We start from the raw sequence: 55,232 nt of genomic DNA on the forward strand, positions 1-55,232 counted from the left end.
GGGGGGGGGGGGGAGAAGATCCATCCGAATACAGTTCTTGACACATAAAGGGCGCTGACTGCTGTTATCACTGACTCCTGCACGGCTCCCTGGGAGGAGGGTCAAGCTGGATGCTTGAAAGACAAATCACAAAAGCAGTAAGGCTTGGGAGGATGTGACCCCACCACAAACATTGAGAAGTATGAGCCAGGCAAAGGGGAAAATAGAGTCCAAGCAGAGAGAGAAACAGGTTGGTACAGGTGGAAGAAAGCTGCGAGTTCAGGGCGTTCCCTACAGGCAGGAGGAGACGCAGGAGGCAAGCGGGGGGAGGGGAGGGGGAAGGAGGCTTCTGTGAAATCATCACCACCCTTTAGATCAATCAAGGGAGGGTCCTTGGAGGTAGGGGCTGGATGTGAAGCCGGGTTTTGACTTGAATGATTTTCTCCATAGGTGCCCTGATGATCAGATCTGAGGATGGGGGCTTTGTGGTGATAACAGGGGTGGTGAGCCAGAGATATCTCTGCATGGACTTCAGAGGCAACATTTTTGGATCTGTGAGTTTCTTTTTGTGCTGGACAATTCTTTGCAAATAATTATCTCATTGCTCTGGCAAAATGTAGAATTTTACAGCTTAAAGATTCCACTTGCAGATTACCTGGGTGATGTTTTCACTGAGTACTTTTTTCCATCTAAGTATCAAATGCTCAGGTTTATACAGTTGAGGTCTGAACCCAGGCCATCTGGCTTTGGAGCATCTGGGCTTTCAGTCTCTAGTCCTACCTGCCCTTTGGTCCCCATTTTTTAACTAGCACAGCACCTTGTCTGCAGCCCAGGTCCTCAAGTCACATACGTTCATGTTGGAAAGTCCATTAGAAAGAAAGGGTGAGAAGCCACTGGGGTCTCATGATCTTGTTACTAGACATCCTTGACCTTGGGCAAGTCCCCTATTTCTCTCAACTTCAGTTTCCTCACCTGGAAAAAGTCAAGTGGGATGGACCATGTGCCCTGTGGGGCTCCCCCAAATCAAGATCTGTAACGAACTCCCTCGGCCCCAGCTGTGATGGCTGGTCTTTTGGATTGGTGAGCAAGGGCTTTCCCAAACTACAGGGCGCAGCATATCCCAAAGCACGGGGGCACTGGACAGAAGCAGGGCTGTGCATCTCAGAAGCTCCTCCCACCAGAAATTCCAAGAGAGCAATTACTTTCTGTTTTACTTTAACTGCTGTGTCCCAGCACCCACCATAGTATCTGGCCCAGAGTAGATAAATATCTGTTGAACAAATTTAGATAAATAAGTACATAAATACCTGTTGACCGCATATAGGCATATACAGAGTCCTCATCTGTAAAATACTTACTTCGTGGACTTCTGAGGGTTAAAGGACATCCTACGTAAAGGCCCTAGCAGGCACTTAGCAAAACGCAGCACCAGTTAGTGGCAGAGTGAGGGCTCACGTAGGTCACCTGGTGACGAAGTTCATGTCCCTAATTCCCAAACTCTGTTCTGCCTCCGAGGGGGAGTCTCCTTACTTATGTGTGGCCCTACAAACCCCAGCCCACCTTTGCCCAGGTGAGGAGACAGACGGAAGCCACCTCTGAGCCAAAAAGAAAAGGCAGAGAGAGGGCAGGCCTCCGTCCAGAAAGCAGACACAGAGGCGCCGGCTCCGTCCAGCCCGGCCCCAGGCAGCCAAGTGCTGGCGGCGGGTCCCCAGGCGGGGCCGCGAGGTTCCCAAGCCTGTCCCCACCTGCCAGTCGTAACCGCAGTTTGGAAATGAGTGGAAATCACTTTTGCTCAGCAGGGCACGACGGGGTTAAAGGCAAGGCCCGAGGAGAGTGGGTGGGAGGATTGGGGTCCCGGGATGGAGCTGGTCGCATCCAGCCCGCCGAGGGCTTCGGCCTCACCCGGTCGCCCCGCCCCGCTTTCAGCATCACTTCAGCCCCGAGAGCTGCAGGTTCCGGCAGCGGACGCTGGAGAACGGCTACGACGTGTACCACTCGCCGCAGCACCGCTTCCTCGTCAGCCTGGGTCGGGCCAAGCGGGCCTTCCTGCCGGGCACCAACCCGCCCCCGTACGCGCAGTTCCTGTCGCGCAGGAACGAGATCCCGCTGCTGCACTTCGCCACCGCGCGGCCCCGGCGCCACACGCGCAGCGCGCACGACGGCGGGGACCCGCTGAGCGTGCTCAAGCCGCGCGCCCGCGCCACGCCCGCGCCCGCCTCCTGCTCGCAGGAGCGGCCCAGCGCCGAGGACAGCGGCCCTGCGGCCAGCGACCCGCTGGGGGTGCTCCGCGGCCACCGGCTGGACGCGCGCGCCGGGCCGGGGGGCGCCGAGCGCTGCCGGCCCTTCCCCAGCTTCGCTTAGGGCGGCCCAACTCGGAAAGCCAAACCGTCTGGGGCGCGGGCTGGAGGTGGGGCGAGGCGGCTCCCCTCCCTCCCTTAGCGGGAGGTCCCCGGGGATTTGCCCTTGGAGGCCCGAGGGGCGGAGCCCCTCGCCTTCCTCCTCCCGCCTGGACGCGCTCCCTTGGGAGAGAAGGGGTTCCCTCACCCCCAGCCCTTCCTCTTCCCTCTCCTCTCCATCAGTCTAGCATTAAGAACAGGGGCTTAGCGAGTTGACCAGCCGGGAGGTGCAGCGGGGAGCCCAAGCCAGCGGCTTCTCCACCGCCCCCTGCTTTGTGCCATCTGCCTGGACCCTGTTGGCAGGGTTTGAGTTTGCAACCTTGACCTGGGGGATTAACAGCTGGACTGAGCAAAACCCATGCAAATCCTAACCTCAAGCCTTCGTTCTTTCTTAAGCATCTCTGGAGAAGGGCCGTCAACAAGACGGGGGGTAGGCTGGTCAAAACTTAGCCAGAATGAGCGCCCGGAGGACGGAGGCAGGGATCAAGCTAGAGACACGAGCTCCTTTACAGGATGGCCCCTTGCCCTGCTCTGTCCTTCTGTGCTGCCAAAGCCCGGCCCAGAGTGACCCTGCTCTTCCCACGTGGCCCCTGCCTCTTGGCCCTACCTTTGGCTTGAGTGAATTGGGCCTGAGGAGGAGTTTTGGTCTTGGCTCCCGAAAATCTACCCTGCTAGGATTTGCTTTTCAAAATGGAAATAAATTCAAACTCTCCCAAGAGGCCCTTAATTAAGCCTCTGCTTTCAGGTTGAGTGGTGATCCATTCTGGATGAATTAGACAAATGTTGCAAGGAGGGGCCTTGTGACAACGGGACTGCTCTGGGTTGGGTTTTTGTGCCAATTGTGTCTTTTTTTTTTTTTTTAAATGCGGTACGCGGGCCTCTCACTGTCGCGGCCTCCCCCGTTGCGGAGCACAGGCTCCGGTCGCGCAGGCTCAGCGGCCATGGCTCACGGGCCCAGCCGCTCCGTGGCATGTGGGACCTTCCCGGACCCGGGCACGAACCCGTGTCCCCTGCATCGGCAGGCGGACTCTCAACCACTGTGCCACCAGGGAAGCCCCAATTGTGTCCTTTTGTGAAGTGGCATCGGGGATTCCGGGGAAAGAAGCCCAACCAACCAGGGATCACAGTGTAGGAGTCAGGAAAAGCCAGCACTGTCAACTCTTCACCATGACAGCAACCTGCCCTGTAACCGTGGCTAGAGGCTTGGCTAAAACACTCCTAGGCGGGCGTGTCTGGGTCTTACTACACTTGGACTTTCTGGGGGCACCAAATGAAGACAGCTTTCAGTCCCAGGAGCCCCAGCACTACCCTGAGCAAAACCAACCATCACTTACAGAACAGCTGAGCACCGGGCAGGGGGAGACTGATAACTTAAGTCATCCTCAGGGGCCCCATTTCCTACCTCTATTTAAATGGCCACCTGAAGAGCAGAACATGCCCGAGCAGAGTAGATGTGAACAGCAGCTCCCTCCCAGTCACCTTCTCCCCCTACTGCCATCACGCACCTAACCTTAAAAACGGATCCATTCTTTTACTTATGAAACATTGGTCAACTGCTCTCACCTATGGTTTTAGGCTGATCTTGAAGGATGAGTTCCTACTTCAAAACACTCAGACTGTGTATAATAATTATATAGCAGTGCATGGCAACTATTTTCTTTATAGTTTTCATTTTCCGTTCAAGATATTATAGTGTATAAAAGCTACTGGAAACCTAAATGGAAAGGACTTCGGCAGAAAACTGGTTCATTGGGGTTTTCTCTTTGGCAGAGCTAAGAGAGCCTCACAATGTCTTAGGTCACTTAGCACGTGGCAATATTTATTTATTTATTTGGAAGATTTTTGCCTATCGCTCTATATTTATGGATATTTATAAAAATGTAACCCCGCCTCTTTCCTTTCTTCTTTAAAAAAAAATAAAATTTATCTCAGCTTCTCTTAGCTTTTCCTTTTTGTATTATCACACAAAAGTACATCGAACTATGAGAATAAAAGGAATTACGGGAGGAATTATGGGAGGGGAGCACTGGGAAAATCTAGAGGGAGCAAGGTTGAAAAATTTCAGAATTTTAAAATAGTCAAGGTTTTTTCCATACACAAATGAAGTCAGCAATTTTGCCTAATTCAGACAGAATTATTGAAAACAAGGAAAAAAATTTAATGCTGGATTTCTAATCACTCTAGCTTGTGTTTCCTTTAAAGAGAGAAATTTTATTTTATTTGAAAAATACCCACAGACACAGCCGCATCAAGATCCCAGTAAACTTCTAAAGAAAGATGACACATCCCAGGCTCTGGAAGAAGTAAGGGGAAATGGCCCACAGTCAAGAGAAAATTCAATCACTAGAAACCAACCGTAAGATGACCCAGATCTTGGAATTAGCAGCAGGAACTTTAAAGCAGCTATTATAAATATATTTAAGGGTTTTAAAGGAAGGAATGGTAATAAAGAACAAATAGATCAGGAATCTCAAAAGAGAAAAGAAATAATAAAAAAGAACCAAGTAGAAATCAAAAATTGAAAGATACGATATCAGAAATAATAAATTTATTAAATGAGCTTTGATAGCAGATTGAAGATGAAAGAACAGTCATTGAAGATAATAAAGTTAACCTGTAACCTAATCTGAAGAAAGAAAAAATATGTTAAAACAATAATGACCAGAGTCTCAGTGATCTGTGTGACAATATCAAACCGTCCAAAATATGTGTACGTGGAGTCCCAAGAAAGGAGCAGAAAGAGTTGAGGAATAATATTTGAAGATACAATGGCTGAAATTTCCCCCCAATTGATGAAAAACTAACGTACTGATAAAAGAAGCTCAGCAAACCACAAGAAAAATAAAAACAAAGAAAATCACAGTCAAACTGTGATTTGAGTACATCACAAACTTCTGAAAGCAAGGATACAATCTTGAAAGCTGCTGAAGAAAAATGAAACTTTAGGTGTACACGTGAACAGCTGTGCACAGCTGATTTCTCACCATAAACAAGGGAGGCCATAAGGCGTTGAAAAGCTTGAAAGAAAATAAAGCTACATACCCAGAATTACATATCCTGCAAGAACATCCTTCAAAAGTGGGGAGGGGGAAGTGAAGGTGAAGTAAAAACTGAGAGAACTTGTTGCCAGGCTGAAGAGAAATAACACCATATAGAAAACAAAGAAGGGCAGCAGAAATAGTAAAAATGTGGGTAAATTCAAACAACTACAAATATGTGATACACTTTCTTCTCTTGGTTTCTTTAAAATACCACTTAAAGCAAGAATTACAACACTGTACTGTGTGGCAGAATTTCCACACAGGATGGGAAGGGTAAATGAGGGAGACGGTTGCAAGACTGTAACACTGTATGTGAAAGTCATACAGCATGAATTCTAAGTAGACTGTGATAAGAATATATGCATATTATAATTCCTAAAGTACCTCCAATAATAAAAACAATCAAAGGGGTGTTGACAAAAGCCATTAAAAGTATTAAAAGAGAATACTAAAAAAATACTCAATTATCCCAAAAGGAGGCAGAAAAGGAAGACAGTAGAAGAAAAATCAGAGGGGACCAATAGAAAAATGACAAGACTAAATCCAGCCATATCAATAATTAGATCATATATAAATAAAACACCACAACTAAAGGCAGCAATGGTCAGACTGCATGAAATAAAAACACCCATTTACATGTTGTCTATAAAAGATGGACTTAAAAGAAAAGAAGGGAAGGATATTATATTAGTTCGCTGCCATAACAAAATGCCACAGACTGGGTGGCTTAAACAACAGAAATTTATCTTCACAGAGCTCTGGAGGCCAGAAGTCCAAGGTCAAGGTGCCAGCAGGTTTCATTCCTTCCGAGGCCTCTCACCTTGGCTTAGAGGCACCACCTTCTCGCTGCGTCCTCACCGGGTGTTTCCTCCGTACTCAGGCATCCCTGGTGTCTCTCAGTGTGAACAAATTTACTCTTCTTTTTAGAACCCAAGCCAGACTGCATTAGTACTTTCCTTATTGGCCCCATTTTAACTTAATTGCCTTTTTAAAGGCCCTCTCCCCAAACACATTCACATTCTGAGTTACTTGGGGCTAGGACTTCAACACATGAATTTGAGGGGACATAATCCAGTCCATAACAAATATATACAGTGAGCATAAGAAGTATGGGCTTACTATATAAATAGCAAACAAAATAGGCTTCAAGTTAAGGAATACTGCCATAGGTAAAGAGGAACGTTTTTTAATGGCAAAAGGGCCAATTCATAAGGAAGACATAAAAAGTCACAAATGTTTATGTCTCTAAAAACAGAGTAACAAAACACATGAAGCAAAACTGACAAAACTGAAGGGAGGAATAGACCAGTACTAATCTGAGCTGGCAATGTGAACACTCCTCTCTCAGTAACTGAGTAAAAAGCAAACAGGCAACAGCTCAGAAAGGATTAGGGTGTCTAAGCGGCACTACTGACGAACTCTATGTAACTTACATTTATGGGCGCCAAACCCGACAGCTACGAGACAGTCTTCCTGAACAGATGGAATGTCCATCAACACAGATCACATACAGGCCAACAAACAAGCCTCAATGAACTCAGAAGTTCAGAATCTTACAGAGCAAAATAAATGACTCAATAAATAAATAAATAGCGAGAAGAGTACAATCTCTCAGGCAGATTCCGAGTGATGCACGTGGATACTGTGTCCTTAAGAAGGGAGCATGAACCCCACCGTGCACAGAGACCTCCTTCCAAAAGGTACAGTCAGAAAAGGGGGAAGGAAGAGCCTCTTTGCCGTGGAGAAACCTCACGAGCACTGCCTCAGCCAGGTGATCAAGGTCAATATCAAAATCAACACCAACAATCAAACGAAATAAGTCACGGTGACAGTGTGTACTCCTGAGATGATGTGATAAAAAATGGTACTTTGCTTCTGTGGTCTACTCCCAGAAAACCATAACCCCACTCTAATCATGAGAAGAACACCAAATTCCAACAGATACACATCCTATAAAACATGATACTAATCCTCCTCAAAACTGTCAAGGTCACCAAAACACAAGCAAAGTCTGAGAACCTGTCGCAGCCAAGAGGAGCCTAAGGAGACGGAACCCTATGTAACACCATGTGGGATGGGGCTGGGAATCCTGGAACAGAAGGAGGACATCAGGTAAAAACCAAGGAAATTTGAATGAACTGTGGACCTTAGTTAATAATACTGATCCATTAGTTAACAAGGGTACCATACTGACGTTAAGATATCAGTAACAGAGGAAACTGAGCGCAGGGTATATGGAACTCCTGGTACCATAGTCTCAACGCTTCTGTAAACCTAAAACTATTCTAAAAAATAAAGTCTATTTTCAAATGTACATGGAGATAAAAAGGTCCTGTAACAGCAAAAGAAAATCAAGATAAGGAATTCAGAAATAGACCCACACTTATGTGATCAACTGATTTTTGACAAAGGAACCAAAGCAAGTCAAGGGAAAAGGAAAGTCTCTTCAACAAATGCTGCTGGAACAACCGGACATCCACGTGAAGAACCATGCACCTCAACCCCTCATCTCACACCATACACAAAAATTAATTCCAGAGGGATAAATTGGGAGATCGGGATTGACATATACACACCACTATATATAAAATAGATAACTAATAAGGACCTACGGTATAGCACAGGGAACTCTACTCAATACTCTATAATGGCCTATATGGGAAAAAGAATCCAAAAAGAGAGTGGATACATGTATATGTATAACTGAATCACTCTGCTGTACACCTGAAACTAACACAACATTGTAAATCAGCTACACTCCAATAAAAATTTTTTAAAAATAAAAATAATAAAAATTTGTATCATGAAAAAAATAAAGTTGACAGTAAAAACAAAAACAAAACAAAACTAATTCCAGATAGATTAAGACCTAAACAAAAAAGGTAAAATTATAAAACTTCTAGAAGAAAACAGAGTATCTCTATAGTTAGGGGTGGGCAAAGATTTCTTAGAACACAGAAAGCAATAACCACAAAACAAACACAATGGTAAGTCAGTCTCATGAAAATGAACAACTTCTCATAAAAAACACTATTAAGAGAATGAAGTTATATTTTATAACAAATATAAAGGCTGGAATATTATAAATATATAAAAGCCTATGTGTGTATACATACACACAGACCTGGAGTAAAGGTCTGACAACTTTCTTGTATATTAAGCATACACCCACACCTACGCTACAACCAGCCCAAGAGAAATGAAAACACATATCCAGAAAAAGACTTGTAAAAAAGAAGAATTTGTAGCAGCTTTTTCAAAATACTCCCAAACTGGAAATGGTCCACATGTCACCAATAGAACAGATAAACTGTGCTATATTCATTCACACAATGGAATTCAATGCAATCATAACAAGGAAGACCTAGATTAGCAGTGAGCACATCCGACATCCAGACCTTGGTTTCTAAATACCATTTCTGCTGAAAGCAAATGGCTCCAGGGCTCTTTGGAGAAAAAGCTGATTCCCAGGACTGAGGCTGGGAAAGAATAAGATGATTCTGGAGCATCTTGTTCGTCAGAAAAGAAAGAAGTGCTTAAAGAATGATGGGAATATCCCAAGAGAACACAAGAAGCAGCTGTGAAGTGTTCCCACAGGACACATTTGGGACAATCTGAGCATCAAATAATGATAGTACTGGAATTTAAGTCATTGAATAAGAATCCCTGAGTTCATAGTGATATAAATAAATAAGTAGGGGAGAAGGGAAAGTTCTTCCTTACTGTATAATACCAACTAATACATACAGAAACAAAAATAGAGACAGAAAATAATCAATGGAGGCTACAAGTGTGGGTGACAGTTTAATGAGGAACCAGATAAACAGTCATTTTATGGCAGATGGACTTGGTGATACCACTCACGCACCTCCTGACAAGACTCACCAAGGACACATCCTTCCTCGGGTGCTTCTGACAAGCATAACCTGAATCTAAGAATGAGAAGCATCAGAAAAACCTAATAACTAGCCTGTAGCCTAGTTATTTTTCTTTTAACAACTGGGTCAAGAAAGACAAAGAAAGGCTAAGGAACAGTTCCAGATCAGAGAAGAATGAAGAGACGTGACAACGAAATGCAGCACGTGGTCCTGGACTGGATGCTGGGCTGGGGGGTGAGGAAGAATCAGCCAGAAGGCATACCGATGGGATAACTGACAAAATTTAAATATGGTCTGTTGCCCAGATAATAAATTCTATCAATATCAACCTTCCTGATTTTGATGTTTATTCTGTGGCTGTATATAAGAACACCTTTGATCTTAAGATTAACACACACTGAAATTTTGCAGGGGAAAAAGGGCATGATGTCTCCAACTTACTCTCAAACGTTTCTGGGGGAAAAGACGCACACGAGTGTGAACGACAAAGCAAACGGGGCAAAATGTAAGCAAGTGGTGAATCCGGGTAAAGAGATTAATCCAAGGAGTTTCTTGGATCACTGTCGCCATTTTTCTGTAGGTCTGACATATCAAAACCAAAAGGTTACCAAAACACACATACATAATTATAATTATTCTCCATTTAACATGAGGAAACAGCAGCTCGGGGATATTAAGAGACTCGCTTGGCCACAATACTAGAAGAGCCTGAATGCAGGTTTTCTGACCACAAACCTTCCCTGTGTCACTGCCCAGTCCCACCAGACATTAATCCAGCAACAGACGACCCCGTGGCACAGGCCACAGAGCCATGCCTCCCTCCCCCATCCCCTCTGCCCCCATTTCCTGTTGCCTGCCCAGCGCCCCCCAAGCTCGGGTCCCACACGCAGAGCTTGACCCCTCCTCGGGCCCCTGCGCCCCCCATTCCATCTGGGTTGCTTTCCTCCCACAGATGAGCAGAGTCGCCTTGCGTCCTCCAAGCCCACCCAAGGAAGCCCTTCTGCACGTCCCCCCAAGAAAGCAGCACGCCTCCCTCTGCGCCCGATTCACTTCCTTCCATTGCATTGACCACAATGACAGGTCATGTATTTATCCTCCCTGATGGAGTATAGGCTCCACAAGGATGGGGACTTGGTCTATTTTTTGTTCACTGCTATATATTCGCAGTTCTTGTAACAGTCCAATAGTTCTTATAATAGCCTGGCATGTGTGTGCCATGCTCGAAATATATTTACCAAATGACTAAATAAATGAATAGAGGCATGTGATTCCAATTAAATGTGCAACAGAATTTTTCTGGAAATTGACCAGTTGGTTCTAACATGTGTATAGAATAGAGGTGCTCACCCTACAAGGTACACAGCCGCAAAGCGACAGTAACTGAGGATGCCAGTGTGACGGGAACCCAGAGCTTGCACTAAAACAGAACAGAGTCCACACACTCCGGCAAATGTGGGTGAGTGGGGGTCAGACCGAGAATCACCAGCCACCTGGGAAAAGAAAGACTCCTAATAATGATGCTGGGGTAACTGTTTCCCCATACGGAAAAATAAAAAATTGAATTCTGACCTTATACCATACAAGAATAAATTCCAGATAATTTAAAGATTTAACATTTAAAAAAATCCTATAACACTGTAAGGAAAAGGAGATTAGGATATGACCTCATCGTAGAGAAGGCTTCTTAAAGACACCCTCAACTCCCCCCAAACCATAAAGGACAAGGTATATCGCGGTTTGACTTCAAAATAAAAAACACGTGAAAAAAATGGATGGTAACATATGCAAGAGATCAGTGAACTGGAGGACATTTGCAAGGTCTCCTGTAACTCACTAAGAAAACGCCCCACAGCCCAACAGAAAACCAGACCAAGAATGTACGGTGGTGACTCGCCAGGGAGGGAAGCCTCATTGTCAACATGCACATGAAAAAACTGCCCAGACTCCAGCAGTCACAGAAAAGCTCGTTATAAGTGACACATTTTTCACTCATCAGATCAACAAAAGTTCATCAGACAAAATTTCCAAAGATGTGGAAAGCAGGAACTTTCAAATACTTCCACTGAGACTGAAAAATAGTACAGCCCGCTTTAGAGAACCACTGGCTCTTGTCAAACTGGAGATGCACATTTTTTACGACACAGCACAAGGCTAGTCCACGTAAGCATTGTTTCTATAAGAAAAGAGTGAATATACTGAAACACTCACTGATATGAGAATAAAGAAATAAAAGGTACTACATTTATTTTGTACAATACAGTGGTTACAAGTAACCAGATCTATCTATACATAACAATATAGAGTCCCAAGATATATGTAATAAGTGAATATACAGAATACAGACAGCTTGATATTTTGTATCAAGACCAGAAACACCAGAACAATACCATTGTTCCCTTATGACAGTAGGTGGCCACGTGAAGGATGGATGGGTATATAGACTCGCGGTGCTGGCTGTCTCTGTAGAGAACAGGAGGGAACAGGGCAGCGACAGCTGCTTAAAGGAACTTGGCTTACGTCGCAATGTGTTATTTCTTTTTAAAAAAAATGGGGGGGTGCGGAATATTACTTCTGGGTGGCAGGGATGTGGACGTTTATTATCTGTCCTTTTGGGTCACTTTCCAACTTTTCGTCTGCAGTGAACCTCCTCTGCGCTCAACCACATGCTCTGCTCCGGCTCTGGCACCAACATTGGCAGCGCTGGACACGCTAAGGACAGCACGATCCTGAACCTGAAATATGACTACACGTGATTTTAGCCTTAACTGACAGCCTCAGCCCTACCCCCTGTGAGCTGAGACTCACGGCATTCATCAACATGATAATTTAAAAGCAAACTGCATGGAAAACACGTTCTCCATTTACATGAGGGCCTCAGAGCGACCCGTCTTTTGTACAGAAGTAAGGTAACCACACTCCCTTTTCTCCAGTGCCATCTGGTGGAAAAGAGAGGAAACCTCATCTGTACCTTCCACAAAAAAACCACGGTTCTTTTCAGTGAAGCCCCTCTTTTATTCTGGGGCTACTGTGAAGCAACCGTTTACTTTCTTTAGTGCCATCTTCAAACTAAATTCTTCAGCCTACAGGTTCGATAAGAAAGATCTGCTCTTTCCTCTTCCTCCGCTCAGATTCCTTCTCTAAAAATTTTGTAATCAGATGATGCTCCTTCCTCAGGAGACTATTCTGCATCCACAGTCCACATTCAGCTGCATCTCAAACCCTCCAGAGTAAACAATTCCAACAGTTGATTTCTGTATTAAACATTTAGTATCGTTTGCTTTTACATAAACTATGACGGCAAGCATTTCTCCTTTAAAGGACTTTTTGAATATAACATGTTTTCACATAAATATGGTGTGGAAATTACAAATAGTTCCCTCTTCCAAGAACTGGATGAGACAGTAAAAAAGAAAACATCCAGTATCTTACCAAGAGCCAATAAAATAGGCCAGATTTTTCAGACATTAAAGAAAAATACCAAAAAAACCCAGGACATTAAAAAAAGCAAAAAAACCATAGTAACAGGATTATTACTCCCCCAGTTTGCAATACTGAATTCCTTCATCCATTTACAATCCAGAGATGTCACTGAGCAGGGCGGTAAAATTACCCTGGAAAATTCGAACTGTACTCACAAAACAGAAGTCAATTCTCGATGGTTCTCCATTAGTGTTTCATGTGGCTCTGATTCCACTCGAGCTTTATAACCTGCTCTAATGGACAGCTCTGTAACTGTTTCCAAGTCTGCATTAGCAGAGAGTGGAAATAAAGTCAAAGGCACTCCCTCAGAGGCTCACATCTGTTAGATTTCGATGCAGATTTAAATTTAGTGAATTTTGGTCACCCCAGCCAGGTGGCCCTGTAGGTTCACACACACACACTGGGTGGTTGGTTTCACTTCTCCTTTCTCAAAGTTTATGATAAAGACACTCATCCCTGTATTGGGGCTGACTGATGTGAGTTCGGACCTGCTCAGGGTCACCGGGAAGGAACACTTAAGGTCGGTCAGGAAATAATCCAACAGGCTTCTCATGTAGGCGCCGTGACTCACAACTAAGACACTGGCCACTAACCCTGGAGCGCCGCTGTCCGAATTAAACTTGGAGGCACAGTTTTTCCCTAAAGGAAATATCTCTGCCAAAGAACTTTCCAGACAGTCGCTCGGGACTTCTTGGGAAAACTGTTCACTCTGACCTGCTTCTTTCAGGATCAGCTGACAAAGAAATTCAAAGAAGTCTTTTCCACGCATTTTCACCTGCAAGGAAAGAAAAAAAAGGTGAAATAAAGTGACACTAATGACTGTTTTAAGACGTAAACAGAACTGAGTTTTTCTACACGTCAGCGTCAGTGACTACAGAAGCAGATGAAACACTGTGTTTCTATTCATTCAGTCAGTACTTCCACAGACACCGGTTAAGTAAGCGCCCACCTTATTTCTGGGCCCATGAAAGCATTTTGGGGACAAAGGTGAGTAAGATACGGTGACTAATTCCTGACTTCAAAGCACTTGGAGTCTAGCTGGGGAAATCTACAAGCAAACAGAAGCCCATAAAATGGCGGGAAACTAGGAATACCTAGGACACTGCATCGGGCACTTCCGTTCAATTAGAACAAGGATAAAAAGCCTTCCCTCACTAAACTAATACAAAGTCTTTACAAGAAAATTATGAAAATTAAAAAGGGGGGGATCACCAATAACACAACTCGAAAGCAGAACACTCCAGAGCGACGCAGGCAGGGCTACAACGTCACTTAGAGCTGCAGGCGCAGGACAGGCCTGATGGTCTTGCCACCCAAGTTGTTGGGCTTTGCCCACCATCCCGCTGACCAGCACCATGCCTGCTTCACCGACTCCACTGCCACTGTGAAGGCTACTGCTCCCTTTTCAAGGAGTTTTCTTAACGGACCCATCTAATAACCCATTTCCTCAAATCCATTATCGGTAATGACTTAATAAACGAGAAAGACAGGACTGCTTAAAAGGGGAAAAAAATGGTATGATGCAGACTTGTTTTGTGAACCAAACAACTTCCAAACTGCTTAGCTACAATTCAGAAACATCTTGCTCACGCGGCGAGTCAAGATTGCAGCTACTTTGACACTGGCATGCTCATGGATGCGGCGACTTTCCCCAGGGCTACGTACCTGGTCCAAGGTCTCTCCTCCGGGCGGTGTGAACACAGGGCACTCCTGCCCAGCTGCTTTGGCCATGGCCCTTAGCTCACTCAGCGGCCAGCCTTCCGCAACCCCGTATTTCTGCAATGATCCAACAGACAAAAAGGCCTCAAAGGAATTTGCAATACAACAACTAAGTACATGTTTATGGAAAATTCAGAACAATCATTCTGGGGATGAGCTTAGATTTCTTTGGCTTACTTTATCCTGTCTCCTCGGAGAAAATGCAAACCCAGATCCGTGTGACTTCAAAGCTCATTAGCTTTTCAGATTCATAAAAACTGAGTCTTAGCAAAGGACACGCAAGTCACAAAGAAAGTGCAAATGGCCAATAAACATGGGAAATCTACCTCACTAGGAATCCAGGGTGTGAAAACTAAAATGACACCTTTCATAAGTTATTAAATCAGAAGACCACAGAGATCACTAATAGCCAGTGTTGATGTGGGAAGAACTCTCTCCTAGATCATTCATGGGAGTATAAATTGGCACAGATTTTCTGGAAGGAAATGTAGCAATACATACAAAAGTCTTTTTAAAAAGTACACACTCAGCAATTCCATTTCTAGGAAATGTATGAGATATGTGTGTGAAGGATCAACTACAAAGATGTTTATATTTTAACATTATTTACATCAGTGGAAAATCTAGTCACAACCTAGATGTCCTAAACTAGGTCAGTAGTAGCTTGGTTAAACACACAACGCAATAGCAATATCTTAAGAATACAGAGTCATTAATTATGTGATCATACTGATGTGCATTTATGGGCACTGAAAAACACAGCATGTGAGACAAGCCAGTTAAAAAACAATGCACAGAGTAGGATTTCATTTCGAAAAACATATACACAAACAGATAGACAGACAGATAAAAACAGACAAGAAGGAAAAAGTCAGGAGCACACATACAAAAATATTCAGTGTTTGTGTGTGGTAGAAATTTTAATTGTATTTTTTTCCAAAGTGTTCTTAGTTTTAATTCCCTACAATGACAATGGATTACTTGCACAAGACAATACTGAAAGAGACAAATCGTCACTAATGGTTTGCACTGATGATGCCTAAAGATTCTAACACCACCATCAGATAAGAAATCCAATAGTGAAATATTACTTTTTTATAAGAATACATGCACACTTTACCAGCTGCTCTTCCAATCTTCAAGCCCAATTTCTTACACTCTTAATTATATCTGGAGCAACCTATTACAGAGGGCCATTAAAAGCCATCAGTTGCTTTGTTTTCACAGGAATGGAAGCATCCATTTGTTGAACACTCCAAACGCTTTGCTGGGGCAGTTAGGAGGAGAGGTCAGGCGGCTGCACAGCTCCCACCCTTGCTGAGACCGCGGGGTGGTGGGGCTACCAAGCAACTGCAGGTGGAAAAGTGCCGAGATGGAGAGAGACTGACAGATACGGCAGGGATGTCTAATCTGGACTCGGGAAACCACCGAGGGCCAAAGCCTCAGGCGAGTGGAAGCTGGCCAGGCCTGGGGGCAAGCATTCCAGGCAGAGTGGAGGACAGACGCGGAGGTTCAGTGAGCACGGGGTGTTCGGGAGACTCCGAGAAGAGGCTGAGAAGCGTGTGACCAGCGGTCCAGAGCACGGACTCCAGGCCCAGAGGCCTCAGTGTGAATCTGAACTCTGCCACGAATGAGCTCTGGGACCCTGGGCCTGGACTTGACCTCCACGTGCCTCGGTTTCTGCTTCTGTAAAACGGGGGTTAAGAAATGAGGTTTTTACATCTTCCCAGCACCGGGGTTCTTGTGAAGATGAACAAACCTGCGGCTCTTGAACAGCGGTGGGATGCGGTGAGCGGAGCGCCAATGCCCACTCATGTGACCGCTAAACCCAGGCACTGAGCACCCGGCAAGGGGCAGGAGGCAACAGATCAGACCCCGCAGCTCCCAAGAGCCAGGTCAGAGTTATGACAACTCCTGAGGGTAGAAGAGGAGCAGTGAACCCGTTTATACAGGGGTGTGGCAACCAAATTTTGCAAAGATTACGCTGGCTGCAGCGTGCAGATCAGACTGGAAAAGCGGGGAGCAAGACAGAAAGCAGGAGAATCACTGTCCCAGTGACCCAGGCAACAGAGGATGCTGAGTGGCAGCAGGAGGGCAGCGGGGGGCTCGCAGAGACATGAAGCATTCAGGAACTACTCAGAGGCTGAGCGGACGAGACGAGGTCAGGATGCGCAGTGCGAGAGACGGTGAAGAGCCGGCAGGAGGGTTTCAGCCACTGCGTGAAGCAGGGCCACGTGGAGAGGGGGGCACATTCCACTGGCCGGATGCGGCTGCAGGGCAGCTGAGCCACCGGCGGCTCGGTGTGTGTGTGCAGCTCAGGGGAGAGCCATGGACTGAAATCACTGCAGAGGATGAAGTTACTCAGGAGAGAGCATGGATGGAGAAGGGACGGCCCAGCTGATGACAGCGCTTTCTCCTTCACGCGATGGCGGGCCCTGGGCAGCGTTCCACTGAACTCAGGACGTTTTCTTCTTTTAATCTATTCAGATTTAGTTTTGGGGATAGGTGTATTTTTTGTTTTGTTTTGGTCGCGCCTTATTTTATTTTTTTGGCCACAAAGCACGGCTTGCGAGATCTTAGCTCCCCGACCAGGGACTGCACCCGCGCCCTCAGTGGTGAAAGTGTGCAGTCCTAACCACTGGACCGCCAGGGAGCTCCCAGGACATTTTCCTTTAACAACGTTCGAGCACTGGCTCCTGGGCACAGAGTGAGCCTTTCCAGGGACAGTTTATGCTGGAGCTCTAGTCTATACACTGAACTATAACAGTGAACACACGCAAGTTATGAAAAGCAGTTCTTTGAAGATGCCCTGGCCATTCTGTTACATTTCCCTCCAGGGGTAGAGGAAATCACAGGGCTGGCAGGACAGCAACCAGCTTACACGTTAGTATTATAGCGTGCACTAAAAACACTGCTCGAGGAGGAGGCTTGGGGCCAAATCTCAGATCTGAAATTGCCGTCTTTTAGCTAAATCACAGTTTCAGGAAGATTCATTTCTGGTAAAGTATATAAAGTTGGCATAAAGAAGTCTATTCATGCTTATAATTATGGGGTAGGATTAGGAGACTGGGAAGAGAACTTTTCACCTTTAACTTTAAACTCTTCTGTACTAAGTTCTCACAAGTATGCCTTGCTTTTATAATTTAAGATGCCTCTTTCCTATGATTTTAATGGTCAAATAAGACACTATTTATGAGAGTAAGTAACAGTAACTGCCACACAGTAGATTCTTCACGTAATAGCTGATATCACATCCCTAGCAGGTAGGCATTTAATTTCTGGCCATGGGATAAACTGAGTTGGTTTATTGATAATTTATGGTAAAAGAACAATATGTAAGTTACTTACCCTTTCTCGAAGTCTTGAATCATACTTTACTGTCATATCTTTGCAAAATTTGCTCTTCTCCAAAATTCCATGCACGGTCTGCAAATCAAAAGACAACTATCTCTTTTCTCATAAAAGTAATCATTCTTGGGGAATTCCCTGGCAGTCCAGTGGTTAGGACCCTGCACTTCCACTGCAGGGGGCCCGGGTTCGAACCCTGGTCAGGGAACTGAGATCCCACAAGCTGCACACGCAGCCAAAAAAAATATCATTCTGGGAGTGTTCAGGATGGTAGCATAGGAAGTCACTGAACTCACCTCCTCCCAAGGACAAGGAAAACCCCATAAGGCTAACAGCAGATTTTCCAGTAGAAACCTTACAGGCCAGAAGGGAGTGGCATAACATATTCAAAGTGCTGAGAATTCCAACTAAGAATCTTTTCCCTACCCAGCAAGGTTATTCAGAATTGAAGAAGCAATCAAGAGTTTCCCAGAAACAAAAGATAAAGGAGTTCATCACCGCTAAACCAACCCCAGAAAGAAATATTAAGGGGGGAATGCCCTGGTGGTTCAGTGGTTAAGAATCCACCTGCCAATGCAGGGGACATGGGTTTGAGCCCTGGTCCAGGAAGATCCCACATGCCCCGGCGCAGCTGAGCCCGTGCACCACAACTACTGAGCCTACATTCTAGAGCCTGCGAGCCATGACTACTGAGCCCACGTGCCTAGAGCCCGTGCTCTGCAACAAGAGAAGCCACCACAATGAGAAGCCCGTGTACCGCAACGAAGAGTAGCCCCCGCTCGCCTCAACTAGAGAAAGCCTGCGCGCAGCAACGAGGACCCAAGGCAGCCAAAAATAAATAAATAATTATATATATATTTTTTTTTAAAAAAAAAGAAATATTAAGGGGACTTCTTTAAGCTGAAAAGAAATGGCACTAACTGAATAAGAAAATATATGAAAGCAAAAATCTCACTGCAAAAGGTAAATATATAATAAAGGTAGTAGATCAATCACTTGATGAAGATGAAAGACAAAAGCAGTAAAATTACAATAATTAGTTAAGGGATGCATAAAATAAAAAGATGTAAAATGTGTCATAAAAAGTATAAAACATGGCAGTGGGGGGAGTAAAAAGCTAGTTTTGGAATGTGTTCAAATTTCAGTTGCTACCAACTTAAAACAGGCTACTACTTATATAGGATGTCATATGTGAGCCTCACAGTAACCACAAAGAAAAAATTTACACAAAAGAAAATGAAAAAAGGAATCTAAACATAACATTAAAGAAAACCACCAAACCACAAAGGAAGAGAGAAAGAGAAGAAAGGAGCAGAGAGAAACTACAGAAATAGCCAGAAAACAATGAACAAAATGGCAATAAGTACATACCTCTCAATAATTACTTTAAAGGTTAACTCAACTAAATATGCCAATCAAAGATACAGAGTAGCTGAATAGATCTAAAAAAAAAAAAAAGAGCCATTTATGGGCGGCCTACAAGTGACTCACTTCAGAACAAAGGACACACACAGACTGTAAAAGGATGGGAAAAGATATTCCATGCAAACAGGAATGAAAAGAAAGCTGGAGTGGCTACACTCATATCAGACAAAGTAGACTTCAAAACAGATTGTAATAAAAGACAAAGAGAGCATTACATGATAAAGGGGTCAATCTAGCAAGAAGATATAATTTTATAAATGTATATGCACCCAACAGAGGAGCACCAAGATATTTAGCAAATATTAATGGACTTAAAGAGAGAAACTGAGAGCAATACAATAATAGTAGGGGACTTACACAAATAGGTAGGTCATCCAGACAGAAAATCAGTAAGTAACATCAGTCTTAAATAATGGATTTAATAGATATAAACAGAACACTCCAACCAAAAGCAGCAAAATATCATTCTTAAATGCACATGGAACATTCTCCGGGATAGATCACATATTAGGTCACAAAAAAAGTCTCAATAAATTCAAGAATACTGAAATCATAACAAGCACCTTCTCTGACCACAACTGTATGAAACCAGAAATCAAGCACGAGGAAAAAAAAAAACAGGAAAAACCACAAAAATGTGGAGGTGAAACAACATGCTACTGAACAACCAATAGATCATCGAAGAAATCCAAGGAGAAATCAAAAAATACCTAGAGACAAATGAAAACAGAAATACGACATACCAAAATCTATGGGATGCAGCAAAAGACAGTTCTGAGAGAAGTTCATAGCAATACAGGTCTACCTTATGAAATACGAAAAACCCCAAATGATCTAACTTTACACCTAAAGGAACTAGGAAAAAAAAAGAACAAAGCCCAAAATTAATAGACAAAAGGAAATAATAAAGATCAGAGTGGAAATAAATAAAATAGAGACCAAAAATAATAGGAAAAATATCAACGAAAATAAGGGCTGGTTCTTTGAAAATATAAACAAAATCGACAAACCTACAGCTAGACTAACCAAGAAAAAAGAGAGAGGACCCAAATAAATAAAATCAGAGATGAAAGAGGAGAGGTTCCAACTGATAACACAGAAATACAAAGGACTGTAAGAGACTACTACAAACAATTATACGCCAACAGATTGAACAACCTAGAAGAAATGGATAAATTCCTAGAAATTTCAATGATTTTAAGACTAAATCATGAAGAAATAAAATATATGAGTAGACTAATTACTAGTGAGGAGACGGAATCAGTAATCTAAAATCTTCCAACAAAAAAAAGCCCAGGACCAGATGGCTTCCCTAACCACCTGGAACTCTACAAAACATTCAAAGATTTAATACCTAACCTTCTCGAAATCTTCCCAAAAACTGAAGAGGAGGGAAATCTTCCAAACATATTTTATAAACCCAGAATTACCCCTGACACCAAAACCAGACAAGGACATCACAGAAAGAACTATGGCCAGTATCCCTGATGAACATAAGATGCAAAAATCCTCAACAAGATATCAGCAAACCGAATCCAACAACACATTAACAGGACCATAAACCACGATCAAGTAGGATTTATTCCAGGGATGCAAGGATGGTTCAACATATGCAATCAACTAACATGGTACACCACATTAACTGAAGGATAAAAATCACATGATCATTTCAATAGATGCAGAAAAAGGATTTGACAAAATTCAACACCCATTCATGATTTAAAAAAAAAAAAAACTCTCAACCAAGTGGGTATAGAGGGAACATACCTCAACATAGTAAAGGCTATATACGACAAGGCCACAGCTAGCATCATACTCAATGGTGAAAAGCTGAAAGCTTTTCCTCTAAGATCAGGAACAAGACAAGGATGCCCACCATCATCACACTTTTATTCAATACAGTTTTGGAAGTCCTAGTCACAGCAATTAGGAAAGAAAGAGGAATTAAAGGCATCCAAATTGGAAAGGAAGAAGTAAAACTGTCACTGTTTGCAGATGACATGATACTATATGCAGAAAATCCTAAATACTCCATGAAAATACTATTAGAACTAATAAATGAATTCAGTAAAGTCACAGGATACAAAATTAATATACAGAAATCTATGGTGTTTCTGTACACTAATTAGTGAACTATCAGAAAGAGAAATTAAGAAAGTAGTCCCATTTACAGCTGCATCAACAAGAATAAAATATCTAGGAATAAATTTAACCATGGAGGTGAAACCTGTACACTGAACACTATGACACTGATGAAAAAAACTGAAGATACAAATAAATGTAAAGATATTCTGTGTTCATGGACTTGAAGAACTAATATTGTTAAAATGTCCATACTACCCAAAGCAATCTAGATTTGATGCAATCCCTATCAAAATTCCAGTGGCAATATTTCACAGAACTAGAACAAATGATTCTAAAATTTGTACAGAATCTCATAAGATCCCAAACAGCCAAAGCAATCTTAAGAAAGAACAAAGCTGGAGGAATCATGCTCCCTGATTTCAAACTATACTATAAAGCTACAGTAATCAAAACAGTATGGTACTGTCATAAAAACAGACACAGAGATAAATGGAATAGAACAGACAGCCCAAAAATAAACCCACATATATATGGACAATTATTTTACAACAAAGGAGCAAAGAACATACAATGGAGGAAGGACAGTCCCTTCAGCAAATGGTGTTGGGAAACCCAAGCGGCTACATGCAAAAGAAGAGACTACACTACTGTCTTACACCCTACACAAAAGTTAACCCCAAATGGATTAAAGACTTGAATGTAAGGTCTGAAACCATAAAGGTCCTAGAAGAAAACATAGGTAGTAACTTCACTGGCATTAGTATTTGCAATGTTTCTGTAGATCTGACTCTAAAGACAAGGGAGCAAAAATAAACAAGTGGGACTACATTAAGCTGAAATAGCAAAGGAAACCATCATCAAGATGAGAAAGCAACCTACTGAATGACAGAAGATAACTGCAAATCATATATCTAAGGGATTATAATATCCAAAATATACAGTTGATCCTTGACTATGGGTTTGAACTGCACAGGTCCATGTATCCATGGATTTTTAAAAATACATACTACAGTACTACACGATCCTCAGATGTGGAACCGTGGATACACAGGGCTAACTGCAAAGTTATATGCAGATTTTTGACTGCAAGGAGGGTGGGGGCCCCTAAGCCACACATTGTTCAAGGGTCAACTGTATGAAGAATGCACACCAGTCAACTACAACAGAAACCCAAACAACCCCGTTAAAAAATGGGAGAGCATCTGATTAGACATTTTCCAAAGACACACAGATGGCCAATAAGCACATGAAAAGATGTTCAACATCACTATTGTGGAAATGCAAATTAAAACTACATGAGCTATCACCTCACACCTGCTGGAATAGCTATCATCACAAAGACAAGAGATAAGAAACGCTGGAGAGAAAAAGGAACACTTGTGCACTGTTGGACTGCAAATTGGTGTAGCCACTATGGAAAACAGTACGGAGAGTCCTCAAAAAATTAAGAATAAAACTACCATATCACCCAGCTATTCCACTTCTGAGTTTTTGTTTTTGTTTTTTTGGTCGTGACATGTGGCTTGCAGGATTCTCAGTTCCCTGACCAGGGAATGAACCTGGGCCATGGCAGTGAAAGCCTGGAATCCTAACCACTAGGCCACCAAGGAACTCCCCCACCTCTGAATATTTATCCAAAGAACACATAAATACTAATTTGAAAAGCTATATATACCCTTATGTTCATTGCAGCATTATTTGCAATAGCCAAGGTATGGAAACAACCTAAGTGTCCACTGATAAATGAATGGATAAAGAAGATGTGGTAGGACTTCCCCGGCGGCGCATTGGTTAAGAATCCGCCTGCCAACGCAGGGGACACAGGCTCAATCCCCGGTCCAGGAAGATCCCACATGCCGTGGACCAACTAAGCCCATGTGCCGCAACTATTGAGCCTGATCTCTAGAGCCTGCGAACCACAACTACTGAGGCCGCATGCCACAACTACGGAAGCCTGTGTGCCTAGAGCCTGTGGTCCGCAACAAGAGTAGCCCCCGCTCACCACAACTAGAGAAAGCCAGGGTGCAGCAACAAAGACCCAACGCAGCCAATAAATAAATAAATAAATAAATAAATGGCTTGTTTTCGTAAATAACATTTTATTAGAACTCAGCCATTTATGTATCATTTATGGCTGCTTTCACAGTACAGCCCACAAAACTTAAAAATTTAACTAACTAGCCCTTTACAGAAAAAGGTTCTAGTTCATTAGTTCTCCATTCAGGTGTGTCTAAATTGGCTTTAAGCCCATCCACTGAATATTCATTTCAGTTACCTTTTCAGTTCTAGAATTTGCATCTGGTTCTTGTTTATAATTTCCAGTTCTCTGCTGAAATTCTCCATGTCAGTTTTATCCGTGCATTCAATGATTATTTTAAAGGCTACATCTGATAACTCCAGATACCGGCTAACTCCTGTGGCTCTTTCTGCTGCCTTTTGTTTTCGCTCATTTTTGTTCATGTTTCCTTCTCTCACTGTGTACCTGGTTACTCTGACAAGAGACACTGTATTTGCAAAACGGTGGAAATCATTAAAGTCCATAGTCTGCCTTGTTTTTTAACTCCCTTCCAAAAATCAGACACTGTTTTACACTGTCAATATTTGTTTATATTTACCTATACCTGTAACAATTTCTTTCGCTCACTATTCTTTTCTGAATCTCAGACACATCTCTTCTGGAATTACTTTCCTTCTTCAATTATCCTTTGAAAGTTTCTTTCTAGCTTGTTTGTCTGAAATGTCTTCACCTATTCTCTAGAAAATGTTCTGCTGGTGTAAAACTCTAGATTAATCTTTATTATCTCTCAGCACATCAAATTACTGTTGATATTGACACATTTGTTGATAGTCTAATACTGGTCTTTAATGGATAATGTATTTTCCTTCATGGTCTTTGGAGTTTTGCAATATTGCTGTAAGTGTAGATGTGTGGGTTTCTTTTTTTAATTCTGACCGGGATTTTTTTACACTTTCTGGATCTGATATTTTGCTATCTTTCAATAATTCTGTAGTTTATTAACTGTGACCTCTTCGAATATTGCCTCTTTCCCATTCTCTCTGATACTTCCTCTCGAAAGACGACAGACCTTCTCATCACATCCTTTTCTTAGTCTTATTTTTAATCTATTTATCACACTGCGCTACACTTCAGTTGCTATCTTACATTTATCTATAAGGAAATGACCATTTCAGCTATATCTAGTCTATAATTTAGTACAGCCTCTGAGGTTTTCATTTTTGGATAAACTTTTTCCATATTTTAGGTAAATTTTATTGAAGTATATTTCAAGTGTACAGGTCACTGAGCTGTGACAGATCTAAGTACCGCCAAGATCAAGACAGAGAAGAAGTCTATCAGCCGAAATGATTCCTTCGTGCCCTTGCCAGCCAATGCCTCCCACTCCTGGCACCCGGCCCGCACTACCTGCTTTATGTGTTCTAGAATCTCATGTAAATGGAATCACACAGTCTGCACTCTTCCACATCTGCCTTCTTTTGCTCAGATACTGTTCTGGGGACTCCTCTGTGCTGCTGATGAGTTGTATTCCACTGTATGAATATACCATGTTCATTTATCCATTGACCTACTGATCAACACATGGGTTGTTTCCACTCTCTGCCTATTACAAATAAAGTTGCCATTAAACATTTGTGTACAAGTCTTTGTGTGGACATATATTCTTACTTCTCTTGGATAAATTTCTGGGATTGAAACTGTCGGATCACACAGTTAGCGTATGTTCAACTTTCAAACCGTTTTCCAAAGTAGGTGTTCCATTTTACATTCTCACCAGCAACGTCTTGAGTTCTAGTTGTTCCACATCCTTTATCTTTCTAATTTTAGCCATGCACACGTTGTGTAATGGTATATGAGTTTCTGTCATGATCAATTATGCTGAGCACTTTCTCTTCTGTTTACTGGCTTTCCCCATATCTCACTTTGTAAAGTGCCCGGTCAAATTCAAATCTTTTGCCTATTTTAAAGTGGGCTATTTGTCTAATTACTGAGTTGGAAGAACCTTATATATTTATACAGCTAAGAGATATATATTGATAATACATACATACGTGTCAGATATATACACATATATTACATACGTGTAACACACGTTTACAATTTTCTCCCAATCTGTGTCTTGTTTATACTTTGTCCCAAGATGCCTTTATAAAGACTTTCCCCATTTCCTTATAGAATTTTCATAGATTTAGCTTTTAGATTTGTTCTATGAACACCTGCAAGTTAGTTTTTGTGGACTGTGTGAGGTAAGAGTCACATGTCATGCTTTCCTGCCTGGATGGTCCATTGTGTCAACACCCTTTATTGAAAAGACCATCGTTTCAACCACGGAATTACCTTGGCATCTGCGTCAAAAGCCAACTGACCAAAAAGACTAAACGAAAACAACTGACCATATAAGTGTGGGTCCCTCAACTTGTGCTTGAAAGAAAAAGTCTTTATTTTGCCTTAATTTTTGAAAGTATTTTCACTGGGTATGTATTTGGAGATTTTTGAGTCATTATTTCTTCAACATCTGTCTTTTTACTTTCATACTCACCCTCACCCTTCTCCCCACTTCCCTTCTGAGACATCAACTACACGTATATTGCACTGCTTGATACTGTCCTCCACGTCACTGAGACTCTCCACTTTCCCTTCTTAGTCTTCTTCCTTCCCACAGTTAATTTTGGAGTGTTCAGTTTCCACGTCTTCATGTTCACTGACGTCTTCTGCTACAGTGTAACCTACTGTTAACACCACCCTATGAAATTTTCATTTCAGAATATACTGCATTTCTCACCCATAGAAGATGAAATTTGGTTCTGCTGTCTCCTACTTCTCACCTCATGCTCCTCCGAGGACAGTTTAGCCTCACTATTAAGGTGTAATATGCTCTCTGTATCCAGCAAAGCCTCCCCTTGTGCTGTTGGGAATTCTGACTCCGCACCCTGTGTGAGCCCCCCAGGAATTGGGTGGATGACCGCCACCCGCCAACGACCTTTTCCCTCCTGCCCGAAGCCGTGTTTTCTGCCCTCGTGCAGTTTCAGCCACACGTGTGCAGATTAGCCAACTGTCCAACAGAGAATCACGGGGATCCCTACACATATGTCTATAGAGTTTTCTCTGTGCAGCTCTCTCTCCAGCACTCTTCCCCACAAATTTTAGTTACTTAAACTCCCCAAATTCCAGGCTTTGTCCCCTCAATCACTGAGACCACTGTCCTCTATTTGGCTTCTTCTGCCAGAGTCTGGGAATTGCTTCAGCTGGAAAACCAGGACGATCAAGGGCTCACCTGTTTTGTTTCACTTCATTCGGGGATCGCAGTCCACGCTGCCTGGAGCCCAATGTCTGAAAACGGCTGCTTCACAGATTTTGTCCTGTTTTCTAGTTGTTTACGGGGGGAGGCTACATTCCAACCCTGTTATTCCCCCATGGTTGCCACAAAAGTCTCCTCCCACCGACCTTTTAGAAGTTGATTTGGTTCTTTCTTAAATCTCTGGGGTCATTTTTATAGTAATCTGGTCCCTAAAGATATTTCACACGTCTTTTATTTCTTTAGAGTAACACAGTTGTTTTTCAAGCTGTATCTGGATTCTAAAATCTGACGTCTCTGTGGTGTTTCCACTGGCTCTCTCTCACGACACCTTCTTTGCCTTTTTATAGGCCTTTTGTTAGACATTTTCCCCAAGCTACTCTAACTTAAAAATTACCACAATAAAACAAAGCACAAAAGTAAAATGAAGGGAAAAGTAAGCTCTGTCAGGGAGAGGAGGGCTGGGGATGATGCCTTGTGTGAGTTAATTCCCTGCGGACCCTGGCAGCAAATGTTTCAAGGTTACAACTGCTGAGACTTTTGACTCTTCAGCCTCAAACTTGACTCTGAGCTCACCTGCTTTGTCCTCATGAGATCACTGGAGAAAATGTGAGTAAACTTCACGTTATTAAGAAATATACCAGCAGCAGCTGCTTGTTTAAATCCAGTTTCTGAAAGAGGCTCATCTATTCCTTGTCCTGTGGTATTAAGAGAAAGAAGAGTAACATTCAAATATATACACACACACACACACACACACACACACACACACACACACACACACGGGATGCAATAAAAATCACACCTAAGAGAATATAAAGAGCATTTATCTATATTTTATTAAAAGATTTCCTTGGGTACTTTTCCACATAACTTTTCAGAGAACCGAAAGCAAGCTAAATTCAGCTAGGATCCTGTAAAAGCTCTTCTGCATCTCCCAGAAGAATGTTTGTCTGGCGAGAACTGGGTAATGAGGAGGAGGCTGCCCCGAGCTCTCCCCGCCACATCGCCCATCACTTCACCACGTGTTTTATTAGTGCTGCCCCCAACCTTATGTTTTCAGCTCAGCTGCTGCGCTTGGGCAGCCGGACCATCACCTAGAGAAGTTTTCCTTCATCTCCACTGTGTGAACTCAGTAACGTTCAGTATTGCGAGTCATTCTCAATGAATGCTGACAAGCCTCCTACTAATTTAGAGCAAGTAACAGGTCAGCCAATGACTCAACACACAGGAAAATAACCTGTCATGAATGAGAGTTGGCAGAAACAACAAGTAACAGATTTGGAACCACTAATACGTCAGACGTGTAAATCAGCAGAGACTATAAACAGAGTCACAGAAATAAGCGACAACAAGCAATCAAAAACCAGATAGCTTTCCAAAAGAACCAGACAGGTCTTTTAATAGTGAAAAATGGAATTGCTGAGGAGGGGAAAAAAAACATCCCTCAGTGGATAAAAGGAGATTCATTAAGCTGAGAAGCTTCACGAGCCCAAAGGCAGGGCTGAAGCTGGCCCCTGGCACAGACACGAGGAGACGGAGAAGCACAGATGTGTCAGAGACATGGAGAAAGGACGAGGATTCCTGAGCACATCCAGTGGGAACTCCAGAAAGACAAGAGAGAAAATGGAGAACAGAAGTGAGGGAACACATAAAACTACAGATGAAGGAAACACAGGGTACACCAAGAAGGATAAATTACTAAAAAAAAAAAAAGTACCTTCCTAGATTTAGTAAGAGAAACTGTAGAATACCAGAATAAAACACAAAGACTTTAAAAGCAGTTACAGAGAAAAAGACAGATACCCACGGTGGGACACCATTTGGATGAGAAAAGACTTCTGAAGCCAAAAAGCAGCAGATGAATAGCTCCCAGGAGCTAAGAGAACTGTGAGTCTAGAACTGTCTGGACTAAAAAAGATTGAGGAGAATAAAAACAGAATTGTCTGGAATAGAATCAGTTGAAACTATCTTTACCACAAATTGATTTACACAAGAGGACTTTTCAAAAAAGGTGTTTCAGGAATGAAGGTCTGAGACGCAAAAGAAATGGTGAGGAGAGAAACTGGCAAATACAGATGTCAATCTAAACAAACACTAGGTAACAAATTAAATAATAATGCCTACATTGCATGGTTAAAAAAGGACAGGACTGAGATACTCAACAGCAGCACATACTTTGTATTTTTTCAGGAGAGATGATATTTCTCTTACACTTTGTTAGGCACAAATGGTAAAGATATAAAGGCAACCATCAAAAGGATAGAGATGGCTTACTTTGAGGCCAGTAGGGAAAGTTAGAGAGGGTTGGAAGGTGAGTGAGAAGGAAAGGACTAGATAAAGAAGGGAGAAAAGAACCACAAAGGAAAAGTCCAAACACACCAGAAACCAGAGTCAATGTGGACAGACCACTCTCACCAGTTAACAGAAAGATCATATTTCTTTTTTTTTTTTTTTCTTAAGAAGAATCAGAATCAGCTGCCTACCATTTACAAGGTAACACTTAGGACATCAGTACACAGCAAGGTTGAACGGAAAGGGATACGAAAATATATACCAGGCAAATCCCAACCCCAAACAGCCGGAGTTGCCACATCACTCTCAGAAATGCAGACTTTATGACAAAAGTCTTAGAAAGGATTGTGAAGATCACTATAAACAATCAGTGTTCCCATTCACCACGAAGACAGAGCAATTTTAAAACCTGTATGTGCCTAATAAGTTAGCCTCTAGCTGTATAAAAGCAGAACACATAAAGCACAAGTTGACAGAACTTCAGGTATTAAAGGATGAGCTGGCCATCACAGCGGGAAATTCAACATATCTCACTCATAAATTGATGCTTAGCTCATACAGGCAAATAAGTAAATTTACAAAATTAGTAAAGTATGGAAGATTTGAACAACAAAATCAAGGTCAAGTATTTGATATAGAACTCCACACCCAACAATTAGAAAACAGATTTTTTCTCAAACACACAGTAGTAGGTTTATAAAAACTGACCATGCTAACCAATTTCAAAGACGTATTATCAAATAAACTATATTGTCAGAACACAAAGCAATTACACTGGAAGTCAATCACAAAAGATGCAGAACAAAACCAAAAAGCCCACTCATTTGGAAATTTAAAAAACAGTTCTAAATAACTCATGGGTCAATGAAGAAATCATAATGGAAATTTAAGATACTTGGTGCTGAATACTTATCAGATTACTACAAATCAAAACTGCAGGTATGTGACAAAAAAATGGTACTTAGAAACATATAAGGCTTGAGGGTTTTAAAAAAAATAAAAAGGAGGCTATAACTTAAAGAACTAAGCATCTAACTTCCAAAGTTAGGAAAACCCAAAATAGACCTAAAAAACAGGTGTGAACATGAAAATTTTATTCATGTTTTACCGTCAGCTTCGAATGAAATGAGACAAAGGAGCAGGGCCCACGGACAAGGCAGTACTGTACGTGAGCCCAGAGGATGCTCTGGGTGGGGCCCAGGTCAATGGGAAATAGAGGTGCGTTTAATTATCAGACTGATTTCCAGAAGAGGGAGGCAAGCACACGGGGTATGAAAATCAGCTTCTGCAAACCCCAGATGTCCCTAACCCAAAAATATAAAACTAAATACTTGTATAATCCAAGCAGAGAAATAGCATGTCTAGCTGAAAGATATTCTTTAAAAGCCAGACCAGCTGGATCACAGGGAGATTAAAAGATCTGAACCCAAATGAACAGAACAAGGCAGGGGGCAGAGAAGAGTCTATTCAGAATAAAGCAACAACCCCATGTGAGAACAGGAATTCTCTTTTTAAACCATTTCTTTGTTACTACTAAAAATAATATAAGTATCTTAGCAGAAAAATACCATTAACACCAGCCAGTAAATTTTTTGTTTCCAAATGTGAAATCATTTAAAATCCTGGCAGATACATTTTAAGACAACTAGACTCAATATAACTCCTTAATCAGCTTTGAAGCTGCCCACGAACAACTTGGAACACTGTTCTTTACGTCTAATTCACTCAAGAGACTCTTGGTTACCATCTGCTCTGATCATATTTCTGTGACCATGATGATTTAATTCCATAATCCCACTTCACAGTGCAGAGTGGCCCCCGGTCCACCCTACCCCACCGGCTCTGATTAACCCATATTTCACATTAATACTAACAGAGAGAGCTAAAATAAGAGTCAGAGCATACCAACCTTGAAGGATTTTCTCCTTGTTAAGTCTTGTTTCTCCACTAAAACAGGGAGGGAAAAAAGCCTTTATTACCAAATTAGGTTATTTTTGAAATGAGGAAAAAAAAATCAGCAACAAAAGGTAATGATACTTGTAAAGACACAGCATGTTGTACGTACGTCAGAATCTAACCTGTAAAGATAAAATTACTCTAGACTACTGTCTGCAATCATCTATTCTATGTGCCCAATCGATAAGCTAAAAATTTCAAATTGCCCCAAGTTAAAATGTATAGATCAACAATCTTAAGTGAACTAAAGGTAGAAAATGCTATTTTAAAAGTAGTATACGTATAATGTATAAAAAATTTTTGTTAAATAATCTTCTTAAATATGTTGATCAAAACTACTCCCACAGGCATCGGGACCAAAACACGACAGCTGGTCCATCCGTCAGTCCGCTGCGCTGAGCGGACAGGCGTGAGGGACGGAGAGCGGAGCGCAGACCTGCAGACCCCGCCCCTGCCTCCTCGGTCCTGGAGCTGCTCAAAGCTGCTCCACTTTGCAACACCAAGGAATTACAAAAGCAAACCCAACCCACTCTGAAGCAACCCGGAGAGCGATGGGGGGAAGTGGTGTCGCAAAGCAACTGGATTGAGGCTGGAGGGGGAAGGTGAGGGTGAGGGCACCTGGACCAGACCAGACAACAGAGTGCAGGTGGGAGCTGGTGTGTGCTGTGCGCACACTGGACAGAAAACTGGAAACGGTGAGGGGAAACACCCCACAGGCCTCTTCAGATCGAGTTATCACCTCATCTGGAATCAACTGTCCCCACAGCCCACGTCCACAGCCTTTCATGTCGGTGAGAGGTGAAAATCCGTGACAGGGAACCTCGCTGCCATCTTTCGGGCCCAGGAGCAAGACTGCTTGGCGCTACACTCACCTGCTGGGTTAAGCTCAATGCCTCAGCTTCCTCATCTGTAAAATGGGGATAATAAATGGTCCCAACCTCACAAGATTCTCGGGATGATTGGATGAACACAGGTAAAGCATCCAGAACACTGCTTAGCTTTAGGAAGCACTCAGTAGTTGTATTTAAAAGTCATTTTTCAACAGACTATATAGATATCCAAGACTTAATGCATTTTTAATCTTTTAAAAATTATGAAATAAATAGTAAATAATATAATGATAAAGCCAGCAGGCACATAACACCACCCAAGTTAACAGATCAGTGCCAGCCCCCAGGACCCTGCCCCTGTCCCTCACGATGTCCTCCCTCCCCAGCGGATCCCCGGCCAGGACTTTTACCTGCTCAAGTGCTCACCCTTCCTCTTCGCTTTCCTGCCCGTGTGCAGCATAGATTAGTTTGCCTGTTGTTGAACTTTACAATGACTTGCTTCTTACTCTATATGGTTTTCTGTGTTGCTTCTTTTGTTCAACATTTTGGGAGATACACCAGTGTTGCTGAGCGTGGCCGTACTTGATTCGCGTTTTTACTGTGTAAACTTCACTGTAAGGATTTACTACAACGTAGTACATGGTCCACTGTGATAGACACTTAGACTGTTTCCAGTTCCGGGCTACACTGCCATGAACATGTTTGTTCAGAGCGCAGCAGACTCTCTAGGGCAGTGGTTCTCAAAAGCATGGTCCCTGGACTTGCATCACTGGCATTGCCTGTTAACTCATTGAAAATGCAGTGTCTCAGGCCCCACCTGCCCCCAGACACACTGACTCAGGAGCTCTGAGGTGGCGGCCCAGCAGTCTGTTTTAATAAACCCGCCAAGTGATGCTGATGCGTGCTCACATTTGAGATTCACTCAAGGACTGGTAAGCAAGTCTTTCCATGAACCAAGTTTTGTTGGAATACAGTCATACCCATACATTTATTTATTGTTTATGACTGTTTTCACACTCTAATGGTGGAAATGATCAGTTCAGACAGACCATGTGGCCTGCAAAGCCTAAACCATTCACTCTCAGGAGTCTGTTGACCCCTGCCTAGGGACCTGTGCCTAGCACCAGAACTGCGGGGCCATGGCGCATCCAGCTTTATTCGATAAGGCCAAAGTGGTTATACCAGTCACGACCCCTCTGCAGCGTTCCACATCCTCACTATAATGTGACAGCTTTCAATTTGTGCCAAGATGGAAGCTGAACAGTTTATCTCACCTTGACTTTAACAGGCGTTGCCCTGATTACCATGAAGGCTCATCACTCCTGCTTTGTTTTTTACGTGAAGCGGTAGTTTAAAAAGAAAAATATCTCGCGTGGCATTGATTCACTCAGACCCAGAAAGGAATATGCCATCAGACCTTAGTCGGGATCACAAACTCGGGTCTCTGCCCCTCATTTATAAAAACAGTGGTTTTTCAACCTCACCTAGAGCACAGGTTCTTAAACTTGAGTGTGTCTCAGAATCCCCTAGGGGTCTTATTAAAACAGAGACCGCTGGACCTGGCCACAGTGTTCTCATTCTTCAAGACCCAACACAGCCAGATGACTCCTTGAATTAGCCTTCCCTCTCCAGCGCCGCTCCCTACCGCCCCATCCCATTTAACTACCCCAACTCTGCGCTCCCATTTTTCCCAGCACTACTGTAGTTAGTTACCTTCTGTGCTACGCTGGTTAACTTTTGTAGTCGTGCATCTATCCTGGCCCCAGTTCCTTAAATGCCACGGCCAGAGGCTGCATCACCCTAACATGCCTGGTACCTGGAGAAAATCCTGGGAAATAACAGAACCTCAGTGTACATGCTCTTTGGATGGAGGGTCATCTGGAAATATCCACCAAAATGACAAGTCTGTTTACCCTTTGATTCAGCAGCCCTATTACTGGAAATGCTTGCATTCATCTAGATTTAAAAGAATATTTGCTACAGTATATTTCTAACAGCAAAAGATGGTAAATAACCTAAATTCCCTTTAGCAGGGAACCTGTTACTTTAACAAATAAACAGTGGGATATCTACCTGATGGAATTCGATGTGGCTGTGTCTGCTGGAGAGTGATTTACGTAAAGAGATGGAAAAATCACCAAGACATATTCAGCAGAAAAAGCAAGGTATAGAATAATATACAAAGATTGCTACCTTTTTAGAAAGGCAGGACAGGGACTTCCCTGGTGGTGCAGTGGTTAAGAATCCGCCTGCCAATGCAGGGGACGCGGGTTCGAGCCCTGGTCCGGAAGATCTCACATGCCGCGGAGCAACTAAGCCCGTGTGACACAACTACTGAGCCTGTGCTCTAGGGCCTGCAAGCCACAACTACTGAGCCCTTGTGCCACAACTACTGAAGCCTGCGTGCCTAGAGCCCGTGCTCTGCAACAAGAGAGGCCACCGCAAGGAGAAGCCCGAGCACTGCAACGAAGACCCAACACAGCCAAAAATAATTTTTAAAAAAAGAAAGAAAGAAGGAAAGAAAAAGGCAGGACACAAGAGTAAACGTTTGCATCTGCACGAGAGATGCCGGGAGGACGCAGAGGCTGTGGTCACCTGCAGGGTGAGAGGACAGAAAACTCAGGAGAACTGTTCTGATTTCTAAACATGTGGATGTAGTGGCTTAAAAAATATACAACAAATGAGTGAAATTACACAGCACTACTAGCCACTCACTTGCCAGTATTATCGTTCTTGAGGTGAGTATTAATAAAAGATGTCTTGTAGCATTCCAAAACCCATTCAGAATCGTATGAAATGGATATGAAAGAGATTAAGCTCTGTGGTTCAGATGAACAAAGCATCCAGGGAAGTGATGGGGAAGGCATTGCTTCTCATACAGAAAACAGTTCCCAAACACTGGATCCACTTCCTGTCTGTCTCAGCCTCACAGTCTTGCTGAGACCGAGAATAAAAGGGCTGTGCTTCACTTCTGTACAAGTGACGTCCTCTTTAGACAATGGCTTTATAACCAATTCAATTACCAGCAAAATTCAAAGAACGCCTTCCTGGCCCCCAATCCCATATTTACTTCTATACAGAAACCTCAGAAGGTTTTGCCCACTTACTGTGGATCACAAGCTCTCTCGCTCATTGTACAAATTCAAAATCAAGGGTGAGAAGAAATTTAATAATTACGCTGGACCAGGTCTTTACAAATCACACAAATGATTTGCCAAGATGATAACTTTTTGTATGCTTACTGAAAAGGTAGCTCAAGATTTTAACTTAATCCCAATAGCTGATTTGATCAAGGATTCAGAATAAAACATTATATCATCAAAATGTCATCCTATTAAAAAACAGAATCCCAGTACTTTGATAATTTGTAACAGTACTGCCCCAGCATCTCACCAATTTCAGCAAAAGGAGAAAAAATAGCTATAATATAATAAAAGATTTCCTTTAGCTGTAAGTCAGTAGAGACTGCTGCAGACATTAGTGCATTATTAATAATCACTGGTGTTCTACTGGGCAGTTTTTGCTTTCAAGTCACTTTATAAACATTATAGTGTAAGAATCCAGAAAGAATTTTTTTCCAAAAATGTGCACAAATATTTAGTTTTACAGCTTTTATCAGCTTTTCTGAGAGGTCTGTACAAATGCTTGAAGCAACTGTTTAGTTTGTTTGGGGCGCGGGAAACGAAAGTGGGTGTGGCTAAAATAGGTTTACTATTAAGCTGCTTCCCTAACCAAAGCTTGGCTTGTAGCAGTGGCAGGGAAGGCACGGGGAGTGGAAAGATCAGAGGAATGTATTTTAAAGGAGTCAGGAATAACAGCACTCATTCTCAAAACCTGCAGTGTGATTCACTTCCAAGACAGATGCCCGACTCTGCGAACACGCAAACGCTTAGGCCAAGAAGTCAAGTCTTATGACCGGCCGTTTAAAGGCCCACAAATATGCACCATTTATTTTGTGGATTATCATGCTGTTCTTCCCTTAAAAAGACATGTTATTTTGTTAGTTCTGGTTTGTATTCTATAGCGTTTCTCGAGAAATCATATAGAAAGCTTAATTTCCCAATCACATCCTTTTTAATAATTCAAATTCCACAGACCAGTACTCGGTTTGCTGCAGCAGAGACAAATCATGGGAAGTCAGTATATATTTGGGGCAAGTTTTCAAAATAGATATGCTTTGGGGTACACAGGAATGGAGTGTACTCACCTGATATTTAATCATGAATATACAGCTTTATCCTAATTCCTCCACACCAGTTAATTCATTTGAAAATGGATTAATAATTTGAAAACACAGAAGATTTCAAGCGCTAGTAACATGGAGAGTTTCACCAGATGGTCTGGGGGCAAAAATGTAAAATACTCAATTCATGATATACTTTTATCTATATGTAGATTAGGCCTAGTTGCATAGGCTCTCCCAGTTAATCAACCCTACTCCCAGAAAACAAATATCACAGTAACATAACAATTACATGCATCTTGATAAAAGTTGACAGATGATCCAATATTCATTTGGCCTGCTGTATTAACAAACAGAACAATGACTAGCATTCATGAAGACTAAGGGCCGACAGAGGCAGAGTAAGAAAAACCAATCAGTTTTGCTGTCAGTACCTACACTGATTCATCATCTTTTTTCGGAGCACGGGCTCCGGACGCGCAGGCTCAGCGGCCATGGCTCACGGGCCCAGCCTCCACCAGGGAAGCCCCATCATTCATCATCTTTAAGTAGTTAAAAGTAAAGGAAATTTAGTTTGTAAAAATGTTTAAAGAGCTAGCTAAAAACGGAAGTGAAATGGGATGGTTTTGCAGGCAACCAACTGCAAACTCCTACAAAGGAGGAACTAGGGAACTATGGCCTTCAATGTGCCGTGTGGGTGATGGCATATACTGGGGTTTTCAACCATGCTGCTCTAACGCCACCAGACGCTACAGCTCAATCAGACTAGTAGACTTGAAGTTTGAAAGGTGGGGTATTCTGTTCCAAAAATGATACAACTGGTAACTCTCACTCTCAAGTATGATGATGAAGACCAACACACAGATGGTAACAGCACAGATTCATAAAGGATTTGGCTGAACTTAAAGAAACTGCATTTAAAAAGTTTTCTTGCATTATCCAAAAATTATCCAACTCTTATACACACTGAGTTTCAAAGCATTTGACAGAGTCAGGTAATAGAAAACTCAAGGTAAATTCCCACTATTATGCCCAATGATTCAATCTTGCTGATTCCAGTAAGAGTCATTACATTGAACTCTGGTGATCAATCAAGTCTGAAATTGTTTCTTTTCCTGAAAGAATCATCAATTTTTAGCTTTGAAAACTCTGAAGGAGAAAACTAACCCTATCAATTATTTCAACACTTCCTTTGCACTTTCCCATGAATAAAACAGAGCAAAGTAAACTATTCGTATCACTCTTTATGGTTATATCACAGGAAATAAAAAGTAGCCTCTGAAATGGCTGATGATATTCAAGCAACCTACAAACACTAGGTTTTAACTCTGTAAAATAGGAGGCAGAAGAGCATAGTAGATAGTTAAGAGGATGGGCCGCAGTCCTGCTGCCTTGGTTTAAACGTCACCACCCCAACTTGTCATGTGACTATAAGCAAGTCACATGCCCTCCGTGTCTGTTTCCTCACCGGCAAATTGAGAAGCCAGTCTTTACCTCACCAGATTGTTGTCAGAATTTAATTACAACAGTGCCTGGCACAAACTAATTTATTAAGACTTATTTTTTAATTAATTCCTCATAGGAATTCTATGATGAATCCATTTTAAAAATCAAGCCCTTTTTAAGAAGCAGGGAGGGAATAAAATCCACACTCATGTAACTATTGTTTATTAAGAAACTAAATAAGGATCATCTTGTTTTTCAAAGGGTGGTTTTGTCCAGATTTTCTACGACTTCTGAGTGGCAATTACATGCCAGGCACTGGGTCAAGGCATCCAGAAACTTTTGAGGAAAGGGCAATCAAGACGCTAATTCCTGTTCTGCTACTGACTAGCTGTATGACCTTAAGAAGGTCACACGATGGTCATAAAGCCTTCTAAAAATGGAGAGGGGTGGGGTGGAAAGAGAGGAGCTCGATTTCTAGCTCAGTCATTAAAATCCTGTGAATCCTAACAGAACAACTTCAGATGGTTGCCAAGATAATCTTCCTATAAAGTAAAAACAGGACCAAAAACGATAGCAGCTAAAGTCAGCTTGACAAGGTTAGACCATATTGCTGTTCTCCACAAACTCCACAATGTCAAAAACGGCATCTTAGTTACCCGTAACCCTGTAACCCTTAGTTACCTGCTGACACACAGCACCCACTCAGAATGCTGGTCCCATTAACCGTACACACAAATTGGAGGCCTCACTGCATCTGTATCAGAGCTGTCCTTACAGAAACAAAAGTTAGTTTATTCTCAGATATATTTCTCCCCCTCCACTGTGCTATACGCTTCACCTTTCTGACATTTCGTTATCACACTAACCCAGCGAAGTGGGTTCTATCACTACCGCCATTTTATAAATCAGGAAACTGAGGTCGTAGAGATTAAGTCGGTAAAAGGAAGCCCAGGTTACAAGGCTCCTAGCTGGAGCCCAGATTCTAACCTATGTCGATCTTTCTCGAAAAATCTGTGCTCCTGACCTCCCTGAATTCCACCTCCCATTAACACCGGGCCAAGAAGAGTCGAGAAGGAAAAAGGAAGAGACGTAAAGACTTGTCAGCATTTAGCTCCCTGTAACGTTATATGATAAACATATTTATTCGGGGCGATGCAGGCGGCTGAGAGCAGGGCGAGGCCCCCTCTCCTTCCCCAGCGACAGAAGATCTGCGGATAAGGAGCGAATCTCAGACACAAGCCTGGGCGAGCGACCGACGGGACAGAGACGGAGCCGTCGCAGAGCCTGCAGCGGAAACGTCGGCCCCGGACCAGTCACTCTGCAGACCCTGGGGGACCGGCCGGGGGCAAACGCGGGGCCCGGGAGGTGCGGCGACAGGGCTGTCTCTTCCGCTTCAGCTGCCCCCGGAGACGGGGGTCCCTGACACTCACTCCTCCCGACCTCCCTGTCCCCATCGAACGCGGGACTGCTGCCATCTGGCACCTGGCTTCCCGCTCAGTTTCGCTGGGGCAGGAGGGCCAGTAGGGGGTAACTCATAGGAAACACCTAGAAATCGCCAGGCCGAGCCTCGGAGGAGCAAATGGGACGGGCAGGGCGGGGCGGGTGCAGATCTTCGGTCCCCCAGCCCAGCCCGCAACACTCCACGGAGGGGAAAGGGCAGCCCGCGCCGGCCATACTCACTGCCGGACCACTGTCAGAGCGAAGCGCGTCATCCCGCCGGCGCCGGGACAGAGCGAAGCAAAGGCCGCACGCGCCGCCCGAACCGTCACCCGCACTCCGCACAAGCCACCAGTCACTGCGTCCGCCGCACCCCGCAGCTTCCGCACTCCGCCACCGGCCGGCTCCGCTGCCATAGGCCAAGGCGGCCGTTACGTCACTCCAGGACGGCCAATCAGGGCGGCCGGGGGCCGGCAGGTCGCGGAGACTGATGTGCGGCGAGGCCCCGCCCAGGGCCGTGGCGCGTGCGCCCCTACGCGCCGGCCCGTGATTGGTGCGCGGCAGGTGCGGCGGCCCCGCCCCGGACCGGGAGGCGGGGCGTGCCCGGGGAAACCCGGTCCTGTAGGCTACGAGCGGCTAAGGGGCGCCGCTCCGATTGGGGTGGGTCTGATTGGAAGCTGGAGTGCAGCCAGCAGTCCTGCTTCGTGGGTGTACAGCGCCAGACACGTTCGGTCCTGTGAGGTTTGCATTAACCCCCGGCACTGGGGGGGTGTAGGGTCAGCAGGGTCTGCGCGCTTAGACTCGCCCGGCTTGAGCCCTCAGCTCCGCCTAGACCCGCTCCGGGAGCAAACTCTGGTCTGGTCCTTTGGAGCCCTCGTGTAGACTAGGCCTCGTGCCTGGCCTGCTGAGCCTGATTTTACCAAAGAATCCTGCGAAGCCACTCGATCGAGAATCCCCCCCACCCTTGGTACCTAATCAAGCTCCTCTTCCTCCACTCTCGATTTCTAATCACGTTCCTCATCCCACCCGCCACCCTACCCCCCAATATCTCACCAAGTTCATCTTGGTCATTTGGTCTTGGTCGTTCTCTCCTTCACCCTGCCCCCTGGCTGTAAATCTCCGTTGGTCCCTGTTGTGTTCAGAGTTCCATTCAGTCTGTTTCCCCCATCGCAGTAGTCTGTAGTAAAGTCTTCCCTGCAGGTTTTTAAAGAGGATCTGGTGAATAATTTCTCTTTAACAGCCTTCAGGGCCTTGAGACAGTTACTTAACCTCTCTAACCCTCCATTACGTGATAGGTAAGATGGGATAACGGTACTCAGCCATGACACAGGTAGAGTGTAATCATGTAAGGTTTACAGTTGTCTTCCATGCGTTGTTACTTATATTCTCATATTTAATAATGCATTTGTTTCCTTAAATCCCCAATTGTATAAGAGAAGATGGGACCCTCAGAACAACTCTGAGGTCCACAGGTTATCTTCACTTAAGAGATGAGAAATCTAGCCTAGAGAGAAACTAAGCAGTTTGTCCAGGTTCACGGCTAATTGTGGTGACTCAGGACTAGTTCAGAGATTCTCAAACCTACCTGCACATTGGAATCACCTAGGATTTTCTGAATGCCAGGCTGCACCCCAGAAAAATTAAAAAGGAATCTCTTTGCGAGGGACCCAGGCATCAGTAATTTTTTAAATCTCCAGCTGTTTCCAGTGTGCAGCCAGTTTTGAGCTAGAAGTTTAAAGCAGTGCTTCTGAGACTTGAACTGTGCACACAAGTCACCTGGGGATTTTGTTAAAATGTAGATTCTGATTCAGTAGATCTGGAGTGGGGGACAAATTCAGCACCTCTAACCAGGTCCCAGGGAAAGAGTCCATCTTCAGGATGCGGTTAGAGGGATCATTCAGAGGTTCCTAACAGGGGGTGGGGATTACCATGGGCGTCCACTGCCTGTCCTTAGTAGATACTCCATGTATGTGTTCTGAATGCCTGATTGAAAAAATCGATCAAACAGATTCTTCTGGAAATTTGAACTGAAAAATTAAAGGTAGTTACCTGTGAGGGCGAAAGAAGAAAGAAAGTATGGAGATAGAGCCCAAGGCAGTGTGTAGACTGAAGCTATGAAGAAACGGAAACCACCAGCAATACAAGCTTGAAAGCAAAATTACAGAGTAGAAGGTAAGAGCAAGCAAATATAGTGGGGAACTGAGTAGACAGACAGAAAGAAGACACAGTGAGCAATGCAGAGACCACCTGGTCCCTACTTCCTCTCTCCAGCTGCCCGAGCACCAGGTACCTTGTTGATTCTGGTTTTTCCAATAAAACCCCTTTGTGTTAAGATGGTCTGAGTGCATTTCTAAATGTAACTAAAAATAGCCTTCCACTTTGTCTCATTTTATTACTGCAATACCTCTGGAGGGAATGAGTTACTATTTCTATTTTACAGATGAAGATATTAAGGCACATAGAGGTTAACTAATTTCCCATCTCTCAGGATCTCAGAACTGAGTTTGGCCATAGGTAGTGCTCCAGGTGGTATCAAAACCATAACTATGGGCTTCCCTGGTGGTGCAGTGGTTGAGAGTCCGCCTGCCGATGCAGGGGACACGGGTTCGTGCCCCTGTCCGGGAAGATCCCACATGCCGCTGGGCGGCTGGGCCCGTGAGCCATGGCCGCTGAGCCTGCGCGTCCGGAGCCTGTGCTCCGCAACGGGAGAGGCCACAACAGTGAGAGGCCCGCGTACCGCAAAAAAAACCCAAAACAAAACCATAACTATGAGGGTAAGTACTGGATCTTTTCCTTATTTCCCTGGCTCCTATCAAAATGTTTAGAACAAAGTAGGGGCTCAATTAAAATTTGTGAAATGAATGAATGAGGAATCTCTTTTATCGTCAATTTGTCAAATGAATCAAACATCTAAAAAATTAGCTGATATAAGGGGAGAGAATTGTTTTTGGAGAAATTTAGAAAATTATAAAGCATCAATATTACTTTTTTAATTATCCAAGAACTATGTATAAAAACGATGTTTTCATAAACCTTAACAATCAGGAAAAAACAGTTGAGAAATGAGGATCTTTGAAAGAATGGACGTTATCCTGCATTATTCACTCAACCGTTCAGAGATTACCCTTCAGCTTGTAAAATGAACAAGGAGTTCATTTAAATGTTGTTTAGAGAGAAGCGAGAAATAACCACTGCTATACTTTTGTTGAAAACGTATCAAATCACATATGCTATCTTTTTTAATGAAAGAGGATGCTTTGTTGTGGCAGCTCATATGATGGAATTCCGAATTAGTCAGGATAGGCCAAGTTATGCTGAGGTAACAAATTCATACTGAAATTTCCATGGCTTACCACATAAAAGTTTATTTCTCTACGTGTGTGACATGGAGTAAATTTGTGAATTTACTCTGCAAATTCCCTCAGGGACTGGAGTTAACAATGACATTAGTACATGGATTCATGATAACTGTGGCAGGAAATGAGGACAATTGAGGGTCTTGAACCAGTTCTTAAGTGCTTCCTCCATTCACTGTCCAGGGCTACTCACACAACCCAGCTAACTGCAAAGGTGATGGGGAGTATGGGGGAACACATAAATGTTTAGTGTGCAGACAATGCCGTACAGACCATGCATGTCTGAGTCTCCCAGGTGACCTCACCCAGTGTATAGGTCTTATTTGTGTCTCTGGTCTGCAACTTTCCCCTGATCTCCTCATTCATTTTTTCTCTTCCAGTTTTACTGACATGCAGCAGCACTGTGTAAGTTTAAGGTACATAACGTAACGATTTGATTTACGTACATCATGAAGTGACTATCACAAGAAGTTTGGTGAACCTCCATCATCTCACAGACACAAGGTTAAAGAAATCGAAAAAATTGTTTTTCTTGTGATGAGAACTCTTAAATTTACTCTCTTAACTTTCATATATAACACAGCTGTGCTCATCATCTTCATCCTGTTGTTCGCTACATCACTAGTATTTAATCTTATAACTGGAAGTTTGTACCTTTTGACTGCCTTCATCCAATTCTCCCTCCCCTACCCCCCACCGCCTCTAGTAATCACAAATCTGATCTCCTTTTTCTATGAGTTTGTTGTTTGTTTTTGAAGTATAGTTGACCTAAAACTCTGTTAGTTCCTGTTATGCAACATAGTGATTCAATATTTCTGTACATTTCAAAGTGATCACCAAGATAAGTGATTAAACATGTCACCTATATTCGCCACACCATACATTTAAAAAATATATTTATTTATTTGGTAGCACTGGTCTTAGTTGCAGCAGGCAGGCTCCTTAGTTGTGGCATGCGAACTCTTAGTTGCAGCATGCATTTGGGATGTAGTTCCTTGACCAGGGATCGAACCCCAGCCCCCTGCCTTGGGAACACAGAGTCTTATCCACTGGGCCACCAAGGAAGTCCCCCCTCACTGTACATTTTATACCCATGAATCATTTATTTTGCAACTGGAAGTTTATACCTCTTAATCTCTCTCACCTATGCTTTCCTCCCAGCACCCCCTTCCCCACTGGTAACCACCAGTTTGTTCTCTGTATCTATAAATGTGTTTCTGTTTTGTTATGTTTGTTCATTGGGTTTTTTTATATTCCAGATATAAGTGAAATCATACAGTATTTGTCCTTCTCTGTCTGACTTATTTCAGTTAGCATAATATCCTCTAGGTCAATCTATGTTGTTGCAAATGGCAAGATTTCATTCTTTTTTATGGCTGAATAGTATTCCAATGCGTGTGTGTGTGTGTGTGTGTGTGTGTGTGTCTGTGTGTGTGTGTGTGTGTTTATTACGTTTTTTTTATCCATTCATCTATTGATGGGCACTTGAGTTGCTTCCCTATTTTGCCTATTGTAAACAGTGCTGCTATGAACATTGGGGTGCATGTATCTTTTCAAATTAATGGTTTCATTTTCTTCAGATATATACCCAGCAGTGGAATTGCTGGATCATATGGTGGTTTTATTTGTAGTCTTTTGAGGAACCTCCATACTGTTCTCCATAGTGGCTGCACCAGCTTACATCACACTAACAGTGTAGGAGGGTTCCCTTTTCTCCACACCCTCGTCAACACGTCATCTTTTTGATAATAGCCATTCTGACAGGTGTGAGGTGATATCTCATTGTGGTTTTGATTTGCATTTCCCTGATTATTAGTGATGTTGAGCATCTTTTCATGGGCCTGTATGTCTTCTTTGGAAAAAATGTCTATTCAGATACTCTGCACATTTTAATCAGGTTGTTTGGGTTTTTTTTTTTTTTTTTTTTTTTTGATGTTGAGCTGTATGAGTTCTTTCTGTATTTTGGACATGAACCCGCTATCAGATATATCATTGGCAAATATCTTTTTCCCATTCAGTAGCTATCCTTTTTCATTTTGTTTATAGTTTCCTTTGCTGTGCAAAAGCTTTTTAGTTTGATGTAATTCTATTTGTTTATTTTTGCTTTTGTTTCCCTTTCCTGAGGAGACATATGTAAAACATATGGGACTTCCCTGGTGGTCCAGTGGGTAAGACTCCACCCTCTCAATGCAGGGGGCCCAGGTTCAATCCCTGGTTGGGGAACTAGATCCCAAATGCATGACGCAACTAAGAGTTTACATGCCACAACTAAGGAGTCTTCGTGCTGCTCGCTGCAACTAAAAAAATGATCCCACATACCACAACGAAGATCCCGCCTGTTGCAAATTAGACCTGGCACAGCCTAAAATAATAAATAAATAAACTTAAAAAAAATGTGTTTCAAATAAATGCCATTAAAAATAATAATAAAAAATATTACTAAGACTGATATCATAGAGCTTACTGCCTATGTTTTCTTCTAGAAGTTTTATGGCTTCAGGACGTATAATTAAGCTGTATATTTAATCCATTTTGAATTTATTCTTGTGCATGGTGGGAGAGAACAGTCCAGTTTGCTGCTTTTGCATGTAGCAGTTCAGTTTACCCAACACCATTTATTGAAGAGGCTGTCTTTTTCCCATTGTCTATTCTTGCCTCCTTTGTCATAGATTAATTGTGTATATAAGTATGGGTTCATTTCTGAGCTCTCTGTTCTGTTCCATTGATCTCTGTGTGTGTTTTTGTGCCAGATCATACTGTTTTGATTACTCATGCTTTGTAGTATAGTTTGAAATCAGGGAGCATAATACCTTCAGCTTTGTTCTTCTTTCTCAAGATTGTTTGGCTATTCAGGGTCTTCTGTGATTCAATACAAATTTTAGAATTATTTCTTCCAGATTTGTGAAAAAATGCCATTGGTACTTTGATATGGATTGCATTGAATCTGTAGATTGCTTTGGGTAGTATGGTCATTTTAACAATATTAATTCTTCCAATCCATGGACACAGTATATCTTTCCATCTGTCTATGTTGTCTTCAGTTTCCTTCATCAGTGTCTTACAGTTTTCCGAGTACAGGTCTTTTACCTCCTTAGTTAGATTTATTCCTAGTTATTTTATTCATTTTGATGCAGTGGTAAGTGGAATTGTTTCCTTAATTTCTCTTTCTGATAGTTCATTTTTACTGTATAGAAATGCAATAGATTTCTGTATATTCGTTTTGTATCCTGCAACTTTACTGAATTCGTCAATGATCTCTAGAAGTTTTTTGGTGGTGTCTTTAGGATTTTCTATGCAAAGTATCATGTCATCTGCAAACAGTGACAGTTTTACCTTCTTTCCAACTTGGGTTCATTTTATTGCTTTTTCTTGTCTGACTGCTATGGCTAAGGTTTTCAAAACTATGTTGAATAAAAGTGTCAAGAGTGGGCATTCTTGTCTTCTTCCTGATCTTAGAGGAAATGCTTTCAGCTTTTCACCCTGGAGTATGATGTTAAATGCGGGCTTATCATATATGGCTTTTATTAAATGTTGAGGTGTGTTCCCTCTATACCCACTTTGTTGAGAGTTTTTATCATGAATTGATGTTGAACTTTGTCAAAAGCTTTTTCTGTGTATATTGAGATGATGATATGATTTTTATTCTTCAATTTGTAATGTGGTGTGTCACATCAATTGATTTGTGGATATTGAACTATCCTTGTATCCCTGGGATAAATCCCACTTGATCATGGTCTATGATCCTTTCAATGTATTGTCGAATTCAGTTTGCTAATATTTTCCTGAGGATTTCTGCATCTCTGTTCATCAGTGATATTGGCCTGTAATTTTCTTTTTTCTTTTTTTTTCTGTGATATCTTTTTCTGGTTTTGGTATCACGGTGATACTGGCCTCATAGAATGAGTTCAGAAGCATTCCTTCCTCTGCAGTTTTTTGGAATAGTTTGAGGAAGATGGTCCCAGAGTCTCTGGCTGTAGGACCTGGGGTTCCAGAGCTCATGTTGACCTGCTGGTAGGTGGAGCCAGGTCCAAGAATCTCTGACTGCAGGGCCCAGGGGTCCTGGGGCTGGTGTTGACACCTAGTTACTGCTTGGCCTGAGGCATCCCAATACTGTTGCCTGCAGGCTGGTGGGTGTGGTTGAGTCCAAATGCTAATAAACTCAAGGGAGGATTCCAGAATGGCAACTGCCAGCACCAGTGTCCACGTGGTAGAACAAACTCCCCAGAATGGCTGCTGCCATTGTCTGTGTCCCCAAACATTCTGGGGCCTTGTCTTCCTGGGCTGGGGAGCCTGATGAGGGGCTCAAACCACTCGCTCCTTGGGGAGAACCTCTGCAATTGTAACTATCCTCTGGTTTGTGGGTCACTCCCTCACAGGTGTATAGGTCCTGACTGTACTACATCTGTGCCCCTCCTACCCATTTTGTTCTGGTTCCTTTTTAAAATCTTCAGTTGTACAAGATCTTTTCTGTAGTCTTCCTATCTTCCTCATCAATCGTTGCTCTGTAAATAGTTGTAATGTTGGTGTGCCCCTGGGAGGAGGTGAACTCAGGGGCTTCCTACTCTGCCATCTTGGCTGCTCTCTCCTCTGCTCATTCATTTATGCAGTGACCTGCTCAGCATCTTCCCTGGGATCTCTAGTATAGGCATCTCAAGCTAACTTTATCCATGCAGAACCTTTGATTTTTGCCTCCAAAGACTGCTCACTCCTCTCATCTCAGTAAATGGCAATGCCTCTACCATTGCTCACATAATCCTGATTCTTCACTGTAACCTTACATTCCCCATCAGTGTCATCACAAATTTCTGTAGGTTCAATAGTACAGTGAGTGCTGGACTTTTGCTTTTATTTTCAAATAAAGATCTAATCCCAGTCTTCACTGAGGATGAGACAAGTGTGAAAATACCTGATCTATCTGGAATGTGGGATAGGGGAGGCCAGTGAGGGTTGAAGTCCATTTCCCGGGCATCTAAATGGTTTCAACAATAGAATTGGGGCTGAAAATAATTCTATTGCGACCAAACGTTGGCCTGTTGATTAATCAGAGTCAGTGAAATTTCTATTCTTCTTGTTTATAAATATATATTTTTAAACTGAAGGTTTTTCCTCATTCTGATAGTAAGACTAAAATATATATAGTCTTAAATCTCCAGGACTTCAGAGATCTTTAAAGATACACGTCTTTGAAATTTGCAGAGACTTGTTCCATGAATTTGTCCCCAGTCCTGTGGTGTAAATGTTTCATGTATGTTTGTGAAGAATGTGGATTCACTCATTATACGGTACCGAGTTCTATATGTGTCTGAAATAATTGTGTTGTTAATTGTGTTGTTCAAATCTTCAATAAGAAAGAAAAGGAAGGAAGGGCGGGAGGAAAGAAGGAAGGAAGGGAGGGAGGGAGGGAGGGAGGGAGGGAGGAATTTAAAACCTAAAAAAGAAGTTTCTGTGGCCTCTCTCACCAAATTATGTCTTGAATCCACCACTTCTTGTGGCTTTACTATATCCTCCACTAAGCCTCCATCATCTATTGTGTGGACAACTGTTAACATAGCTTGTCTGGAGAGTCTGTTAACATAGCTCTGCTGCCTGCACTCTTGTACCCCATAAACCATCCCGTCCTCAGCCAGTAAAGCGATAGCTCTGTAATCACCTCATGTCACCCCCCTGCTGGAAAATTCTCTCACGGATTCTCATTGCCACTGAAGTCCCAGCTCCTCCAAGGCCTAGGTGACTTGGCCTCTCTCTGGGTCTCCGGTCCCACTTCCCTCCTCATGGCCCCTCTTCACCGAGCTCCAGCCATAACGGCTTCCCTCTGTCCCTGGACCACGTCATGCTCATTCCTGCCTCAGGGCCTTTGCATTTTCAGTTCCTTCTGCCGACAAAGCCCTCTTCCAAGATATTTGCGTGGCCTACCTCCTTCTAGCCTTCAGATCTTAACTCAGAAGTTAAGGCCTTCCTTCCAGTCCCCGCCCAGTCATTATGTGTTACCCTGTCTTAGAGCACTTAGGTCTGAAATTATATCATCTATTTACTGTTTTCACAGGTTTATTGCCTGTCTCTCTGCCGGAATGTAGGTTTTTTTGAAGAAAGGACTCTCTTGTTCTCTTATACGTCTTCAGTGCCTGGAATGGTGACAGTCACATTGTAGAAGCCCAATCAATATTTGTCATCCATAGAAATCATGTTCCTAAAGAATATCTAACGATACTGGTAAGTGGTTAAATGGAAAGAAAAAAAAAAAAGGAACAAAGTAGGATAGAAAACTATTCACTATGAGCCTGATTTTATAAGAAAAGACACATACGTTATAACAAGATAAGGAGAAACGTATAGGTTGTGTCAGGGGTTTGTCTAGGTGATATTTATAATGTTAAAAATGCTTCTGCTCTTCTGCTGTTAAAGAACTTTTCAGCTGTATGCGTATAATTAAGATTTTTTCCATAAAGAAAATTACCCAGAGGGCAGATAGGGGAGAACGCATATATTGTTGTATGTATGTGGTCACGCATATATACTGAGGCAGGCCAAAGTTCTAATGTAAAAGCACTTAATAGAGTAAACCTCTGAATATTCAAAAAGAAATCTGAGTCACTGGGTATGTGTGTTCCTGGGATTTGTTCTGTTTACTTACGATTGTTATGTTACGATTCTAAAATGAAGCTCGTTAAGGCTCATCAGAATACAGACAAGAAGCTTTTAAGACTAAAAATGGGCAGACAAAACAGACATCAGGTATTAGTGTAAACTAACAAGAGTCCTCAGGACCAACGGAGAATTGTGGTTTTGCAATTACCCAAGTTATTTCTAACCCCACGACTTTGCTTTTTCCTCCTATTGCTTTTAAGTTGGAAATTGTAGTGGTTTATGCAAATTTAATAAAAGAGAAGGTCTTGGACTTTTATTGGCAGGGATTTTCTTACACCACCCACTGTCATAATTGATTACATGCTGTACCCTGATGGAAGAACAGAATTTCTAGGCCAAGAGAAAAAAAATCACAAATACACGGTAAACCATCTGTTTGTCCAGCAACTGAGAAATGACAGTGTGAACAGTGATCCAAGCCGGAAGGGGCTGCCGGTCCAGCTGTGCCCGGTCCTCCATCAGCCTGAGGTCTGAAGGTGGAGGGAGATTTGTTCTGGCAGCCGCTCTGTCAGCATCTGACATCTGTCACCCAGAGTTCCTCATGATTGCTGGTTCCAAAATAATCATATCTGCCAGTCAGACAGCTTTTCTACTGATGGACAGTCGAAGGAGGCCTTGTCAGCCTGCTTCTGGGGATCTCCCTTTTATCTGAATACATGTATCCAATAATCCCTTTTCATGCCTTGCCTTATAGCCTGTCACTTAGTGGAGAAAAGAACTTCCCCTAAGCCCAGGTTCATTGCTGTTCGGAAGAAGGGCAGCAGAATGAAGGGGATACTACGGAAGTTGTAAGCGCTTACGGTTTCATAAGCATTTACAACTTCCATGGTTGTAAGTGCTTCATATGCTGTGGATGAGAGCGGTCTCCTCCATCAGGATCCACAGGAAAACACTGCCCCCCACCGCCCCTGCCTTTTTGGAAAATTAACATTTGCATTGTTAACGCCTTTAAAAATAATTAACTGGGTACTTGATGTGTTTGCATATACAGTCAGTGTCTGCTGGGAATTGTTTCCAGGACCTTCCTTGGATAGCAATCCGCGGATGTCCAAGTCCCTTATATACGGTGGCACGGTATTAGCATGTCACCTATGCACATCCTCCCGTATACTTTGAATCATCACTAGTTTACTTAGAATTACCTAATACAATACCTAATGGCAGTAGTTACCAGCGCTCTGCAGATGCAGGCTTTGCTTTTTGGAACTTCTGGAACTTTTTCTCAGACGTTTTCAATCTTCGGCTGAACCTGTGGATGTGGAAGGACCGTATTCAGATTCTTGTTGAAGCTTCCAATGCATTAGGCGCTGTACATAGACGACCTCATTTAATCTTTTTAATAAACCAGCAAGGTTTCCCACTTTACAGCTAACAAGCAGCAGCCCTGGGATTCAAACACAGATCTTCTTGCTTAAGTGAAATTCCCTCTCCACTGTGGCATCCTGACTTTCCCTGTCACCATATTTGTGACAATTTTTATGTAACAGATAAATGTACAATACTGTCAGTAACACTCCAGACAGATAGCAAGCAGTGGGGGGTATTGATTGGGAGGATCCCCCCCAGACACCTGACAGAGTGCTAAGGAAAACCCTGGAATCCTGTTCTCCTGGTCCAAGTATCTGGAAAGATGTAGGATGTGAAGCAAGTAAAGCCATAGGAAGTGCCCTATCGAAGCAAACCTTCTGTAGACTGTTCATTCTGATCTATAGGGATGTATGGAAGACAGAAGTGAATGATTTGCTGTCAGAACATCTGAGGTGTCAAGACTTTCCAGGAAGGTACTGACCAAGGTATCCAGACTCATTAAGCCCAGCCACGAATGGAAAACTGCACAAGCCAAGAGCTCCCTCGGCTGGTTAACACCTCCGTTGCTGGGCAACCCTTTGCTGAGAACAGCAGGGAGCCCTTGCAGGGTTCAGGTTATTGTATCCATGGTAGGATACATTTTTTGAAACAGTACCAGTGTATTTCCTCCAGCATTTTTCCCTTGCATTTTTGGCCCTTTATCCCGTGTCCCCTTTTCAGGGAAGGGAAGGTGACAGAGAGCCAGGGAAGTGACCACCTGGAGGATAAAGAAAGTAATCTTGACATGAGCAAAGTTTTGAGAGACTGTGATGAGGTCTTCCCTGATCCCTGGACCAGAAAGATTCTCTGGACTGTTGGGGGAGGGGAAATGATGAGAGCAGAGATGTTGGTGGGTCCCTGAGGAACAAGGACAAACTAAAGATGTGATTTTTTTTTTTTTTTGGCTGCATTGGGTCTTCTTTGCTGCACGCGGGCTCTCTCTAGTTGTGGCGAGTGGACAGTACTCTTCATTCTGGTGCGTGGGCTTCTCAATGCGGTGGCTTCTCTTGTTGCGGAGCACAGGCTCTAGGCATGCGGGCTTCAGCAGTTGTGGAATGTGGGCTCAGTAGTTGTGGCTCTCAGGCTCTAGAGTGCAGCTCAGTAGTTGTGGCGCACGGGCTTAGTTGCTCCGTGGCATGTGGGATCTTCCCAGACCAGGGCTCGAACCCGTGTCCCCTGCATTGGCAGGTGGATTCTTAACCACTGAGCCACCAGGGAAGTCCCAAAATACGATTTTTTAAAAATGACATACATTTGTGGGGTTGGTAAGAGCAGAACCCCTGCCCCTTCCCAGGCAGAGCGCCCCTGGAGGTGGCGAGACCCCATAGAAGCAGTGGCTTTGCAGAGCCTTAGACAGAGTCTGGGGTAATCTTTTGGCTCCAGGCCCCAGCATAGTGTGGGAGCAGCAGAATGTTTCTTTTACATCCAGAAGAAAACCACAGTTACAGTGTTTGCAATTTTCTTTAAAATATTTTGGAATATGCAGCCCATGTGTGTGATTTCGGTAAGTTATAACCCAGATGCTACAACCGTTCTGCCTTAGCCACCTGGCACTGCTGTAACAGAAGACCGCAGACCTGGGGTCTTCAACAGCCAACATGTATTTCTCACAGTTCTGGAGGCTGGAAGTCCAAGATCAGGGTGCCAGCACGGTCGGGTTCTAGTGAGAGCCCTCTTCTGGTTGCAGACTGCCAGCTTCTCACTGTGTCCTCACACGGCAGAGAGAGAAGAGACAGCTAGGCTTCTGGCTGCTGCTCATAAGAGCACTCATCCCATTCATGGGTGCTCCACCCTCAGGACCTCATTATCCCCCAAAGGCCCCACCTCCAGATACCATCTCACTGGGAATTAGGTTCCAACATATGACTTTGGGGGGGGACACAAACATTCAGTCTGGAACACATTCTAATCAAGAATGGACAGTCTAGGGCTTCCCTGGTGGCGCAGTGGTTTAGAGTCCGCCTGCCGATGCAGGGGACACGGGTTCGTGCCCCGGTCCGGGAAGATCCCACATGCCGCGGAGCGGCTGGGCCCGTGAGCCATGGCCGCTGAGCCTGCGCGTCCGGAGCCTGTGCTCCGCAACGGGAAAGGCCACAGCAGTGAGAGGCCCGCGTACCGCAAAAAAAAAAAGAAAAAGAAAAAGAACGGACAGTCTAAGGATGGTGCACTGGTGTTCTAATCAGGAGAACCACAGCCCACGGGAACTTCTGTCTGTATTTCGATTGCAATGGATACTTACTTAATTAGCATCCTGAATTTCAGAAAATAGATTTTGTTGGTGCAAATGGTAACGTGTGCAACACAAGTTAGACGGGGACCTCGTTGAAATTATGTGTATTGGCTGAGACATTTTAGGGACCCCCCCTCCCCACCAGTAAAGGGTCTAGAGAGACTGGCCTCCATCCTCGGGGTGCTGCTGGCCGAGCCTCGTCTCTCTAACAGCCCTCTATCTGGCTGTGGGATTGGGAGGCCCTCTGGTTGCTCCTTGCTGACTGTAAAGGAAGGGAACCCTTCCTTTGGAACATTTGCCTGGAGGAGGGAAGCCTTCCTGCGAGGTGGTGGTGGAGGCAGAGCCGCACAATGTGGCGGAAGATTCTGGGCCCCAGTTCTAGCCTGACCCTTGCTGCGAGCTGTGTGTCCCTCGAGTCACTCGGCTACGAGACGAGGTGTCAGATTCATCGGGGGTCATGAGGGTCATGAGACGCTTGTGAAAGCTCTATGAAGATTGCACTTAGCTGCTAAGAAGTCTCCCTCATCTCAGAGCTTAAGCTGGCGGTATTGAGTGGCTAAACCATCGATACCTGTCTGGAAAATGAACTTTTGAAAAGACTGAATTAGGTGCCTCTCTCACACTCCGCTTTATTTATTTTTTTTTTAACTTTTTATTTTATATTGCTGTATAGCCGATTAACAATGTTGTGACGGTTTCAGGTGCACAGCAAAGCGACTCAGCTGTACATATATATGTATCCATTCTCCCCCAGAATCCCCTCTCATCCAGACTGCCACATAACACTGAGCAGAGTTCCCTGTGCTATACGGTAGGTCCTTGTTGGTTATGCTTTTTAAATATAGCAGTGTGTACCTGTCAATCCCAAACTCCCTATCCCTTCCCTGCACCCTTTCCCCGCTGTTAACCATAAGTTCATTCTCTAAGTCTGTGAGTCCGTTTCTGTTTTGTAAGTACGTTCATTTGTATCATTTCTTTTTAGATTCCACATATAAGCGATATCACATGATATTTCTCTTTCTCTGTCTGACTTACTTCACTCAGTATGACAATCTCTAGGTCCATCCACGTCTCCACAAATGACCCAATTTCGTTCCTTTTTATGGCTGAGTAATATTCCACTGTATATATGTACCACATCTTCTTTATCCATTTCTCTGTCGATGGACATTTAGGTTGCTTCCATGTCTTGGCTCCTGTAAGCAACGCTGCAATGAACATTGGGGTGCATGTATCCTTTTGGACCATGTTTTTCTCCAGATACATGCCCAGGAGTGGGATTGCTGGATTGTATGGTACCTCTCTTTTTAGTTTTTTGTGGAAACGCCATACTGTTCTCCATAGTGGCTGCACCAATTTATCACACTCCGCTTCAGCCTTGACAATGGCTAACATTTATCACGCTCTGGCTCTGTGCCAGGCACTGTGGACGTGTTAAAATGAGTAACTCAGGAGGTACTGTGAGCATTGGACCCCATTTCAAAGATGAAGAAACCGAGTCGTGGAGGGGCTCAGCAGTGATGCCCGAGGTTACACAGCCAGTGGGTGGTCCAGGGGTGGGAAGGGAAGGGGAGGAAGAGGGGATCCCTGAGCAGGCACTTGTGTTCGTTACCACTGCATGAAATAGCAGTCGTCCTGTGACTCCTTGTCTGTTTCTGCAGGGAGTGCAAAGACATCGTACCTGGAAAACTAGGTGCCAGAGAAACATTTGTCGAATGGGGTGCTTGGTGCAGGATGCCCGGCCCATAACCAGCCCTCATTTATTGAATGAACAAGCAGTGCCCGAGAGCCCCACGCATAAGAAGGGGTGGTGAGAAGTCACCATTGTTGATGGTTGGGATGACTGAAACAGCCTTGGGATTTGTACTTTTCAACAGATCCAAAAATCTCACAGGTTTATCTTCTTATGGGGTGATTATAGTAGTAGGAGAACTAAAAGTGGCTCCCCAAACAAACAAGCAACAGAGAAAAAGCTGATCTTTAAGCTGGCCTACCTGCAGACCTCAGTGTGGGCTCACTCTGGGGTCTCAAAGGAAGTTCAAGAATCTGGCCCAGGGCTTCCCTGGTGGCGCAGCGGTTGAGAGTCCGCCTGCCGATGCAGGGGACACGGGTTCGTGCCCCGGTCCGGGAAGATCCCACGTGCCATGGAGCAGCTGGGCCTGTGGGCCATGGCCGCTGAACCTGCGCGTCCGGAGCCTGTTGCTCCGCAACGGGAGAGGCCGCAACAGTGAGAGGCCCGCGTACAGCAAAAAAAAAAAAAAAAAAAAGAATCTGGCCCAGCTCCTGGTTATCTGATAACTAATAGCCCATGAAGAGATAACAGAGCAGAGATGACAAAGCCTAATGAGGAATGCAGATCTTTTTCACTTGGGGTAGAAAAGTAAAGGGAGGGTCCCAAGCCTGCTCTGCTCCCCCTGGGGCTTATGGGGGTCCTGTTTCATAGCTGGAGGTGAGACAGGCTGCAGAGCTGCAGACTTCTTGGGGGACAGGCGGCTGATGTCAGTGAGGGAAGCAGGTTCCACGGGGGCGGGGGGGTGAGGGGAAGGGGTCAGACTGTCTTCAGCAGCAGCCCTGACTGCCTTGCAGGCCTGTCTTTTGCCAGAAATGTATTTCCCAAGAGGAGTTAAAATCCTTACTTTTACGGGAAAGTTCTCATCTCATATTGGCCCGTAAGTCATGATGAGAGTCAAACTAAACACGCCCGCAGGCTGGATTTGGTTTACAGGCTGCCGTTTCTATCTCTGAATTAGACACTGAAAAGAATGGCAAGGGTTTCCCTGGTGGCGCAGTGGTTGAGAGTCCGCCTGCCGATGCAGAGAACACGGGTTCGTGCCCCGGTCCGGG

At 43.5% G+C, this 55,232-nt stretch overlaps 2 protein-coding genes and 1 non-coding gene across 3 annotated transcripts in view; 2 read left to right on the forward strand and 1 right to left on the reverse strand.

The window, feature by feature from the left end:
- FGF23 (fibroblast growth factor 23) overlaps positions 1-2,340 on the forward strand; it is a 7,702-nt gene extending 5,362 nt beyond the window's left edge. The window contains exons 2-3 of the mRNA XM_007469514.1: positions 430-533; positions 1,906-2,340. Of these exons, the coding sequence (XP_007469576.1) occupies positions 430-533; positions 1,906-2,340 (539 nt within the window). The remainder of the gene's footprint in view (positions 1-429; positions 534-1,905) is intronic.
- A 10,389-nt stretch (positions 2,341-12,729) lies between these two features.
- On the reverse strand, positions 12,730-39,095 carry TIGAR (TP53 induced glycolysis regulatory phosphatase). Its single transcript, XM_007469445.1, has 6 exons — positions 39,054-39,095; positions 30,868-30,905; positions 27,240-27,361; positions 17,842-17,919; positions 14,440-14,550; positions 12,730-13,549 (listed from the first exon to the last, which is right to left on the reverse strand). Exons 1-6 carry the CDS (start codon positions 39,083-39,085, stop codon positions 13,121-13,123), a joined length of 810 nt encoding a protein of 269 aa, XP_007469507.1. The 5' UTR covers positions 39,086-39,095; the 3' UTR covers positions 12,730-13,120.
- Positions 17,977-18,049, forward strand: TRNAG-UCC (transfer RNA glycine (anticodon UCC)). Its single transcript has one exon. It is a non-coding gene; the product is annotated as a tRNA-Gly (tRNA).
- Positions 39,096-55,232: the final 16,137 nt, after the last annotated feature.

The sequence above is a fragment of the Lipotes vexillifer genome, unplaced genomic scaffold (genome assembly GCF_000442215.2).
Source record: "Lipotes vexillifer unplaced genomic scaffold, Lipotes_vexillifer_v1.1 scaffold395, whole genome shotgun sequence".
NCBI classification, from domain to species: Eukaryota; Metazoa; Chordata; class Mammalia; order Artiodactyla; family Lipotidae; genus Lipotes; species Lipotes vexillifer.

Bases quoted from the DNA above. Each gene is read 5' to 3' on its own strand.
- TIGAR (XM_007469445.1), bottom strand. From the start codon at position 39,085: ATGACGCGCTTCGCTCTGACAGTGGTCCGGCA. The intron at 27,362-30,867 runs GTTGGTATGCTC...TTAATACCACAG, and splicing joins CAAGGAGAAAATCCTTCAAG to GACAAGGAATAGATGAGCCT. The intron at 17,920-27,239 runs GTGAGCTCAGAG...TTTGATTTGCAG, and splicing joins ATCTCATGAGGACAAAGCAG to ACCGTGCATGGAATTTTGGA.